The sequence below is a fragment of the Coptis chinensis genome, chromosome 2 (assembly GCF_015680905.1).
Source record: "Coptis chinensis isolate HL-2020 chromosome 2, ASM1568090v1, whole genome shotgun sequence".
Lineage (NCBI taxonomy): Eukaryota > Viridiplantae > Streptophyta > Magnoliopsida > Ranunculales > Ranunculaceae > Coptis > Coptis chinensis.
Genome location: NC_141457.1, coordinates 44,146,653 through 44,200,808, shown reverse-complemented (window position 1 = coordinate 44,200,808; position 54,156 = coordinate 44,146,653). Strand labels below are relative to the sequence as shown.

At 36.8% G+C, this 54,156-nt stretch overlaps 4 protein-coding genes across 18 annotated transcripts; 3 read left to right on the top strand and 1 right to left on the bottom strand.

Moving 5' to 3' along the window:
* The first annotated feature begins 3,570 nt into the window (after positions 1–3,570).
* LOC147516155 (uncharacterized) lies at positions 3,571–7,931 on the top strand. Of its 10 annotated transcripts, XM_086588818.1 has the most exons (14): positions 3,594–3,775; positions 5,085–5,129; positions 5,238–5,260; positions 5,369–5,437; positions 5,532–5,576; positions 5,670–5,754; positions 5,851–5,938; positions 6,021–6,155; positions 6,256–6,313; positions 6,388–6,432; positions 6,508–6,582; positions 6,655–6,751; positions 7,080–7,170; positions 7,656–7,931. In XM_086588818.1, the coding sequence occupies exons 1-14, from the start codon at positions 3,751–3,753 to the stop codon at positions 7,690–7,692; spliced, it is 918 nt and encodes a 305-aa protein (XP_086444944.1). In that variant the 5' UTR covers positions 3,594–3,750; the 3' UTR covers positions 7,693–7,931. The 10 variants fall into 10 exon arrangements, 6 of the variants coding, with proteins under 6 accessions (XP_086444946.1, XP_086444947.1, XP_086444944.1 ...); XR_015210953.1 differs by having other exon boundaries at positions 5,085–5,260; positions 6,512–6,582; XR_015210951.1 differs by having other exon boundaries at positions 5,085–5,260; positions 6,512–6,582; positions 7,651–7,931.
* A 5,682-nt stretch (positions 7,932–13,613) lies between these two features.
* Positions 13,614–15,782, top strand: LOC147516154 (autophagy-related protein 8i-like). Its single transcript, XM_086588815.1, has 5 exons — positions 13,614–13,811; positions 13,899–13,954; positions 14,029–14,081; positions 15,297–15,415; positions 15,513–15,782. The coding sequence occupies exons 1-5, from the start codon at positions 13,766–13,768 to the stop codon at positions 15,599–15,601; spliced, it is 363 nt and encodes a 120-aa protein (XP_086444941.1). The 5' UTR covers positions 13,614–13,765; the 3' UTR covers positions 15,602–15,782.
* Positions 15,783–17,651: 1,869 nt separating this feature from the next.
* Positions 17,652–42,039, bottom strand: LOC147516153 (protein serine/threonine kinase). Of its 6 annotated transcripts, none has more exons than XM_086588810.1 (17): positions 41,748–41,969; positions 41,590–41,675; positions 39,562–41,499; positions 39,064–39,391; positions 38,055–38,270; positions 37,862–37,924; positions 37,561–37,785; positions 37,381–37,443; positions 23,965–24,170; positions 23,759–23,870; positions 23,153–23,671; positions 21,769–22,079; positions 21,422–21,665; positions 21,266–21,348; positions 20,290–20,422; positions 18,169–18,300; positions 17,652–17,976 (listed from the first exon to the last, which is right to left on the bottom strand). In XM_086588810.1, the coding sequence occupies exons 1-16, from the start codon at positions 41,880–41,882 to the stop codon at positions 18,217–18,219; spliced, it is 4,746 nt and encodes a 1,581-aa protein (XP_086444936.1). In that variant the 5' UTR covers positions 41,883–41,969; the 3' UTR covers positions 17,652–17,976; positions 18,169–18,216. The 6 variants fall into 6 exon arrangements, with proteins under 6 accessions (XP_086444936.1, XP_086444937.1, XP_086444935.1 ...); XM_086588811.1 differs by having other exon boundaries at positions 37,561–37,766; positions 37,852–37,924; positions 41,748–41,968; XM_086588809.1 differs by lacking the exon at positions 18,169–18,300 and having other exon boundaries at positions 37,561–37,766; positions 37,852–37,924; positions 41,748–42,039.
* A 928-nt stretch (positions 42,040–42,967) lies between these two features.
* Positions 42,968–48,253, top strand: LOC147516152 (uncharacterized). The gene is made up of 6 exons (XM_086588814.1): positions 42,968–44,792; positions 45,242–45,300; positions 46,032–46,102; positions 46,200–46,251; positions 47,401–47,813; positions 47,935–48,253. The coding sequence occupies exons 2-5, from the start codon at positions 45,265–45,267 to the stop codon at positions 47,665–47,667; spliced, it is 426 nt and encodes a 141-aa protein (XP_086444940.1). The 5' UTR covers positions 42,968–44,792; positions 45,242–45,264; the 3' UTR covers positions 47,668–47,813; positions 47,935–48,253.
* The last annotated feature ends 5,903 nt before the right edge of the window (positions 48,254–54,156 follow it).

Here is a 54,156-nt window from a genome sequence, read left to right as displayed (position 1 = left end):
TTAGTGATCATACATTATGTTGAGGTATGAACAGTGACTGTTCATGTGTTCTCACTAATCATACACTATGTTGAGATATGAACAACGATTGTTCATATTACATATGTCGGGTCATTTTGGATGGGTCAGGTTGTTTTTTTATTTCGCGACACGGGTAAACTTGACTTTTTACTACGCGGGCCGTTTTTAATTTCGCATCAGGAGTATACTTGTCCTAAAATCTACCCGATCCTTATGAGTGATTATAAAAAAGAAATGTGGGTTAGTTTGAGAGTGAACTTTTCTTCCTTTTTTGTCCTTGAAAGTTACTGTTAATAGAATCTATTGGGTTAGTTAGGGATACCCCCCCCACCCAGTTGCAAGATCCAACGGCTACGAGATGAAGTTTTTTTTTCACATGTAGAAATATTACCGTTGGATTTTACAAATAGGGGTATCCCAAATATTTTTGAAAATTGAGGTAACACTAATTGCAACTAATAATGGGGGTATCCCTTACCAACCCGAATCCATTATATGGTTAATAATCTATTATGACTTCATAATTCATTTTGCATGAGAAAATACTCACCCCAAAGAATCCAAATTCTTCTTCACTATAGTCACAAGCATAGTTATTCATTGAGCTCTAGTTAAGAGCACAAAATTTGGTAATATGATCAAACTTATCATGTTTAACCTTAGTTTCCATCAGGCAAACAAGCCAAAATTTCTTACTCATCATCCTTATTTTATTTTTATTTCCCTAGCTAGGGGTCATTGAAGCCCCTTAGAGCATCTCTAGGTAGTGTTCACAAATCCACAAACTATGTAAACAAAAATGACAAATTCTATTCACAAATCGGTGCCAACTCTAGGTTGGTCACAAATAGAAACAGCAAAGCGCCAAAGTTGATGTGACCTACCCACGCGCCAGTGCAATTGTCACACGCCACTTGAAGCGTACTTCCTCAAATACCTATCTTTAGATTCTACTTCCTCCATACTCCATCTCCAAAATCCTTCTCTCCAAAACCCTTATTGATTTATGATGGCTTCTTTCTCGTTGTCAAAGCAAACCATGGTAGTCGAAGCAACTCAACGTGTCAAATTTGCAACTCCAAAACACACCTTGTATTGTCATGTAGGTATTTGAATGCAAAGTGTCCTAGAAAACCAAAGTGCAATAGTTATATCTTCATATATTTTAGCCATGGCCAAAACCCTCGCTTGTTTACTGATAGACATAGACCGTCGCTACTTGACCAAGGTCCGTGGCAAGTTTCTGCGACCTTTAGCCACTGTGGTGTGACAATTCAAGCCGTGGCTGGTGTGACGGACTTCAGCTTTCGATACTTGCGTGAATGTCTTCCACGGGCTTTAGAGCATCTTTGGGAATGATATCAACCTAACATCAAACATCAAATTTCCAACAATTTGGTATTTTTTCAACTTCAGGAGAGTCACATGTTGATGAAAACACTAAAAAAACACCAAACCAAATACCAAATCGGCCAATATTTGGTTCCAGGTTTGGTACTGTATCAAATCACTCAAGCGGTTTTGCCAACACCGCGTGGGCTTGGGCTTCTAATTGGGCTTTTATGGCGTGGTTTTGTGAAAACCGCGCCAGAGATTGGAAAAGAAAAAAAAAAGAAAAAAGTTTATGTGCGATACATGGCGCGGTTTTCTCAAAACCGCGTGGGCTATATAGCGCGGTTTATCCAAAATCGTCTAGTTTGATGTCGAAAATTTGACGTTGCTCTTAAAGTTAATTGGTGATTTTTAGGTTTGATGTTTATTTGGTTCAAAATTTTGGTGTTTTTTGGTAGCTCTCCAATTAGACCTTCTGAACCGTAGGAAAAAAGGTCCACCTTAAGGGGCTATTTGTTTTTTTGGGTTAAGTTATAAGAGGGTCTTATAAGACCATGTGTTATAAGAGGGTCTTATAAGATGGTCTTATAAAGTGGTTTGTTTTTAATTTTAAGTTCCTCTTATAAGCACTTTTAAAAATAGAAAAAACAAATACATGACATTTTATAGATGGTTATTTGACAAATATAACCCTACTTTACATCACATTTAACTTGAATATATTAATTTGAAATAAACGTATAGTTTGATTTTCGGTTTCAAATCAATTTTGATAATTAGAATATCGATTTTAGGAAACTACCTTAATTGGCGGTGGTAGTGGTAGTGGTCTTAATAGCACGGTTGTGGTGGTAGTGGAGGTGATGATATTGGTTTTAATAGCACGGTGATGGTAGTAGTAGTAGAAGTGGTGGATGTCTTAATAGCACGGTAGTGGTGGTGGTGATAGTCTTAATAGTACGGTGGTGGTGGTAGTGAAGGTAATAATATTGGTCTTAATAGTACGGTGGTAGTGGTGGTGATTTTGATAGCACAGTGGTGGTGGTGATAGTCTTAATAATACGATGGTAGTGGTGGTGGAGGTAATGATGGTGGTGGTGATGGTGGTGGTAGTGGTGGTGGTGATGGTGGTGGTGGTGGCGATGGCGGTGGTGGTGGTGGTGTGTCGGTGGTGGCTAGGGTAATGGAGTTATTTGAAAAATAAGATAATGAAAAAGGAAGAAGAGAGAAATGAGGCTAGGAGTATATGGACGGGGGTGTTTGAGTCATTTTTCAAGTTATAAGACTTATAGAATTGAAGTAGATCTAATTTTGGTATTTATAGAATTGGAGTCTAAGGGGCTATTTGTTTTTTTGTGTTAAGTTATAAGAGGGTCTTATAAGACCATGTGTTATAAGAGGGTCTTATAAGATGGTCTTATAAAGTGGTTTGTTTTTTATTTTAAGTTCCTCTTATAAGCACTTGTAAAAATAGAAAAAACAAATACATGACATCTTATAGATGGTTATTTGACAAATATAACCCTACTTTACATCACATTTAACTTGAATATATTAATTTGAAACAAACGTATAGTTTGATTTTTGGTTTCAAATCAATTTTAATAATTAAAATATCGATTTTAGGAAACTACCTTAATTGGCAGTAGTGGTGGTAGTGGAGGTGATGATATTGGTTTTAATCGCACGGTGATGGTGGTGGTAGTAGAAGTGGTGGATGTCTTAATAGCACGGTGGTGGTGGTGGTGGTAGTAGAGGTGATGATATTGGTCTTAATAGTACGGTGGTGGTGGTGGTGGTGGTGATAGTCTTAATAGTATGGTGGTAGTGGTGGTGGAGGTAATGATGGTGGTGGTAGTGGTGGTGATGGTGGTAGTGGCAGCAGTGGTGGTGGTGGTGGTGGTAGTCGGTGGTGGTTAGGGTAATGGAGTTATTTGGAAAATAAGATAATGAAAAGGAAGAAGAGAGAAATGAGGCTGGGGTATATAGGCGGAGTGTTTTGTGTCATTTTTTGAGTTATAAGACTTATAGAATGAAGTAGATCCAATTTTGATACTTTATAGAATTGGAGCTTCTTATAAGACATTTCTAGTAGAATGCCTCTTATAAGAGGAAAAAAACAAACCAAAAAAATGTCCAAAATCACTTGGCCACATGTTATAAAGAGGTTATAAGACCTCAAGGTCTTATAAGAGGCAAAAACAAATGGCCCTAAATGTCCAAAATCACTGGCCACATCTTATAAGAGGTTATATATAAACCTAAGGTCTTAAAAACAAATGGCCCTAACCTAAAAACGAAAAAGGAAACTCCATCAACAATACTCAACACTTTGTCGCGAGAAGACTCGAAGGACTGCCCGATTCAAAGTAAAAAATCCTTGCGATTTGACGTTAGATGAATGCTTTTGTTCTTCATCAAGGTAATTCTACAGATTCGTTTTGGGGTTTCACTTTTCTTGTTTGGTTCAACAACCCCAATTCATCAAAAGTGTAGTTTTTTCTTAAAAAAGCATAATTTCTTGAGTATCTAGGGTTTGGAAATTGGAAATACGACTATCAAAACATTAACACCTGGATTTCTTCCATATTTTCAAAATACCTACTTACTTTTAGATAGAAAATAAATAATAGAAAAGTTGAGCTCATAAATTATGAGATATATGGTTTTTTATAATAAGCATTGTTTAATGGATGCTTTGTATAATAAACATTGTTTGATTGTTAATTTTAATTTGTCTACATTGCTAGAATTTCGTATTTGTATTTTACTTGGGAGTTGATGTTTGCATGAATGTGAAAATGGATAATCAAATTGCTCGTCAAAAGCTAATTTTTTTAAGTTTTTAGTATTTTTGATAGTTCATAAAGCAACTTGTATTTTGGTGAATTATTTGTTAGCTTGACGTTTGCTATCTTACCCATAATTATTTATTGAGCTTTCTCATGGTTTTTTCCTTCCCTTGCCTGTATTCCACTTGGTTCATCATACCAGTAATGGTGGTTTCCTTGTATAGACATCCTTATGAGCACTCATGTATAAGAAACTAGAGGTTGCAAAAGAAGCCTGAATGGCTGCTTCACTTTCAGGTTCCATTTTGTGGTTTCACTGGTTTGACTAAGTCATGTTCAATATGCTACAGAATGCAAAATAATTCTGATTGTGTGGTGTTCTAGATGAAAAATGATTCCAAAGATTACCTCTCTAGGATGCAATAATTTGTGTCAAACTATCGTGCAAGGGTCTTGACTTTATACAAGAAAGAAAAAGTAGTGTGTAGGAAGTTTGGTTTTGACTACAGACAATGTAAAAATATCTGGTTGACACTAGTTTGGTAAGTCATTCAAGTAAAATTAAGCAAAGAAGAAGGAAGTAAGAGCTGAAAAGATACATGAATGAAAATGTAAGTGAATAATTGTAACAGTCTCTTATACCATTATCCCCATTGATTTAACAACACCTAGTAAAATGACAGGACCAATAGCACGTGAGCCACATTGGGTCCACTTTTAGGCTTGGACTAGAAAATTGTTAAATTTAAATTAGGTTTGGCAATCATTGGTTCGGAGAGCCGTAGAAGAAGAACCACCCGAGCCTATCTCAATGTTTTTCAAATTAATAATCTAAATTGAAACTATTAATTGGGATTGTCTTGATTGGTGGGCAGTAAACAACTTGAATTGGCGGGAACTGAGATATCAAAACTTAGAACTAATGTTCTCAAATTTCAGCAACAGAATCAGCTACTTGCTCAAACAAATGCACAGATAACAATAGTCAGTACGCTTTACCCGTTCTTTTTACGATATGTGCTGGATTACTACGTTTTGGGTGTGGCGTAGTTGACAATGGATGCAACTCTACTTTTTATTTGATTTTGCTAGAACGCACTCGTGATAAAGACAGGGTAAGCATTTAATTGCCCGAGTCGTAGTGTTAATGTTCTAATTTCTCTTTCTTTGGATTACATGCTTTTAAGAGATGGCTTTATTAATTTTGTATTTTTCATTTACAGATAAAAGTTCTCCAGCATGAGCTTGGCTGTAAAGTAGCTTTGCTTATAATAAAGGATGTGGAACTTCAGGTCAGTCTTGCTTATTATACCCCTCCGTTTTATGCTTTTCAAGATCACGACAAATATTGTGTAGTCCCATTAACACAGAACGCTTGTTTCACAGGAGAAAGTAAAGAAAGAACCATGTCAAATGCCTCAAACAGCTAAGGTATTTGTGATTTTAATACAAATTAAAAGTTGCAATGTCAAATATGTTGGTTCATATGTTGCATTGTCACTTACCCTTGTTTCGCTGTCTTAGACGACAAAGCGGAAGTGTGAGGAGATAAAAGGGGAGGTTGGTGGTGATAAAAAACCTTGTACGAGGCGCCAATCAAGGAGTCAATGTAATGAATTGTTGTAAAATCTAGAGCTTGGTTTTATATGAAGGCAACTATAGACTTTCAAGTGTTAACTAAGAATTGTGATGACTGACTTTGTAGCACTGGCAAAAAAAAAAGACTTTGCAGCACTGGCGGCTTCTGCTGTTGGAGAACAAGTTGATGCTAAGGAAGAGGCGGGCAACAAACGGTTAGTTCTGTGCTGTACTTCTGCTTAAAAATCAATGACACAAGGAATGTTGTACTTACATTGTTGTTGTTATTGTTTTCAGTGAGGAGCTAAAGGGGGAAGTTGTACAAGCTGATGCTAGTGATAAAAAGGCGTGTAATGCCATCCGAAAGCGCCAATCAAGAACTCAATGTATTGCAGAACAAGCTGCAGCCAGGGAAGAGGTTGTCCAGAATAGGTATGTGCTATTCTGTTCAATAATTAGTTAGACAAGGCATCTTGTGTATTTACACCATTCTTGACTCTTCCGAACCCCCCCATGGAAATACAAATATCAGAGACAATATTATTGTACTTGGCATCGAGACTAGTTGTGGTGACACTGCTGCCGCTGTTGTAAGTTCGTAATAAATGTTCGCTAATAAATTACATACTTTTTTTTTACTAGGTTTAACGTTTTTTTAGTTTAGGTTCGAAGCAATGGGGAAATTCTTAGCCAAGTTGTGTCTTCTCAGGTATGGTAGCTTCTTGTTGTGCATTCTTTATATGTTGGTCTGTAGCTAATAATTTTACGTCTTAACTTTGTCAAGGCAGATTTGCTTGAAAAATATGGTGGTGTTGCTCCTAAAATGGCTGAAGAAGCACATTCACAAGTAATCGATAAGGTAAATAATATTTAGTATGCTATATGTTGTTATATTGTTATATGGTTTCACAATTTCATTTCTTCTTTGCAGGTAGTTCAACAGGCACTTGACGAAGCGGATTTGACTGTGAAAGACCTTACTGCAGTTGTTGTTACTATTGGTCCTGGTTTAAATCTTTGCTTATGTGGTAATGTATATGATAAATCCGCTCTAAACTCACATTCTGCATTTCTCATCAGACATGTTATTCTTAATAGTTTATTTAGTTCAACTGATTTTTAATCAGATATTCAGCTGTCCTCTACGCCTCATACCATATTCAATTGTTCTGTGTTTGACTCAGCTCTAATATCTGTTAGTGTATGACACAATCTGGGATATAGAATGTTATTTCCGCTGTAGGCTTGAACGTATCTTGATTGGTTCTTCTACCATATAATATATTCTTTACTGTTACAAAAGGATAAACTCTGAAATTCTGCTATGTGACTGAGTATCTTCGTTTTATTTTCCAGTTGGTGTCTGGAAAGCTCAAAAACTTGCTGGGAGCTTCAGTCTACCTATTATAGGAATTCATCACCTGGAAGCACATGCTCTTGTTGCCAGGTATTTAATTTTGATCTCCACGTAAGATCATCTACTCTTTTATATTAATTTAACATGGAAAAGATGTCAGAACTATATTGGACTATAACGTAGATCACATGAAAGGTCTTGTTGGTAGATATGTCCAAGTTGAATTGCAATTACTTCAAGTAAATAGTTATCCAAGGTTGGAAACTTCTTATGAAGGATTATTTGCAAAATTGTAGTTTTCTAATTCGTGTTTCTCTCCCTAGTTTGTCACTACTCATATGTGGGATTTTTTGTTTATTGTTTATTAATTGAGAGCAAAGCATGGTAAATCAATTTTGAAATTTCCATTTGCCATTGTCATAAAAAGCTAAAATTTGTATCAAGTTAGTTGAGAGGAAGCGGTAATTTTCGTTCTTAACTCTTTTTCTTTTTTCCTGATCAATCTTTGCGACAACTTCTCTGGAATTTATTTAATTAAATATGATTTTTTTTTGTATGTTTGTTGTGAAGGTTAGTTTCATAATTGCCGATGATGGGAAGCATGAAGTGTGAAATATATAAAGGGTTAGACTTGCATTAATGGTGTCGTGAAGGCCGGATGATGAAGATAGGCGTGTTCAAAGTCTATGTTCTTCTTTTAGAGTCCTTGCTACAATTGAATGACTTGGTTTTTCCTCTTAAATAAGTTTTTTTTTTTTTTTTTTTTTTGCCTTTTCTTTTGTTATGTTTACTTTGTATTTGTACTTGGAATTATTTCTTTTGATAATTGTGCAATGAAGAATTTGTTGAAAGTTTTGTGGATTGGTGGTTGTGCAATTGGAAAGAATGTGTGTAAATTTATGTTTATGGTAGGTGAAGTGATTAAAGAATTAAAATATCATTATTTTTTTTAAAAAATAAATAAAAACTCTGCCACGGTCTATAACTGGAGAAAAACAACTCCCACAGACCCAAACTGTAGGAAAACTGACCTTTTCCCACGGATCAAAACCGTAGGAAAAATACCTTTTACCACAGATTAAGACTGTCGCTATTGGTAGGCTTTACTGAGGTCATGACTGTGGGCAGACTATTTTCGACGCACAGAAAACCCACGGTTCTGCGACAGTCCAAAATCGTAGGAAAAAAGTTTTTCCCACAGTTTTAGACCGTGGTGTAAAACCTATTTTTTTGTAGTGGTTTAACCTCAAAAGAAGGAGTGGGGTGGGGGACATCGTTACCTCCCCAATTGTTGTTTCTCTTAGATTGATCTTCTAAAAATTTATAAGCCTCCAATGCTCCTTTACTAAAAAAACTACCCCCATTCATGATATCTAGAACCTCCTTATGATGATGTGAAAGCTCCTTGAAGAATGCACGAACCAGTGTGTCTTTTGCAAGGTTATGATGCGGGCATTCAATGAGAAGATCAGTGAAACGATTCCAGACCTCTGAAAAGGATTCATGAGGATTTTGGTGGAAGAAATGAATCTTTTGAAGCATTTCATCTGTCTTCAATGGTGGGTAAAACTGTTCCATTAATAATTAAACAAATTTAGCACATGAGTCCACGGAGTTTGGCGTTTGGGCAGTTAACCAAGATGCTCCCTTGTCGGCTAGGGTGAATGGAAACACCCTAAGTTTAACTTGATCCAAACTTACACTAGGATGATGGAATGTAGTAAGAACTTGTTCTATCCTACATATGTGTTGATAAGGCTTCTCGTGGTCTAAACTATGAAAAACCAGTAACAAATTAAATATATCTGGGGGAATTCAAAAATCCCCCACTGGGTCTGCAAGAACAATGCACGACTTAGGGCCATCGTTTATGGCTTTATAAAAATCAGAGAGAGGAGTCTCTGGTTCTTTAGCCATTGTTGTAGGTGTGGTGTATGATATTATAGATAGACATGTGTGTTGATGTTTACGATATATTACTTTAGATGGTTTCTTCTTACCCGACCTTAATCTCATGCAAGGTTAAGTCTAATATGTAAGAAACAATTCAGCAGTCAAACAAGCCTGATTATACTAGAATTAAACTCCTATGACAAAAGAAACGATGAGTGAAAGAAAGAGAACCTGAATGCTTCCTTGCTACGCTTATGAATAGTGTCTTCAATACAAATCTTAGTGTCATGTAGAAGCTTGGAACACCGAACCAGCAAATATTTTGAACTAAAATATGACATGTAACTAACCTTTACTGCAGTATTATTCACTGTGATTCCGCAGTCTTAAGGGGGCGTGGGCGCGCTCTGTGCTAGGCAAAAGGGAGGGTGGGCCCTCTCTGTGCTTAAAACAGTGAATATCAAGTTAAACAGTAATGAAAAAGTGAGAAACAAGAATAACAAATTAAAAGGGTGGGTGGATAGAGAATGGGGGATTGCCCCTTGGATTCAAGTAATTGAATTCTTGTCTTGAAAGAGTTTAAGATTGCAGCGACACCATTTGATATACATAAAAGCACCCTACTAGATTTCTCTAACTTTTTCTTCCGTTATCAATTATTTATTTCCTACTCTCACATATATATTTATGCAATATATAGAGTACGGAATTGTTATACTCTTAATTCTTTAGACTTAAACGAATTCAACTTATCAAACACAAAAAAACAGTGGTGAGAGCAATATTTATGGATATGAATTTATATTATAAAACTAAATATATGAATTTAACTTATACTAATTTAACTAAAGCAATTGAATATAACTTGAATAAAATATAGAGAAGAATAAAAAGAGATTGAATATGACTTGAATATTAGAGTTTGTCGCAAAACCCTAATATTTACATTCAAATGCAAGGTTCAAACATAAATATTAGAACTTTAATGATCTCTAATTAATTATGGTATCTCTAGTCATAACTAATTAGCATGAGAGAAAGTTTGTTTTCCATTCTCATGACAAAACTCAATGTTCTCTAGTTTAGATTAAACTCTTTTTATTTCTAAGTCAAGAAAAACCTAAACTTGAAATTCTAACCAACAATTCTATACTAACAAATCAAGTCCTCATCAAAGCTTCATTCAAACCCCCTCTAATAGAGGTTTAGCTATGATTCATGGGACTATCATGAATAAAAGAATGAGAAGAAGACATAATAGAAAGATAAGCAATTCAATAAAATAATAATAACTTGAAAGTATTTTAATGGAGGTTTTATGGAGGCTACAATTATAAACCTTAATTACTTAAACTATACTAAACTAAAGAAATGGGAGCTAGGAAAGGAGAGTCCTAAATTATTCTAACTAATGGGAGAGAGCCTAGAGTTTTTCCTTAATCCTCTTTATATAGGAGAGGGTTAGGTTTATAATTTTGTACATGGGTTTTGGAGCTATGTTTTGGCCACTAAATTAAGCCTAAAACCTAATTACTTAAGTCTAAAAAGAGTTTCTCTATTGGAATTTACTACAATACCCTTTTCGTCCACTTTTATTACTTTGATTTGGTCATAACCTAAACTATTCGAAAGCTCTTTCCGAGCCGGTCGTTTTGACATATAATAAGCCCAATTCCGAGGTCTGAGTCCAAAAATACGGCCTGTTGAAGTTCTGTTGATTTTTCTGTTCTTTTTCTGCCTGCGTTAACTTTGACTTTTCAACTTTGACTAGGCTTTAAAAAGGTTTTTTCTCCTTGAAACTTGGGGTTTAATAATAGAACTTCTCTAGCAAGCAAATTGACTCCTTTCTCTTGCAAAAGTGGTGTATTTCTTCACATATTTGACTCCAATGCCTAAAATATATACACAAAAGCATGTAAACAATACTAACTCTTATTTATTATAAACATAATTGGCCTAAATGTAATACTATTAAGGGGTTTAAACTACAGTTTTGAGCTCTTATCAATGACACTTGCGTGCTCTGCTGGAGAGAGAGACAATGATGGAATGTCACCTGTTTTTTTCTTGTACATTTGCTCAATATGTGTGGGAAGAACTGTTAACGAAAGCTGGATATGCGAGGAGACGATCAAGAACGTGGAATGGTGAGATACAATGGGTAGTCAAGGCTGGAACAGGAAAAGGAGGTAAACCAGATGCGATTAGATTACTGTTTACAGGATTTCATTATTGGGTTTGGCGGGAAAGAAATAACCAAATTTTTAATAACAAATGTTTATTAGCAACAACTGTTGCTACACTTGTCATTAAAGATGTTAGAGCAAAACTCATCTCCTTGAATATCAAAATAGATAGAGGGCCCGAAAGAGAGAAACTCAAGAATAACTGGAATATTGATGTGAAGGAGAGACGAACCAAAAGAATCAAATGCAAGTGGGAAAGAGACCCAGCATGTATCTATAATTTGAATTCAGATGGTACTCTGAAAGGAAATTAAGGGGGATGGGCTGCTGCAGTACGCAATGACAATGGGGTAGTGATAGATGCTGCACATGGAAGGTCAGAATACAAAAGTATTGCAATGATAGAGCTGGAAGGGGTGGAGTAAGGAGTACGATTGGCTATGAAGTATGGCGTCACAAAACTGAAGGCCCAAACAGATTCACAAAATGTGGTAGCTTTCATTACAAAAAATGATTACCCATGGGAAGTAATATAGCTGATGGTGAGCTTAAGAAAGATGGAAGCTACTTTAGATATTTTTTCCATTATTCATATTTTTAGAGAATGTAATAAGCTAGTAGATGCTATAACTTCTAATATCGCAGATACAAGTTGTATTAAGTTAATTCGTAGTTCCTTTGTAGAGGATCGATGTAAAGAAAATAGTATATGAGGATGCAGAAGGGATAGAGTATGTGACAGAATGTAATAGAAACTAAGTTCATTTATTATCTATATAACAAAGAAGGGTGGGGTGGGTTGACAAAGTTCCACCTTATAAAGTGATACGTGGTCGTGTCACCCCCTAACCACCTCCTAACCATAGCCATTAGATTGTTCTTCTGGGGTGAGTTAACAAGTTTGCTTGGGGTGAATTTAAAAAAAATTCTCACCTCACCCACCCCACACAAAAAAGGCCTAGACTGTTTTTGGGCTGAACTTTTATGGGATGTTGGGCTCTGGAAACATGAGTATGGGCTCATTTAAATAAAAAATGGGGGAGGGGGCGGATGCGCGTTGAGAACGCGCGCCGGGGGCACCTAAGGCACTCGTATTTGTCTTTGTCTGCGGATCTTGGCGTCTGTGTATTTAAAAGCGCGACGTATTTTATGACGCATTACGGATCGCGCGTCGGGCTGAAGCGCGCGATATGCGTGTTATACGGGGAAAATGAGCGTCAGGAACGCGGAAGGTGCGCATATCTATGCCATACGGCACAGGCAAATACTAGTTATTAATACAATAGGTGTAAGGGGCCTCTCAAAAGGGTCGCAGTATTGACACCCCACTTTATGGGAGTAGCACCCCTTTGACCAATTTCAAGGTGTTGGCACCCCTCCATTAATCACTTAAAAAAACACCCACAGCAAGAAGTTGACGTGATATCGCACAATCCACGACATCGGATTGTCGCGAGATCCCATATCCCACGGAAGGTTGTTGCTGTAGGTCCTTTTTTGTTTAAATTTTTTTTTAATAGCCACTGTAAAAAAAAAATAGTTGCTGCGAGATGGTTGTGTTCACTAAAATGGAGTATTTGCTTGTGTTAATTATCAAAACTCTTCTTCGTTAATTTGATTACAAGTTTTTCTTATAGCATATGAAAATATTTGCCACGAGATAGGGAATTATGCCTCGATTGTCCATTTTTTTTTCATGGTTTGGTATTGTTCTTGGAGTGTATAAAGAAGTTCTAAAGAAGAAAATGAGGTATCCATATGTCGTGTGTGTTCAATACGCAAAATTTGAAGTGGAAAAAAAAACAAAAAAAAACACAAAAAAAAATCCTCCGTAGCAACTCCCTGCCGTGGGATATAGGATCTCGCGGCAACCCAATGCCGTGGATTGTGTGATCTTGCGGCAACTGCATACTGTGGGATATGGGATCTCGCAACAACCCGATGCAGTAGAATTATCAAGCATGTGGGGTGTAAAAGGACGCATAAAGAATAACCATTATTGTTCTACTTTTTGCTAAATGAGTGTCAATCCTATAAAGTGGGTGTCAATACAACCCACCCACCTCCCCCCGCCCCGCCAAAACCCATATAAAAAAAAAATGTGTCTGCATTAACTAGTCTTGTGATAATACAAAGACAAACAGAGGACGACGAGTTTAAACTAGTATACTGTTATGTAGTGGGGGCGTGAGCGGAGAGAGAGGAGTGGAGAGGAGAGAGGGAGAGATCGAGAGGGCGTAGGAGAGGGATGAAGAGAAGAGATGAGAAATGAGGATAGACAGACAGAAACCAACCAAATGATTTTTTGTCCATATACCCCTCTCGACCCAGAACATTTGGTCGGCTCACTTTACTAGTATATTGATGACGAATAAGGACAGACAGAAACCAACTAAATGACTTTTTGTCGAGATAGCTTTGCTCCGCTCACTTGATCAACACACGCATTTGATCAACACACGCATGTATGCTAGTCAGGTATATATAGAAACAGAGCGGATCAATTACGGTCTTCTTTTCACTCAACTCCCACGTCTCTTTTTCTCTCACCAAACAAAACCAAGAAACAGACGCAACTCTCTCTCATCAATCATCAATCATCAATCATGGGGAGGGATAATAACACGTCTTTCAAGCAAGAATTTTCACTCGGTTAGAATTATTTATCATCTTTATCATCCCTCACTCACTCTCCCTAACTATTATTATTATTATTATTTATTTATTGCGCGTGTGCAGAGGAACGTTTCGTGGAATCAAAAAGCATCCTCGCCAAATATCCCGACCGAGTTCCCGTAATTCTTTTCTTTATTTTTCTTTCATTCTTTTTGTTTCCTAGTTGCTGATTTAGTTTGCGTGACATTTGCAGGTGATTGCTGAAAGATTTTCAAGTTCTGATCTTCCTCACATGGAGAAGAAGAAGTAAGTAGGTTTGTATTTATGCTTGTTAGCTTTAACAGCATTGTGCTTTCATTTGAGTATTATTTCATACCACCGAGGCACAAAAAGTAAACAAACCATGGAATGTTAAATTATTTTAGGTTGCAGCTTTGGAAAATTTCTTAAGTTTAACTTGGAAAGTTGGGACTGCTAATTGTTTAAAGAACCCGAATCATATTTGTCAGTCCACAGAGTTTTATCTGAAAAGCCTTATTCGAACTTACTGAATGTATAGCTCCTTTGCACTACTAGATCAAAACCTCTTAGTCTGCTTTCTCTTTCAAAAATTGGGAAAGTTTTTCGTCTTTCTTGACTGATTTAGGGTGTGTTTGTTATGATGGAAACACTATGGAAAGGAAAGGAAAATAAGAGTGGTCCACCTTTTCCATAGTTTTTAAGGCGTTTGTTTATCTATGGAAAGGAAATGGGCTTTTCCATATGGAAACAAAATCATAGAAATGGAAAAGGTTTTGTGTCCTTAACTAACCCCTAAAAATTTTGTGGAAAGGAAAGGAAAGGAAATAGATAGACAGGACTTACTACTAATACACCCATGACCCAACAATACAATTATTCCTTTCCATTGCTTTTGCAAACAAACATGATTATTCCTTTCCCCAGTTTTTACTTTCCTTTCTCCAGTTTACCAAACACATACCATTTAAAATTATTTCCTTTCCATTCCATTCCATAGTGGACCACCCATTTTATTTCCTTTCCTTTCCATGAGTTAAAATTTAACAAACACACCCTTAGAATTTACAGTGGTATTTTTTAGCCTTGGTGACCCTGTGGTGGAAATGAGTTACCTTTCAATAGGCGATTTACAGATGGCATTACACACAGAGGGTGTTAAGATCAAATCACTGTGGCCGGCTATAAATGATCCAGTCTTTTGCTAAAATAGTTACTTAGCTTCAAAACACACCTGATATGGTTGATAAATGTTAAAATTTGAATAATTAATCTCTTGAAGTACTTAATTTGTCCTGCAAAAGTGTATGATGGTGGTGTGTCAGAAAACTTGCATACATCCTTTAGCAGGAAGCTGAACACTTTTGGATTCGTTGGGGAATCTTTTGTAAAATTTTAACTGAGTTCCAATATCTTCACCTGTAAGCAGTAGACCTTTGCTTTGATCTCTTTATAAGAAGCTAACCACTACGTGTACATCATCTATATAAAATTTTCTTTTAGATACCTTGTACCCCGAGACATGTCTGTCGGGCAATTCATTCATATTTTGAGCCTGCGGCTTCACCTCTCTCCCGGGAAAGCTCTCTTTGTTTTTGTCAATAACACTTTACCTCAAACAGGTGAGCGGTTTATATAGAAAATTAGTTTTTTCATACAGATATTTCAATAAAATGGTGCTCACGTGATTTTCCCATTCATTTTGGTGGTCATCTGCAGCCAGTCTCCTGGATGGAGTCTATGAATCTTTCAAGGATGAAGATGGTTTTTTATACATGTGTTACAGTAGTGAAAAAACCTTTGGATAAAGCGGTCTCATGTAAATGATGGTTGGATCCTTCGGATAATATTATCTTCCTGAGATCTGATGTATTTATTTATTTTTTATGTATCTCCTTTTGGACTAAACGTTGAAGTTATGATGCAATGTAAATTCATATATTTGTAAAGGCCATCTAAGCATTGGAAATAAGATCTTGGTCTTGTCCTCGTTAGTTTTTAGACAACCGCATCATAAATAAATAGATACTTTGCAATTTCTATTGTTGAATTCTTGACTGTTATACGTTCTTTGTACTGTGAGCCTCCTTTGACGATCATACTCTTTGTAAGGAATGTAGTTTTATGCTTTGGATCAATGGTAACATGTGGAGGTTAGGCAGCCTAGCTTCCACTTTTCAGTTGAGTAGAATTTCCATTTCATATGCATGACCATACGCTCTACCAGGTGACAAAACACCAATTGCTTGTACAGTTCTCCTAATCTCAGACTGACACAGCTGCAAGTCTGGTTCAGACTATCAAAACAAACGCTACTCCTGTGTTTCCGTATATAACTACCATCCCACCAAAAAATGAGACATTCCACAAATGCTTTATGAGACAACTTTTCCAAGTTAACTTACCTTCTTGCGTGAGTTAGTGAACTGAAATTGTTCCCGAGTTTGAACTGATTACCAATCCAAGACCAGAGCAAACTAGCAAACTCACATGACCAGATGAGATGTCGCAAGTCTTTTTCGTGATTTTTGCCTAGACCGCATCTTGAAGCTAACCTGATTCACATCATTTGAACCTTCACATCAGTACCAGAGAGCTTTATCCATTTTCTCTCACTTCTTCAAATGCCTTATCCATTTTCTCTCACTTCTTCAAATGCCTAGGACACTGAAAAGATGCTCATGTGAATCAGGTGTCCATAGTTGTTGATCTGCTTTAGTTGGGTCAGCATCACTTATGTCCATAGGCTCTATGCCATACATGAGCATCAGAAGACACCAATCCCTTCAGCAAAAATAGGAGATCCCAAGTATCCATTCTATTTTTTGAACTCCTAATTTTCATTCTACGACATCCTACTTTAGACAATCTTCTTCAGAATGTCTGGGTCACTGGGTGCTCATCGCTCATCATGTGGAGTTGCACAATCTCTTGGTCTCTGAACTTCTGAAGAATCTAGGACACTCACTCTCCACATCTATAGGTCCATCTATACTAAAATATGCCAACCGATATGGAATAAAATCCTTGGTATGTAGTTATTAGCTGTTCTACGTCTGACAAATATAAAAGTAGAAAATGCTTCGTTCCCAGAGTCTCTGTGCCGCGTGTAGAAGCATTTTGAACAATGTCCAGAAAATGACATAACATATACAGCCTACACTATATTGTCAAGCTCTTGGTTGTGTGCTTGAACAAATTACAATGGAAGTTGATATTTTTAGCAGATCATGCATATAGAAATGCACTGCAATCGTTGCAGGTCAACGTTGGTGCCTTTAGTGCATGGAGGGTTGTCTTAAAGTATGTCACTTTAGGGTTAGCCAAGTTCAAATACCTGAAAAAGGGTTTCCTGATGAAAGATGCTCGCATTGCCTACCATCTGAGCAACAAACACTGACTTTGCTTGGAAGAATTACATTTTTCAGGAAACTCTGCATAAGAAAACAACTGCGCGCCAGCGCAACCGCATGAGCATGTCAGGCACTCATCCCTTGCTTCTTTGTAAAGTGTACTGGAGAACGGAAGTTTCATGTAGTTCTGCACTTCTGCCACGTTCTGTCAGGCTCCCTCACTGCACTTTCCATTTATCAGTCTCCATTACGGGCTGCATGCTATGAATCGGGTAAAAAGGCAATGGGGATGCTAAGTTACAATTCTGCTATTACTGTCTTTGTTTTTGTTGTATTTGACGTCGAAACATCCAGTATACAATCACAGAGGAGGTATAAATGGGTAGGCATTGGAAGTTAAACTATACTTTATCATGCAGTAGTTTTCTTTTACTGTTTTTTGTGGGTTGGTTTTCTATTCTAAGAACTGTCTCTATATTGCAAAGGAAATTATAGCCACTGTGAATTTGTGAGTGAACTGAGATTTGATAGTGACTGTAGATTCCATCAGAGTGTGAGTATTAACATAGGCACTGAAAAATTTAATACTACAGATATATACAAAAATTGATGATATGAAACAGGACAACCAAGGGAAAAAAGAAAAGAAAAAGGAAGCTCCACACCACAGCAACGAAATGCTAGCAACATATCTTGAGATAACCGTCCTCCGTCCCAACAATAAACAGTCGAGAGAAGGGTAGAATGCTTATACTTGATAGAACTGATAAATTTCTCATCCCATGGTCTGCTGTATATAATTTCTGCACAGAAATGCGTTGCTGTCCATCCTGCCACATAACACCACAACAAGCAGATACATGATTAACAATAACAAACAAACAAATCAATTATAACATCCACCCTTGAAAGCTGGATATAGTTATCTAAAATGCAGAATTAGATATATTTTACAATGAGAAGCTTTTTTGCCATAACCCTTGTAAAAATTGAACATATAGACTATCTGTTCAGTGACATACAGACAACAGAAGCTCATCATGATATGATTCCTAGTGAAGATGGTCCTGCTAATCCTCGTAAAGAAAACATAAAATTTCTTCAAACTCCTCCCTCCCTAACTGAACACCATTGATTTGTATCGATATACGCACCTGCATGTATTTCAATGCAAATTAATCTTATCCAGCTAGGGAGCCGCTTAAAGGAGTCTGAGTAGAATTTTTCGAAAGAAAAATGGAAACAGACAAAACTGCAGAAATTCTACCAATTCGGAAATATATTAGAAACTGAGAAATTTACAAACCAGAAAAAAGCATCAGTTTTGCAAAGTATAACCTAGAAAGTATATTAAAGTTGTAAAGACAGTACAATCACACGGACTCCCCAAGAACTTTTATCGAAAATTCAAAGTAAATCTGGTTTATTCAAATCTACGGAAAACACACTCCAAGGGACGTATGACTGAACCGGAATGCACTGGGGCATGCATTTTTATAGGCAGTGGAGCATGGGATTAAGACATAAGACGCTCCACATGGCTCCTTAATGGCCAAAGAAAATTTCAGTACTTCCACATAATCCGGAGCTGGGTTAATCAGTTCCAGACCTAGTCCGAAGCAAAGCTACTCAGTCTGAAATAACTTTTAAGAGAGAATCTTTGGTAGGATTCCATCTAGAGTAGATTTCTGTTGGACATAGAACTCCAAGATTCAGTAAGAAACCAGATTGAACTGGATCTTCTTTGAAGAGATTATTTCACTTTAATGGAGATCCTTAACAGAGAGGAAGGAGGAGTCCTAATTGGAAACCTATTACCCTCAAGTCCTATATAAGTAGAACCCACCGATAGGTAAAAGTACTCATTCCTACTTAACCCTATTAGGTTTGGGCATCCAACTCACAACCAATTGGCATCCCTTTGTTTTAGTTTTCTCTCACAGTTGTAGGTTTTTTCTAGTATTGATCTCGTATTTGTCTTTCCCTTTGTTGTATCTAAGTGGGATATCTCATCCTACGAAGTTTGACTTTATGATTATATATACATATATACAGGCTTTCTCTTGAACGGACATGTCAATTAACGGAGATGTTCGTGGGAAGCTTATATAGTGTCTTGAACAGCCTTTTAATTTACGCTTAATTACTTGTTTAATGGACGACACCATATAAGTGCAACACACTATATAAGCTACTCAAGACATGTCTGTTTAAGAGAAAGCCTATATCATATTTTACTTATAAAAAAAAAACTCACAACCAATTGGCAATGAGCGGGGTGAGGCTTTAGATACCCGATGTGGGATGATAAATCTCAACACACCCCCTCACTTGTGTTTAAAAAAGAAAAAAATCCCAGATACATCTGCGAAAATCAAAATTCAAGAGTAGATTACAAACATCAACATTTCTTTAGGGAATCACATGATTGATAAGAATACCAGCCTCCATAGGTATATAATGCCCGTGTCACTTAAAATTAACCTTGAGTTACGGCCACGTGTATATAATACTCGTGTCACTTAAATGTCTGTCAAGAAATATTGTTACCAAAATCATTACAACAATGTCATCCTGAAATTCTAGACTCAAAAGTATTAATGACAGTGAAATGATACCTGTAGCTCACATCTAATAAAGACTGAGCAAATGTTTGGCAAGATCATCTCCATGGAGATCATCCTCACAAAAAGAAGCTGTTTATGGTCATTTAGATCCATGACTAAGTGTCTTTTTTCTTTTGAAGAGAACTCGAACGTGCCCCAATCCTAAATAGATATACTTCTATAGACCATATTATTAGTTGTCCAGTATGCAAGTGGATGAAGCCAGCAAATCCATAACCATCAAATGCATGGAAGCCCTGAGTTTGTTGCCATTACTCCATGTCCAAAAGGCAATGCATCACATGATTAGGAACTAGCTATTTCCAATCTAGATGAATAAAATTATGACATCCCGCCCTTAATGGATGAGTGACCTGGGGGCAGACTGTTAAGGTATGCCATGTGGAGATATCACTGTCAACTCATTATTCCTCCAAACATGGGAAGCTCATTACTTTACTTAAATTTAGATAATGTAAGAAACAGAAAAATCCTGTAAAACTCAAATTATTGGTAAGACCAGTTCTATTAACTTACATCAGTTGCAGATCTGGATAGAGAGCAAAGTCCTATCTTGTTTCTGGAAATTGAAATAACATCTTGACCCCACACAAAGAAGCCGTTAATACCATCAGAATGACCTCTGAAAACATTATGAGATGGAGAGCTCCTGCAATAAGAAATTGATCAATCAAGGACCAGAAAAATAGTTGACTAAAATGAGTTTGCAGTAGCTTAAAAAGATGTATGAAACTGTTAAGCTAACTTCAAGATCGCACCCTCATCTAACTAACCCCCAAACAATCCAGTCAAATGGCCTGTAGAAAGAGCTACTACCAAGAAAGCAGATACATTTACATTTACATTTACATTGACAGTGTTTGGTAATAAATTATCCAAACACACTATCGAATCTGCAAGGGTAGTCATTGAGAGAAAAATGAGACTGTGCCTTCAATGGTTGCTTATGTATCCAGAATGTGCTCCTAATCAAGTCTCCAAAAAGTAGTTCTTTTTGCAAAAGAGAAGTGACAATTTATAGATGTAGAAAAATGAGAGTCCTTAGAGCTCAAGGACTCCTACTGGCTAGGACTGGCCAATTGAACATGTGACCGACCCAGGTGGCCAACTGAACCTGTGAGCCGTCCAGGTGGCCAGATGAACACATGAACCGTACAGGTGGCCAATTGAACCTGTGAGCCGTCCAGGTGGCCAACTGAACACGTGAGCCGTCCAGACGGCGAACTAAACATATGAGCTGTCCAATTAGAGTTGTGACTGAGACCAGTGACTGGGATCGGACATTTAGACCTGTACCAGGGCTAATGAGCGGAATTGGTCAGGTGGTCCCTAGTGAAATCGTTAGTGAGGGCATGAATGTGGAGGTATGTACAGACAGGAATCAATTTGAGTCGAGTAGTTAACAAGACTTAGCAATTTCCAAATACCAAATTGATTTCTTTTGCAATTAAAAAGATAAAACAAATAAAATTATAAAACACTTAATTCCTACCAGGAACAGTTTCTAAGGTCCCAAACTCGCAAAGTTTTATCAAGAGAACTGGAAACAAGCAGATGGTCCTCTGGTGAAGCCAACTGCATACATGAGACGAGTCAAAAACTATTTACAACTAAATTAAAATAGTTCTATTAAGCTGCTTATACTTACTGTTGTGATATATCCATCATGAGCCCGCCAAAAAGCAACTACACTGCCACTCCTTGCGTCAAGAAGCCTGCAATGACCAGAACTAAGTCCAGTAGCAATTAAAGAGGAAGAAGCAGCACCTCTGTTTGATTGTTTTCTGTCAGAGCCGCATGAGCAAACGGCAGAAATGACAGAGGAAAAGGAAGATTCAAATGGTTCACTCTTCCAAATATGTAGTTTTTTATCTTGAGCAACATCAATGAATCTGCATGGTAAGTTAACAAGTTATCTTCTAGTTTTCCCGTGAAAATAATTTTTTTGACTTTGTTCAAATGGATATTCAGAATAATCCATGGATAAGCATGAACCTGAGTGAACCATTTCCTGTGCCAGCTATAAGCTTGTCTTCATGTTCTAGGTAATGCATGCAGGTGTACAAACCCCCACCAAATGCACTAGATAATATTCCACCTGATAATGTATTTGAATTAAGCATATTGGTATGCTCAGAATTTACCCTTGATGCAGCGGATAAAGGATTGGCAGGATGAGCAGATATAGGTGATAGTTCAGCATGTACTGCAATCAACTTAGCGGTATGGCTATTCCATACGTGTATTGTTCCATCACAAGAAGCTACTCTTCCACTAGAAGACAGGACACATATGTCATTGACAACCTGAAAGTTGCAAAGAACTTTGTACCATCAGTAAAGGTGAGCTTAATAAAAACTGAACAATAAGTTAGGTCTGATAGCCCACAAAAAATTACACAAAAGAAAAGATGATGTGGACATCAAGTTAGATGAGCCCACGCAATAGGCGTCCATTATAATTGCTTTATTTTACTTTATTTGTTTCAGTTATTAGTAGCCACGTGGCATGTTTTAATTGGTTTTCTTGGCTAGCAACAAGGTAAAACCCTAGTTTTAAATAAGAGCTTATAATTAGGTTGAGGAGTTGATGTTATTGAAATAGATTATAAATAAAAGAATTTTTTTTTAGGGTTCTTAATTTATCTTATATAGTTCGCATTTAATTCAATTGTTGCTTCCGCCGATTGTTTATCTGGCTATCTGCATTAAAAGAAGTAGAAGAAAGAAACAACACAAGACCCACCCAAAAGGCTACACAAAACAACCATAATAAGAATGGTTGGCTTCACCCACGTGACAGAGGGGCTGATGTTTGAAGTAGAGCCCTTTTTTTTTGCTAGGTAAAATAATGCTGCCGCTCAGGTTATGGGAGTTTGAGCCCTTAGCTTTAAGAACGAAAGTTATGTGAAGGCACTACAAATATTTCATCTAGCTCATGGATCAATCTTTCAGTGAAAAGGAAAAAAACCAAAAACCAAAAAAAAAAGAAAAAGAAAAAGAAGGTACTTTGAGTTTTCAGATTATTCCTGCATATATCTTTTTCAAAAGTAACACTAGATATATTGATATAACCGCACTCCTGATTAAATCAATCAAAACTTAGGTCATTACTCATTAACCACTTAGTCAGTAGCTAATTCTCTACGACCAAGATCCAAGAAATACCCTAATAGATTTATAGACCCCCAAAAACCAAAAACCAACAAAAGAAATGAAAACAAATGGAAGGTTTTTTTTTCCTGCAAGTCCGTTTCATCTTTCTATCGATAATGAAAAGTGTAGACCTTAGTTTGACTAGAAACTGAATATTCCCAAATTATATACTACCAATTTACCAAATGCTCTAGAACAGGAAAAACAAAATGTAAAAACAGAACCTCTTCATGTCCGTAGTAACCAGAGACGCATTCTATCCTTTGCAATTCCCACTTTTGAACAGTTCCTTTGAATCCTGGACCAACGCCTCCGGTGAAAACCGTGCATTCATCAGGGCAAACAGCTAACGCTCTCAGTGCTCCAGGATGAGCACGTACAGAATGGACAATAGACGCTCTGATCTTCCATGGAAGTTCATCTTTTGGACCCGCACTCCGAGCAAGAAAATCTGGCCGATCACAACTAGTAGCAGGACTAGGGTACCAGAGCCAGGGTTCACGTTTTCCCTGATTAGATGTCAAATAATGCCTGGTGAGTGGAGCCCCTTGATGATCATTTGACTGTTTATAGCTCAAGTTATTAACGGACCTCGCCCCTTGTGATTGTGGGATTGACCATCCAACACCATTGAGTAACATTTTAGCTGGATTATAATCAGATGATGAGGTTTTGCTGACCATGGGCCTATGAGCAATTATACTTTCTGGAACAATTCTAGGCATTCCTCCCGAATACTCCCACTGGATCACAACAGGCTCAGAAGTATTCAGTAAAGAAGTAATTCAATACAGGTGGTTTTGGGGAAAATGAAAGGAGTAAAAGCATACTTTCCAGTTATACGATCTCTGAAGAATTTGCTCTAGAAGCAACCAGCAAGCACAGCACTGCCTAAGTTTCTCTATGCCAAGAATAGAAGCAAACGAAGGATATAAAAGCAACCTGCAAATAACAATGAGTTGCACAACAAATAAAAAGAATCATTATGGAAAGGAGGTGTTTGAAGCAGATATCTTGGACTTCAAATAGCACTCACACAAGGTCCATACGACTTTCCACTTGAACCGTATCCAGTTTCGATTTGGCGAATTTCAGATTTCTACCAAAAGGATTGGACCTGTTGGTAGTTTCCTTAGAAAAAGCAAGTTCATCAAATAGCTCCTTGAGTTGTGGTAAAACGTGTAAAGTAGTGAGATCTGGCCCAATCCGATGACAAAGTTCAATTAGAGTTGTCGCAGCAACCTGGCAACAGAAAATAGACCATAATGCTAAGACCATTTAACTTGAACCTGCAGTTTGGAAAATTCATACTTCCATCGAAATAAGGCCTTTAAGCATTCAACATAAAAGTGGAGGGGGGAAAGGAGAAGACCAAGAGAAATACCAGAAACTACGTGGTTTGAAGCTTGTGGTGTAGAAAATAATGAAAATATGAACAGACTGAAGCCCTCATGGCTTACAATATGATTAGTGAGGAGCTTCACTAAACCTAGTACTCAAACATGTAAAGTTGAAAATAAATTTAACACCTTCCATCAGTCTATTTCACTAAATGTGCTTTCAGAGGCTTTTATGGCACAAGCCTGAAGAAAAATTGAGTATATTAAACGCCTGTTAAGCATATATAAGCATGTTGGCACACATGAGGTATAGGCCTCATTGCCTGAGAGGTGTACTTATCATATATGCCACATACATGAAACATCAGCTACGTGAGAGTATACAATTCGTAAGTATAACTATTTTCTCTTTATTTTTTTTACTGTTCCTTTTTAATATTAATTGTTGGTCACTTCTCTATTTAAATCTCGGCCTGAGATCTTATGAAAATTTCCATCCTTCTTTCAAGGCACGGAATGCAAATAGAAAGAAGTCTAAAGGTTAAAAAATGAGAAAAAGGAACATAACATGTGTTGACGAATGATTGGACATGTGCCGGAGAGAGAAAGGTTTGTACCTTGTCATTTTCAAAATTCAATAGTGTCATTACTTTTGATCGCCAAGTCCGTTTTACACAGTATTTAAAATTTTAAAATGATCTCAATGAGACTTTTCCAATGAGACATAAAAATACCAAATTCCGACATCAAAAATAATATTACCAAGTACTTTGTAGTCTTCATGGGCGACCAGAATTGTTCCCAAGGCAATTATTGCTTCTTGGCAAACCAAATTGTGCCCAAGGCATGGCATTTGTGGGTGCGGAGCGCGCTGAGGCATTCGTGCCAAAAGGCAATGTCACATAGCCACATACTAATTAACTAAGTGTGGAAACACAAGTTTCATTTTTTTGTATTTGATCAGTAGAAACATGAGGTTAGTAAATCAACTTACTAGTGAATAAGGAAAACATCATCTAGACGAGTTAATAGATTGACTTTGAAACAACGATAATTAATTACTATTGCACAAGCATGCTTGTAGCTTAATACAGAATATACTGTCATGTGGTAAGAAAAGAGGTCTAACTCTGTTTTCCGCTTCCCCTCTGCCCCTCTTATTCATAGTGTTTATGTGTTTTGAGACTGGAAGATGGATTGCAAAAATGTGTTTTGTGATGGCACTATGCTCCCTGCATCTCGGCACGTATAATGACGTCAGTGTAGGCGCTCTTTTAAAATATGAACCTCAACTATTCATCATAATTCGAAGAGATGCTGACATTAATGAGGCCATTTTCTATTGTTAGCACAATAACATAAATTATGTGGTTTAACACTGATATACTTGGGACAAATTTTAAAACGTCGGGTAACAACTATTTTTTTTATCGGTAAAAGTAAAATTTTATTAGATAAAAAAAAATGTAGGTCGAGGTAACCTACAAGTACATAGTACAAAGAAACTAAACAACCCAAAAAAGGAACACAACCACCCTACTCAAGACTTTACTCCAATAACAAAGAACCCTCTGATTGCTAGTACGACTTTCTAAATCTCCATAGCTTTGCCCTCAAAGATGCATCTATTAAGTTCCAACCAAATGCCTCACATGATTACAAAAGGTAACGCATTCCATATCCTCTGCCCTCTAGATGAAAATGGCCCTGCGTGCCACTGAGTAAGAAGATCCACCACCTGACCAGGACAGACCCAAACCAACCCAGACTCCCAATGAAAGCAAGACCAAACCAGCCAAGAAAAAAAACGGACAACACAAAAAAAGCACATGATTAACCAACTCCTCGACCATCAAACATAAAGCACATAAGTCTAAAGTTTGACCTCTAAAAGTTTTATTCCTAAGATTATAAACAATAAGAATACGCTCTAGCCCACAAAATTAGGACCAGTCAACTTGTTATCTTTCAAGATAAATGCTAAGGGACTGAAATAATAGCTCGGTGGTAGAGCATTTGACTGCAGATCAACCGGTTCGAACCCAGTTGGGCCCTTAGTTTCTACTTTTGTTAGGATAATAAAAAATACAGTCACAAAACGGTAAAACCTCCACATAATAATCTGTTCTTTTCTTTCTTTCTTTCTTTCTTTGTTTTTTTTGATAAAGTAAGGAGTTAAGTAGACTCCAACCTATATTAACTTCTTCTCGGGTACATGGTTCCTATTTTATCCTCTAATAATACGTCCATTTTCAGGTCACATGGAGGATAGAAATACAAATATAATCATCTTCACTATTACATATCTTAGAAAGGTAATCTGCCATGTGATTACCTTCCCTATAACAATGAACGACAGACACACTATGGAATCTTTCCATCTTTTCTCTTATGCTTGCCACCAAGTTGATACTAGCCCAGGGAGGATCCTCTACTTTGTTTACGATGTTTACTGCTCTAGTGGAGTCCGGCCAGACCACCAAACTGTGCAGTCCAAAGTTCAGTGCAGCTTGGAGTCCTGCTTCGATACCTAGGAGCTCTTGCACTAAAAATGATTTTTTCCTCGAGCTGCCTAGATAGACCACCATCACGTTTCCATCAGAATCTCGAATCACTCCCCCATAACCAGCGTTTTCTTTTGGTGACCATCCGCATTCAATACCAATTCATTTCGTATTGTTTTTGCCAGTTGCACCAGTTCACCGTCTGCCTCTTCCTTCCAACATCGAGCCCCAGTATAGTTACCAATTCTACCATCTCAAATGTATCTGGAATCTGGTCCAGATATATATAAATAAATGAATTACCTTCTTGGCACAAATCTTCCACGCAAAGAACACTTGAACCTCTAAGAACTGAATCCACAAGACTTTGAGTATACAGCCTTCTATAATTACGCACAGACTATCACTCTTTTGATGATTCCAATAAGTACAGACTAATGGTCTCTCTCCCATCAAACTCTAGCAAATAGATAGGCGGATAGGCTAGATATGGATATACATCAAAGGATGTGTCTTAGGGTTTACAACCCTTGATCATCCCCAAATGAGTTACTATTATTATTAGCATTTTTAGGAATTGAGCACAATTAGCATTTTTGAGTGTTTTTGGCTATTTCTATTTTTAGGGTATTTATTCTTATGGATTACATGTTTCTATTTCCATTAGAATTGTTTTTAGAATAGGTTTCTATTTCCAAAGTTGTAGAAAGTTATAAATGGAGTTGTAGGCCTTTGGCCATAGTTAGAGTTGATGAATAATAAATTGAGTGTTAGAGAAAAGTTTCCTCAGTTGAATTCTTGCGTGAGAGTTCGTCTTCTTCACAAGGAACAAAGCTGTCGAACCCTAAAACCGACATAGGCTTTGGAATTTGGTTTCAAAGTCATATCTTGGACTCTTGGTCATACGTGACCATCAGTAGAATGTGGGATCAAACAGGATTCCAATCCATATCCACCAAGACTCCTATTCTTGCCAACAAGACTTAGACACCTAATCCTATTAGAAGTTCTTCCATATAAGTCTTGTGAAATACAAAAGATGCCCATTAACAAATTGTATTTTAGATAAGGTCCTTGGAAATTTTACTGAGGTCCTTTCCTACTGAATAACTATTTTTGTGTCACTCCACCTTCCATATTAATAAATAACTCTCTGGTAATTTAACAATTCACTGTTTCACCCGTTAGCTAATTGTTTATGCCTCCTTGTGACTTGATCAAATCTAATTCAACTCCAAGAAACATTTTCTTGTACTGGCCGGGTTCGTATTCAAGTAATTCAACTAATAACGTCATGTGGCTGAATAATAACTCATTGAGTTCGTGGATTCTTTATTGGAATACGTGATATCACATTGCCTTTACATTTTTTACCCAAAACACCTAGTATATAGTCAAAAGGCATCAAGACTTCCTTGGAATCTTGCATGGCAAACTTGACCAATAGCTTATCAATATAAGCTGACTGGGATAATCTTAACATCCTATTCTTGCGATCTCCCGAAAGCTTGATCCCTAGGATGTAGCTGGCATCACCTGTATCTTTCATATCAAAGTGATTAGATAACCAGCTTTTTACCGTAGATAATTTTCCTACATCATTCCCAATGAGTAGATATCGTCAACATATAAGACCAAAAACATAACCGTTTTACTTTCACCCTTTTTGTAAACACAAGGTTTTTCCTTACATTGATCAAAACCAAACAATTTGATTGCTTGATCTAAGCATACATTCCAACTCCTTGAAGCTTGTTTAAGTCCATAAATGGACTTCATCAGTTTGCATATGTTATGCTTTTGTCCAGGAGATGTAAAACCTTTAGGTTGGACCATACAAAAGTCCTCCTTGATCTTACCAGCTCAAAAACGCGGTCTTTATATCCATCTGCCAAATCTCATAGTCATAATAAGCATAAATAGATAAGAGGACTCTAATGGATTTAAGGGGGCTGGTCATCGAGTCGAGCTATTCGTGAGTAACTCGAGCTCGGCTCGTCGAAGGCTCGACTCAAACTCGTTCGCACAAAAGTATGAGTCGAGCTTGAGCTTAATTTAAAGCTCATTCTAGATAGCGAGTAGTTCGAGTTCGAGTAGCTCGCGAGTTACTCGTGAGCTACTCGAGTCGAGCTCGAGCTTGAGTAGCTCGCGAGCTACTCGTTTTATAAGCCCATACGTAGTATATAATTTATAATTTATACACATTTTATACTTTATACCCAACTATAATTTACAATTTATACTAGTTTTAATGTTTTATATACATTTTTTTCGAGTTTGAGCTTGAGTTCGAGTTCAAACGAGCATAACTGAACTCGAGTTCGAACCTGAGCTCGAGCTCGAAGTGTAAAACAAGTCGAGCCGAGTCGAGCTCGAGCTATTAGTATAGGCGAGTCGAGCTTAGTTTCAATATTAAGCTCGAATGCGAGTTCGAGTCAAGCTTCTGCATGTGCGAGTCGAGCTCGAGTATAGCAAAACTCGACTCGGGTAGCTCGATGACCAGCCCAGATTTAAGCATGGCTACCAACAAAAAAAATCCTCATAATCGATACCCTCTTTTAAGTAAACTTTTTTGCCACTAGTTTCACTTTGAAGGCCACCTTCCCATCGGCTCTCCTTTTCTTTTTGAATAACCTTTTTATTCTCAATAGGCTTAATATTTGGCAGTGGATCAACAAGTTCCTAGACATTGTTGAAACACAACTCCATCTCTAATTTCATTGCTTCAAGCCATTTTCTCAAATCAATGTCAAAAATTGCTTCTTCGTAGTTCATAGAATCTAAGTCCTGATCTTCGGATATAACAGAGACAGAGACAGTTTCTCCTAATAGGGTTAATTTTTCTGGAGGTCTAATTTCCTTACCACTACAACAAACAACTGGAGTAGGTTCACATAAACATGGAGCTTCATTTGGAAGGTTTTCATCCAAACTAGGAGTTAATTCAGATTGAACATTATTAGAAATATCTGTTATCATTTCTTCAATGACACTGTGTTTTTTGTTTCACAATATAATCTTCCTTGAGATACTTAACATTTGAACTCAAAAGATTGTTTCTTTTCTCGGATTATGAAATAAACCACCTCGAGTACCTTTTGGATACCCTATAAACATACACACTTCAATTTTAATATTCCAACTTGTTAGTCCTTCCTTTGAGTACATGCGATAAGAAAACCCCAAGCATGCATGTGGTGTAAACTAGGCTTTCGCCCATAACATAACTCCCTAGAGTTTTAGGAAATTACTTAGAAGGAACCAAGTTTAGAATATATATATTTGTTTCTGAGGTGTATCCCCAAAAAGATATTAGTAGAGTTTAACAACTCATCATGGACCAAACCATATCCAATAAGGTTCTATTCCTTCTTTCCACAACCCCATTCTGCTACGGAGTTTTTGGTGCACTTAACTACAACAAAATCCTATTTTGCAAAAAAAAAAAAAAAAAAAATCTTATTTTTTTGCTAACGTGGTGGTGTTCTCTGCTCTTCGAGTGGTCCTAGCTGCCACGAAGTCCTGCCCGCCCACCAGGCATTTCTCAAGGTGAGCCAGGCTATCACTCCTGCCTCTTAATTAGTCACTTTCAGTAGAATTGCAAGTCTGGGGACTCGAATTTGTGTATCCTCCATTTTTCGCGAAGCTTCAAGCCAACTGCTCTATGTTGCATTAACTACACTTTGAACTCATTTGAGGGGTATTCACCACCTCAATCAGATCAAAGTGTATCAATTGGTTTACCAGTTTGCTTTCCAATTTCTACTTTGAATTCTTTGAACTTTTCAAAAGATTCATACATTTTGTGCATCAAATACCCAACCATATCTCGAATAATCATCAATAAATGTCATGAATATTAAAGATGGGCATCCAGCTTAAAACCAATTGGTGGTAAGTGGAGAGGCCCTACGACATATATATTTTTATGTGTGGCTTAACGTAACCCATGTGGGACTAAACATCTTAACACGCCCCTTATGTGTGGCATTACTTGAGCCTAACACGTGGTTAAACGTACTTAAGTACGTGAACAATACGCCCTTTGGCCAAACACAATAGCCTGCTCTGATACCATATTCAAAATGGGCATCTAACTAAAAACCAATTAACTGGTGATAAATGGAGAGGCCCCAAGATTTATATATTTTTATGCATTGCTTACCATATCTTATGTGGTGGGACTAAACATCTCAACAATGAAGTATTCAAAGTTACCTCTTGCTTTCACATTAACTGGCCCACCTACATCAGTAGGTACTATATACTAATTCCAATAACTTTGTGGCTATTGACTATTTAACTTTAAATGATCTTTTAGTCACCTTTCCTACTACGCAAGACTCATAGTTCGGGAAAGGTTCTAAAGAGAGTGAAATTAAAATTCCATCTTTCACCTATGATGCACAGATACGAGTACCGACACAAGGACACGGATACGTGGTATGATACGGGATTTTAAAAAAATTAGGATATAGGCACGGCAGTTGGGTACGGCTATTTCATGTAATTAATATTATTTTTATTAAAAATAGAGCTTAAAAATAAAACTATATGTTGATTTTTAATATTGGACCTTTGTTGAATGGGCTTTAATTATTTGTAATGGGCTTGAAAGGCTTACTAAAACAGGTGGGCTCAATATAATCTGGTCACATGGTCATCATCATGTTCCACTTTGAACACATATCTCTGAAGTCTTATCTTCACATCTCTTCTTATCTTCACAACTTCACCTAACACGTACAATCATACAGGCTGTTTTTTCAAAGACTGCGCAAGTAAAAATCAACAAGTCTAGATTTTTTTTGCAAATCTGCAGATTAAAGCACCAGTTTAACAACAACTGCGTCTTCTTTCAACCTTTTTTTTCTCTGCCTTCTTTTTTTAAAATTTTTTTTGAACTGTTAGGACTTCGGTTGGGTGAGGTACATCAACTGCTGAACCGTATTGGTGTTGTATCTTGTACCAGTATCAGAATCATACTGATGTCCAACTAGTATAACGGCAAAAGTGTCGTATCCGTGCATCATAGTCGTGTTTAGATTGATACGGCCAAGCCTTAAGTGCCACAAGTATGATGGATTAACATAAGGTGATTTCTTCTTTTGAGGTAAAACATTTGATGAATTTACTAATAGATGTATCATTCATTTCTAGCATATGAAAAAGTAGATAGAGACCGTTTTCAAATATACTAGAGACAATAAACTTTCCCTTTAATCTGGATACAACCTTTGACTCAAAAGAAATAGAATATTATGACTTATTAAGTGCAGAAACATAAACCAAATTGCTCCTAATCTCGGGACCATAAAAACAGTCTTTTAAAACTAGTACTTTCTTAATTATTACTAAATAATAAACTCCTACTGATACCGCATGCAACCATTGCTTCTGCTCAAGTGTAGAGGACACCTATCATTCATTCAACCTCCTTCTCTCCTGAACACCCTCCCACCCTGTGCGCGTAACAAACATGATTAGTGGGTCCTGAGTCCACACACGGGATGTCAGAAGGAAAAACCAACAAATTCGTTTCAAGAACAAAGCATTGCATACCCTCTTTTTCTTTCTGTCAACAAGCCATATGTTCCCTATAGTTCCACTTCCAAGCCTAATGCAATGGTCTCTGAAATTGTTGGTGGTTCCAAGCCTAACCAAAAGGCAAAGGTAAGTGGAAAAAGGGTAAAACGTTTACTCTTCGGGTTGCAAAAAGGGGAGTGAAGAAGAATTCAACATCAGATTGCAAAGGGTAATTTTCGCCACTGTGAAAAGCTTGGTCATTGGTAGCGGAACTATAGGGAGTATTTGGCTTTGAAATAGAAAGAAAAAAAAGGCATGCAATCTTTTATTCTTGAAACCAATTTGTTGGTTTTTCTTTCTAACACTTGGTGTGGACTCAGGAGCCACTAACCATGTTTGTACTATGTTACAAGGGTTTCAAAAGAAAAGAAGGTTGATTGAAGGATGGGTACCTGACACTAGGGGTAGAGGCAAAAGTTGCAACAGTACTTTAGCATTAAATAAGAGAGTACTACTTTTGGAAAACCGTTATTACGTTCCAAAGATTAGGAGGAATTTGGTGTATGTTTCTACACTTAATAAGGCAGGATATTCTTTATCTTTTGATTCAAAGGTTGTAATCAGATCAAACGGAAAGTTTACTGCCTCTTTTATTTTGGAAAATGAACTCTATTTACTTTCTCCTATGCTAGAAAAAAATGATACTACTATTAATAATTCATCAAAATGTTTACATCAAAAGAGAAAATCACCTTCTATTAATACAACATACTTGTGGCACTGAAGGCATGGCCACCAATCTAAACAGGATTGACAGTTCACTCTCTTTAGAACCTTTCCTAACCTGTGAGTCTTGCTTAGAAGGAAAGATGACGAAAAGATCTTTTAAAGCTAAAGGATCAAGAGCCACAGTTATTGGAGTTAATACATACTGACATGTGTGGGCCCAAACAAAGAAAGCACCTCTCATAAGGACTTTGGAAATCCAAATTCTTAAACCAGGAAAATGCGGAATAAGAAAAGCCCTGTTGTTTAGGGGATACCAAGAATGAAAAGCAAAGTAGAACGACTTGGTAGAGAAGATCCATTTCTTGTCGAGGCACTAAACCATTGAATTAGAATCCTATTGGCTGAGGTTTACCTCTTCAAGCTGAGCCATATGAGAGGCTAAATCATCGATGACCCAATCATTGAAAGCCCTACAAAAACCAAGGTTCCAAGAAATATCTCTATCATGTTTAACCATGCATTCGCTAAGTGTATGCCTTTTATGCTGAGAAATGTTGAACAAAGTACCAACGCCTCTTTTAGAGGTCCATCTCCCAACCGTATGTCATCCTAAAAAGGGATCTTATCACCTGAACCAAGACTATACCTAGTACCTCTTTTAGACATGGGTAGCATCTTCATGATGCCCCTCCAACACCACACCCAAAACTTAGCAATCATCTCTTAAACCTCCACAATTATTGTGACAACACCCTTGCAAGACTTTTTCATTATGGGATTAAAAGCTTCTTCTTCAACATGCTCCAACTTATAGCATGAACAAGCAGTTCTGAATAGTTTTGCCACTCGAGGAGAGATGACGATAGTGCCAATTTGGCATTCTGTCTAGTAAATGAAGTTCAAAGATGAAAGACCTAAAGTTGGCCATGAAGAAACCCTCAGATCTGTATAAGTTACATTCTCGATAAAAAAACTGGTGAGTCAAATCCTCATCTATTCAACACATGATGCATCTGTTAGCAATATTACAACCCTCTTTCTTGGTTTGCTTTGTAAGCTTCCTTCTAAGTAATACAGTCCATGCAGAGAAGCTCATCTTGAGGAACACTTCTCACCTATGCTTTCTTACAAGGCCAATTCGAGTACCAAGGTTCAGTTCCACCGTCTTTTGCTTATGATACCATTATTACAAAATTTGGGAAAGAAAATGGCGTTACTGTAAACCAAATTCTCTTAACATCCAATTCTGAAGAGTCGCATGCTCAAGCAGGTCAGATAGCTCCGCCCATTTGGTCATTTCTGTATGTCTCAATAATTAGGCGCACTGATGATTGGTCACCTCATCCTCAAGACCATACTTTTAACCAAGCTTTCATGTAAGAGATGCACTAAATGTTTCCCGAGCCAGCCTTGAAACGTTTGTCATGTATCTTCCCAAAAGAGCACTTGTTCCCATTGCCAATTTTTAATTTCATGGTTTGCTAAAATCATTATAAAGTTTGGATTTGATGAACTTGTGAGAAAGCCTCCTTATACTGCACTATACCTCACCTAAGGAACACACACACCAAAGACGCACTAACCAAACCTTTCCTGCCCAAATGTGCAGATGTGACTTCTTTCCTATGAAGCATGGACACTGACACGGACACGGACGCGGTGACAAGATCATATCCTAAATAAGTAGGACGTGGACACGGCAAGGACACCGATATTAAATGATATTTTAATATATATTTTTGTTGATGTAATATTAGATTTTAAGTCATATCATATCAACTCAAGATTCATAAACATAGTTACAACCTATGAATACGGACGTGGACACAGCAAGGACGCGAATATTAAATAAAATTTTTAAATTTATTTGTATTTATGTAGGATTGGGTTTAGGGTCATATATCATAATTTATCAAGATTCAAAACTACAAAAACAATAAAAAGAGTGGTTGTTGGGGGCGAGAGACTTTACAGACTTTTGGAGGCAATTTATGAAGTTTGTTTAGTTGTTTAGACTAGACTATTATTAGGTCGTCCAAATTAGAATTGTTCTTTTGGGCTTTTTCATTTCTTTTTATTCCATTCCAGTCCTAATCCGCATCCAAACTTTTGTGTCACGTGGGATGCGCATGTGCCGCGTCAGACACCAACACAGTGAAATTTTTGTCGTGTCTGTGCTTTAGAGGTTACAACAAAAGGAGACATAAAGACATCTCACATAACTACACAAGTCATGTCGGAGTCCAAACCGTGTCCAGGTCGTGTCCAAACTACCCTAGCACGTGGGACACATACGTGCCGGACACGTGTCCAAGCCGCGTCTACGGACACTCCTCTAAGGGCAACATATCCATGTCGGACACGTCTCCGACACCGACACTCCCCAATATGCCTCCGACATGTGTCGGATACTTGATTTGGAGTGTTGGATTTATTAATTAATTTATAAAATTTCCGACACTCCATGGACACGCTGGGAACACACGAGGGACACTTTTACATTTTACTCTAAATTTTAAAAAAGTGATTAAAATACTTAAAAGAAGACATGACTTGGTAGGGGTTTTATTTCACTCTTGAAATAAGGAGGCACAATGCACAACTGCACACTTTTGATGATTGCCAAGTCCTTTTTAAGTTTTTATATATATTTGTTATGAATTTTCTGTAATTGTTATTTATTTCGTTGACATTAGCTTGCATTTTTGGACATGTATGTTGTTATTTAATCTTTTAGAGTTAGACATGTTCAAAACTAGTTTTCATATTTTGATTTAAACTTAGTGGAGAGGGTTAAATTTCATGACGTATCCATATATATAATTTTTCTTTAATGTGTCCATGACGTATCCGTGTCCTACTTTTTTGAATGATGTCGTATCCGCGTATCCGTGTCGTGTCATATCCGTATCGCGTGTCGATGTCTGTGCTTCATAGACGGACATAGTGGAATTTTAGACGTGTCCGTGCTTTGGAGCTTCTTTCCAGAGCTCGTACCCTCCTCATCAAATCTCCACACACATTTACAAAGAAATGCAAAGTTTACTTTCTTGATTCTTCACATGTGAATACCACCCATCTTATGGAGATGCACAACTTATCTCATGAAATGAAGTGAAATCTTCTAGCTTCATCAGTTCTTGTTTCCATGACAAGTTTACATCACAAAATCACAATCAATACCAGGTTTATGATTTGCCTATCTGTATATCACCAACCGAGCTACCATGATATTTGGAAATGAGAGACTTAATGACTATCTAGAATCTTTTAGTTACGAACTTAATGATGATCTTGTAAATCCCTATTCTGATCCGTCAAAAACTCAAAATGCCTTCAAAAAGATATACCTCAACAAATTTTAAAACTCAAGCAAATATGAGTGCTCCTATTAAGAATAGTATTCTCTCTAGACATCCTTGCAAGCAGTCGCTCAAACTAAACTCGTTTATCACAATTTACAATTTGTCCAATTTGAGATTTACTTTCGTATTGTATGACCTTTGACTGCCATCAAAAGCTGCCAACAAGACAGCAATTAGAAAGGCTGGATGAGTAAAACAACTTGGTAGCACTAACCAACTAATGAGGGCGATCGGTCACCAACCATATGTGGATTAGGTATTCTGATTTTTCAAGTATGGAAGGATGGAACTGTCAAACTTAAATGCCTTATGCCTCAAGAAACAGGTAATTCAAAAGTCTCGTGTCGCACATTCATCTTAAAACACGTATTCATTACATAAAAGGTTAGACAGTTTCAACCACCATTGACACAAGGTTTAACAGAAAACGATCTCATGTGGCAAAAAGAGACAATTTTCATACCATTTCCTAGCTGTCTTTTACTCTTATCATGTCACGCAAAACCTGAATGTTATATGGGGCGGAACATACGGCTCTGTTTAACTAGTGGCAAATTCAAAGGAATTTCCACGAGATACCATCTCATCCTTTTTATTATTATATAATTATTGTTGTTATTATTATTATTATTATTATTATTATCAGCAAAACAATATTTTATATTAATACCATCTCATCCCTCTATCAGAAACTGAAGTAGGGATCACTGACCAATACAAGCAGCTAAAAACAAAAGAGACGGGGGTAGCAACCAGAAAATGTAAAAGATGTGTATGAAAATTCCACCCTAGGAGGGAAAGTTATCTACTGCAGAAACCAATTTACAAATATTGTTTTGTTGACTATTAACAAGAAACCAATAGGCAACTTTGCTTCTACACACAGTATTTCATTAACGATAATTACAAGACGCGAACATATAGGTCTATAAAATGAGACAAGCACTACCAAATGCGAAAGGGAAAATGTAAACAGTGTGAGAAGTACCTGAAGAACGGGAAGCTCCAAATTGGTCTGCATGAGAACTTTAACATGGAGGCAACCTCTATCCTACGATTTTTCCACATTAAACAAAGTTAAAATTCTTCTAGTGTTTGAACATGTAGCACTCACAGAAAAGTTCAAATTAAAAAAGGGAGATAAGAAGGGGACGGGGGAACCTATTACTTGAACTAGCTCCCTGATGACCACCTCCCTTGCCAAAACTGCAGCCAGACCATCTAACGTAACAAGACTATCAATAACAGCCAAAGCATTCCAGCTCTGTATAGGTTCAGGTTTGTCCAAATTTGAAACATCAATGCTGGAAAGAACAACATTCCTTAGGAATGGTAGGATGTGTTTCACAATGAAACTATCCCCCATTAAACTGCCTGAGAAAACCAGCAAAAACTACCTTACAGGATGAATATTCCATTATAATTAGTGCTTAAGACAACTCAATAAGCCGTAAGATACCAATTCTAACCAGTACATCAATTCCATCAGCACAAAGTCCTTTCCCAAAACTGTGAATCAGGGGCAAAAGTGTCTGGATCAAGACTCAAAGGTTAGTAAACCATAAAGAAAGCACTTCTTAACCTCTATTTCCATTTGAGGACACATGATCTTGATAGCATTGAACCAAATTAAGTGAATAAAAAAGATGAAAAGAACTTAACCTGATGAACCGTCACAGGTACTCCAAACTCGTCACAACAGCCCATCAGAAGCACAGAAGCAGCAGAGCTAGAATTTTTATGAGGTGCTATTGACAGATTGAAGATGACTAATGGATGTATCATCTCCAAATATGCTTCCTTACCAATTTTGGTCCATATCTCACGCATAAACGAGTCTTGGAGAAGAGACACCTTTAAATGCGAGTAGTCTGCAGCCTGAGGCAAATTCATAGCTAGTAAGAAAACTGGAAGTCGTGTAAAACCCCATTTTTTACTCCCAAGTATCTATATAAAATTTTTATGGAGTTTTCTAGATGTGAGGCAAGAAAAGATACTGTATTGTTGAAAACTAGGATAGGGGTATAAACATTTATAAGGACTGAGATATTCTAGAAGACTAGAACCAAACATTAGGCAAACAACGGCATGGTGACAAATATAACTTTATACATATAGCATACGTGTTATCGCATGTTTCATATGATACGCAGGAGGCCCTCAAGTATCTGCCGAAGGCAAGAAGTTCAAGTGCATGCTGGAGAGTAGTCTTACCAAAAACAAGTATGAGCTTGCCGGAGGAACAGCGAGGGAGTGACCTAATATATGTGTAAGCACACATACACAAACACACATAAATAGCTGTGTATTTGTGTTTGTGAAACCCCACACCTTTCTCTTTGTCTGTTACATTTAGGAGGTCTTCTTGTGATGGTGTGGGACAATTTTTTACTTCACCAAAAAGTTCAAAATCAAAAAACGGATGCTATAATGCTCTACCTCTGGCCTATCGGTTAAGGCCCCAGTCAGGCCTTTTGTCTGGAGGACGTACAGCACGAGTTTGAGGCCTGGGTGCCCACTACAATATAGGGAGTGATACTATGACACATGAAAACTGACATGCACCTTGGGCCCACATGAGAAGAGGGATGATGTTTTTTTTTTTTACATATGAACTCCCTAAGGTGTGTTTGTGTTCGACTACGACTTATGGACTAAGCTAGCAACTCACTTGTAGAATCTTCTGGATGGCAGGCAAAACTAATGACTTTACTGCCTGAGGCTTCAAGCACTTCAAGAATTCCTTCAGCAAGATATAAGCCCACTCAGCTTTGGTATCCGACAACGGAGACACAAGCAGTGCTAAGCAGTGAGGAGCACACAGCTCGGCAGTAGAGGCTCCCATTGCATTCAAGCTTCCTTGTCTGGCAAACTTTGCTGCATACTGAAGCTGATACCCAACTTCCACTAAAAGATGCAGAGGCGCAATAAACAAATACGATGACCTGATTGTTGCAGTGAAATATGGTGATTCCAAAAGACATTTTACTGAAGGCCTCCTAATAACAATGAGAAAAAAAAAATCAAGCGAAAAACCAAGCACCCAATGAAATTGCAGATAAACTAAATTATCAGTAATTAACTTGACCACTTGTTGTTTCCCTACCGATTGACATATCTAGAAAAACTAAATATGAAACGAGAGTTACTGGAAAGGGAAACTTTATACCTCCTCCACTCCCTCTGTATACATGCTTCAACAAGTAGTGCCACATTAGGAGGAAGTTCTTGCATTAACCCAGGTAATATACCAGTCTCCAGATATGCAGTAAATGAGGTCATATTAAATAGAGGTCTCTTCAAGTGAAGCTCTGCGAGAATGCAACCAGCTGAAAATATGTCCGCAGCGATATCTTCAGAGAATGGGCCGAACTCAGACAATTTCTGCTTCCAAAGAGATAACTCTTGGAAACCCATGGAACCATTGTCCTCCACCTCAAAATATTCAACAAGATTACTTGAGTCAGTATCAGATGACTTAGAAAACCCTTTCGCACTGCCATTTTCTTCTGATATTTCAGGATTAGAAAGACGGATGCATGGTTTTTCTACAGCTTTGACATTATCCACAATAGTTCCTTGATGGTAGTGATAGATGGGACTCAAGTACGAAGCATCTTCACAAAATGACGCTGCTTCTTCCAAGTCCTGCAAATCACCAGCTAGGAAACAAAGAGATTCCTGGTACTCTGTCTTCTTTACTCGCCGCATAGGATGTGGGCGGGTAAAGAGTTGACGGCGTCCTACTGACCTTAGCATAGTGGGTTCGGATGAAGGAAGCATGACATTCTTGGCAGCAACAGCAGCTTGGCCTGACATCTTATACCCAAAAGTGATATCTATCCAATGATGAATTTGCTCTGAGACATGATTACTTTCTAATGCATCACGATGCAATTTGATGAACTCTTCAGGACTATTTGCCCAGGGAGGTACAGCTAAATCATTCATTCCAGGATGTAGAGATGTAAAAATACGCGGATCATGATAGAACTCTGGAATGCATTCATCAGGAGTCCATTGATAAAGCCTTTGCATATTAGAGGGATACTCGTTAGGCTCATAAACTGAACGAACAGCTGTACGCAATATACTTAGAGGCAATCTTCTTGCTTTGTAACTACACACAGCCAGCTCAGACAGGCATTCATCAGATACATGATGCGGGACTTCAGATGTTGAATACGTGAAATCCAGCTGTTCATTACCTTTTGCCAACCTCCACTTGCTTTTCTCTAAGTCCCGCCAACCAACATCAGAACTCTCATCAGGCCTCAGACTGAAATCTATTACCCATGGCATTACTGTGTGAAAAGTGTGATCCCCCCACCTCCTCCCAGCTAATCTATTCAAGACAAGGAGGTAGTCATAATTGCTAATCTCGCCATTCCACCACCTCTTGAAATCCGAGGGCCAATCTATTAACAGGGGTAGCTTCAGATCAGCATACAGAGCTCGACACGGACAATCCTTGGTGGAGCAACGTAAAGATTCATCGTCATGCACCAGGCTTGGTTTAACTTTCACACGCGGCTTATCAAAAACACTCAGCCACACCCAAAACAAATCACTCAGCATTACACTTGAAGGGCATAAATTCCCATGTGCAATCCCTAAGCTATGAAGGTAAGCTAGAGCAGAAAGAATCTGGTAAACTAAAAACCTAATATTCCACTCACTCTCTAATGCATTCAGACTAAAATGCAATACATTTTCCAAAGTATACGGAGCTTTCGGAATCACCACATTACTATATCCATCCGTTTTTAAAACCCCTAACACAGGCGCTATATTCGGATGCCTCAAACATCCAGGAACAGAATCTTCATCAAACGAAGGTACACCAATCAAACTAAGAAAATTCACCGCATCTCTTCCAGTTGGTTTTCCTTCAACAAGATTACTAACCGATGATATAACATGTTCCTCAAGAGTACCAGATAAGTAGTTTCTAGCAATATTTTCAAGCTCAGCATAACTACCCTTTCTAATACATGCAAGTGGAGCCAATGCAGTAATCGTCCTATCACAAGAAAACTTTCCATGCCCACTTTTACAATGATGTACATATTCATTATGTTCCAATGACTCTGAACAAAAACTGTCACTGCAAATATATACAACAAAATAAAAAAGATTCGTTAGTATATAAGTGTTTTAAAGTTTAAAAAGTTTTGGGGTTGGTGTAATAACTTACATGTAGTTTGTTAAGCAATCATTTGTACAGTCGGGTATACGGACGAGTTGGAAATGAGGCGGAACCTCTCCATGTTCACTGGAAGTCTGCGGCAGTAAATATAATATTATTAAAAATAAGATAAAACGAACAAGAGAGAGAGAGAAAAGGGGACCCACCTGAACGAGAGCGGAAGAAGCGAAAGGGAGAGCAGTATATGAAGGTGAGGAGATTCCGTAGGAGAATATTAGTTTATCGGAGAAGTCTTTCTTGATTTCTCGTTCCAGACAATCTAAACACGTTTCTTCTTCCATTTTTTCATCATCGATTTCCCTCCATTTTATCTTGTCTTATTATTATTGCCCAACTCCGTTTATATGTCAATAACTCAATATATAACGGCCGTTTTTTTTTTTTTTTTTTTTTTTTTTTTTTTTTTTTTTTTTTTTTTTTTTTTTTTTTTGGCGAACAATCTCGGCATAGCGTGGTTGGTTTCTGTCTGTCTTCACCTATTTCTCTTTCCCTCTCCCTCTCTCTCTTGTGCGGAGAAAAAATAAATTGGTTGGTTTCTATCTGTCTGTACTCACATATCCCTCTATCTTTCTCTCCCTCTCTCTCCTTCCTTCCCTCTCCCTCTCCCTCTCGACGAAAACCTAACTCTCTCTCTCCACCCACAAACCCATCTCTCCCTCTCTCTCTCTTCTCCATCCTCCACTCAAGCCTCCACTACTTAGCAGTTATCTAGGAATAAATCAAATTATTAACTTGTCATATGTATCAATTCAAAATTTATCGACTGTGAACAAGACACGGGGCACTATCGTCCTTTTGTACATTTGGGTTTCTATTCTACGCTGGTCTAATAAGAAAACTCGCACTTGATTCACAAACACGACACCAGCTCAGATTCTCAAATTCTTGACCAACACCCAAAATGAACAGGTACAATTTTATGTACGAGAAATTAGAATCTCCGAAATGCATTAAAATGAGAACCATTTTATGTCATTATTATTACTCAAAATCTTATTCCCAACCAAAATCTCGTCATAGGATTGTATTTGCTTTTTTGAGTTGTGAATGCATAGTTTTATGGCCATTACATTGTTCTTTATTTGACAGGATTGTCGCGAGAAGAGTTATTGCCATGATACACGCTTTCAAGGTTCCAACAAGGGGTTTAACTAGTGCACAACATAATTATGTAATCAATTTACATTTGTTTGTCTTTTTTACTTTCTTTCGGTTAGCAAGAATGATTTTTTTTTATTGCATAAACTAATTGGTTTTTCAATGAACATTGTAGGAGAACAAGGAGAAGCTTGGCTCAATAAATGGTAATGACATTGCAATTGTTGGGGGCGGCATGGTTGGCGTGACTCTTGCTTGTGCCCTGTGTAAGTTTCTTACCCCTTTGGTTCTTACTCCCTGATGTAATATATAACAATGGTGTTCTAACATATATTACTTAATGGTTTACATAGATTTAAGTAATTTACCGGTTATAAGTTTTATACATGTGTATAGAGTTAGTATTACATTGTATTTATTTCCATGCGTAGTATGACGCTTTCAAACTTTTAAGACTCACATATACCTAGGGCGATGTGTATTAACTAGTTGGTTTTGAGTTGGATGTCCAGATTTAATAATATTATCATTGCTTATTGAACTTAAAAGAAAAAAAAAAAAAAAAAAAAAACAATATTGTTGAATCTTTCATTCCGTTTATACTTTGTTGGAATCATTAACGGTTTCAGTCTTTGTACTTACTTTTTGTTTACTGTGTGTGCAGCAATGTCACAACCCGAATTTCTAAACAATTATAAAGTCGATATTTGAAATATAAATATCTCAAACATCACTATGTTCAATTGTCTAAAACCCAGACTATGACGAGGTGGATACAACACATACAACAAACTTAAAAGCCATATTATAAAAGAATCAACTTAAATTAAATAATCTCAATAATTATCCACCGTTACTTTATTAATAAGCTATCTTGCGTCCAAAACAAAACATCAAACAAACTCTAAGAATAAAATTTCTCACTACCATATTCTCATGTCATATCATGCTGAATATGTAAACTAAGTTATTACATCCTTCCAATAAGAATCAGACCTAATAAAAGAACTAATGGACTGCTCCAGGCAAGAATCCAAATCACGCGTCGTAGTCTCACTGCCTTCCACCACACTAGCCCAAGTTCCGGCCACCACTCCTCACTTCCTCATCACCACGGTTTCATTCCTAGTCAATAACCCTACCTCTTTAATTAACACACCAATCGATTTTATTAACTGTCGAGATCTCTCCCCAAATATAGATCTCGACCGCCATTATCGCTCCTCCGGAGTTTCAACAGCCCCCATCCCACTAAACAATCAAATCTCCAATCACCAAACACAGTTAACCCAACCACACCATTTACTCATACCACCTGACAGTAAACCACCGATTTGTTTTTAAATCTCGCCCTCACCCATAAACTAACAATCCACCGTCAACCAAATCACGAAAACACATACATCATACATAGATCAACAAAGAAAGTTACACTAACCATAATCGATTGATTACTCGCGTTTTATCACTGGATTTGGACAAGTTTTCCGGAGATAGATGGGTTCTTCAAACAATAATCAAGATGTATACGCAGTTAACACTAAATAGTATATAGTACAAAACCGAATCTTAAAATAGTATGTGAACAATAAAAATCATATTTTTTTCCAGCCTCATGCAATCTATAGTAAACGAGAACTTTATAAAAAAAAGCATACAAATATCTACTCACCCGTGATTAGTTTCGACTATCAGCTATGTATCAGAAAAACCTTCCTTTTCCTCTCTCAGTAAAACTTTTTTTTTCTATATAAAACTCTCTGTGTTTTTAAAAACTCCATGTGAACTCATTTTTGTTTTCAAACCCCCCTAAAAACAAGGAAGGAAGGTTTATCTCTTAACCGTACTGGGTTCCTATCCTTACTAATATTTATCCAATTTTTTTGTTTTATCTATTATTATTATTATTGTACTAGGAAAAATAAAAGAAATAAACTGGGTGTTATAAGCAAGCTCTCCATTGACGAAGAAATTGAGTGTTACTATTATTGATGGTAACCTGGCATTGGGAAAGGAAGTTAACATCAAGAAAGATGCCCTCCCTGACCCAAGGGTCAGTATTGTCACTCCTGCTTCTATTTCCTTTTTCAAAGGTATAATTGTAATATCTTCTAATATACCCTAATTGTTGTGTACATATACTATCTCCAAGCATTTCTTATTTTCTTCTCGTAATTCATTCTCTTAATTGAGCATCACATCATTTATTTCTTTAACGGACAATTTGGAACCTTGTAGCTTATATTTGATAAGAAAGGTGAGAAAATTGCATACACAATGATGTTACTATATAGAGATATTGTAATTTGCTTGCATCATATTCTCTTTTGCATAGCTTGTCATTTTCTCCTTTCCACATGTTTTTTTTTTCAAAATTTAGGTTTATCCCATATTCTTCAGTATCCATATAAATGAATCTGGAGGAATAAATGATATCTTAGGAGCAACTATCGCAAACTAAACTATTATTGCTTCATTTCACTAGTAGCCTAGTTAATCATCTTTAGTTGTTATGTCAATGTACAAGTTGTTATGTTTGCAGATATTGGTGCTTAGCAATATGTAATGCAACATCAACATATATATTTCGATGCAATGCAGGTAATTGTTCACTTTCATTGTACAATTATGATATTTCAGATTCACGTTCAAATTTTAATGTGTAGAAGATAGTAAGAACTAAGAAGCCTCCTTTGGTTAACATCTAAACACACGGATTTAAATATAATGCGGCACTATCCATTCGGCTGTTTGTCATAATAATACCTAGGGCGACCATTTCAAAATTCAAATTGCACAACCAATCTAAAGATCTTGTCATTTATACATTTGTGACATTTAACTCTTGCTCTCTAGAAATGGTTCTTAAAGGTACGATCTTAAGGCTTACCACACACACATCTAATTATTAGTTACACAACTAAATGCTCTGATTTTAATGTGTATGGTCATCTAATTATATGTTCACTCTTCTAAAATGTGTGTCATGTGCATTAAAAGTCGGGGTGGCATAGGGGGGGGGGTGATTCTGAGTGCTTTGTTGTCATATCTTTGAATTCACCTTAGTTATTACTCAGTATATGTTTACTCTTTTTTGCAACATCATGACCCTATAAATCTGAGGATATTGTTGCCCAGTTGCAGATGTTTTACGTGGTCGTTGTTGATACCTTAATGTCAACTATAATAAACAGATACATGTAATAGCATGTTTTTTGTTTCCCCCCTTATTTTGTACATATATTGAAAATTTGAAACAGTTATAATACATTACATCTTCAAGAAACCTTCTAGTATATATCTCTTGTATCTTTTCATATTTCTCTTTGCAGGTTTGGGATTACACTGGCTTGGGATACACTACTAGGTACACTGCAAGCGATGTAGATGCAGATATACTAGGGTAGGATTTGCATATCAAGAAATTAGAATTATTTTGCTGCTTTAAAGGTGTTGAAGTAGCCAAGTAGGTAACTATTGTGCATCTGGTTGTGATACAGGTGTGTAGTAGAGAACAAGGTGCTTCATAGCTCTCTCTTGTCATGGTTGCAGGTATTATCTACATTTTCGTTTATTTATTTTTTCATTACAAATCTATATTGTTCCTTCCAAATGGTGATGAATATTGTGTTTTCAATAGAAATTGCGAGTAGTTTGTAATATAGTTGTTATGTAAAGTGTGATTATTGAGCTTTACCTCTGAAATCATTGAATATTAGTAGTTTAGTTTGTTTGAAGTGTGATATTAAGCTTTGTCTCGATTGCTACTCTTGTTGTTTTGGTTCTTCAGTTTGTTCAACTACTGAGTATTAATCTTCGTTCATTCCATGTCATATAAAAACTTATTTTTCATTTCTTTGACACTTTTTGAAACTTAATGTATTAGAAATAGCAGAACACAGATTTACATTTTAGTGCCACAAACGACATACAAGAAAAATGTGTTTAATGGATATATATTACATTATGGTACTAATAGTAACATACTATAACAGTTATTGTTCGTTCCAATAGGCTCACCAAAACTGGTTGGATTAAAATCACTTATGTTGTCACTTCTAGCATATTTGTTACATTTTCCCCTAATGAACGACATACAAGATTCATATGTCTTTAATGACTCTATATTATGCATTATGTTACTAATAGTTACATACTATAAAGTTATACAAATGGGAGACCCCAGCCCAACCCACAAGCCTAAGTCACGCCATCAACAAACCCAACCCAAAAAATCGTCGACTCTCCATCTCCAAAAATCAAACCCTCAATTCGTATAGCAAACTCAAATACTCTCTCACCAACACTCTCATTCCAAATAACCAGTGACTACTCTCCCTCTCATTCTGTAACATTCTCTCTTCGCATCATCAATAATTAGTACAGATTTCTTATTCCTTACACATTTCGGTTTAATGTTAAATTGATTATGTGCTTATGAGGCAAAATTGAGTTATACATTAACATTTTAGGGTATTAGTCAGTTTGAACCCCATTAGGAAATCTAAATGTAACTTATGTAAAATTTGATTTATGCATTATTTTCTTATTTTTTACTCATTTTTTATTTGCACGGGTGTTTATAGTATGTGGAGTTTGAATTCTAAACTGTAGTTTTTCGTTTTGTAATTATTGTTTTGATAGGTTGTGGTTTTTTTGTAATTGAAGTTACTTTTCTATATTGTATGGCTTATGGAAAAGGTAGGGGATGTAGAAAGGGGGAATATGAAAATTGATTCTACTACAGAAAGGTATGAGGAGAATGTCAATGAAAGTGAAGATGCAGATATTGGTGAGGATGGCAATAAAGGTGAAGTTGGAGGTAATGGTGGCAATGATGGGGGAGACGTGAATGGTGGAGATGGTGAGTACCGGCAATGCCAGTATGGTGGTGGCCCAACGGACTCGTCCCTTCTGTATAACTATTTTGCAGTGTTGGGATTTGTAGAACAATTAATCATGTGTTAAGCTTTCCCCGTCGAGGACGTAAAGTAAAGTATCCATCAGAGTGCGACAATGAGTATGTTGCGTGGTATCCCTTTGTAACCCACCTTGTAGTGATGAACCCTGAACATTTGAAACCATTCAACATTGAGGATCCGACCTATGAGTTGGTGAGTTTTCTTTATGGGGAGCCTTTCTTTATTTGCTTTATTTACTTATTCTTCATTATTTAATCAATTTGCATTATTTTTTTGTCCTCTTTTCTTAATAGCCTTCTTAATTATTTTGCAGTATGACATTTTGGAAGAAACATGGCGTATGATTCAACACGGTATTGATACTTGTGCTGATGCAATTCCTGCGGATGCTTTGAGATATTTCTAAAGGTCGTATCAGATGACACAGACAAAGTTCATTCCTACTGGAGATTGCAGGGATGTTTGATGATGAAGCGTAAAATTGTCTAGTTACGTTGGTCTTGTTTCTCATTTGTTAAGAGTCATTTGTTTGTTTGTTTGCTGTCTAGGACTGCTTCTTTGCAACTACCAAACTTGTTTGTTTGCATTGTGTGTATTTGTGTTTTGTGTATTTAAATGCCATTATAAAGAAGAGGGACTTATAAAGAAAGTGATTTATATGTTGATCGATCAGTGTTCATCTTGTTTGTTCAAATTGAAACATTAACAGAACAGAAAAAACGGAAGAAGAATAACAAATTTCCACCAACATTAACAAGACCACTTTTCACATTCGGAACTGTACTACCGAATAGACAGTGTTGGTGACTTACAACAGTGTCATACTCCAATTTCTTATTTGGATCTGTTCTACTCTGTAGTGCCGAACAGAAGCATTTCAACATATGTCATCAACAATGGCATCCTCCAACAATAAGCCTTCACACTTCCTTTCAAAGCATTTTGGCCTTCATTTGCCTTGCGCAATTTTTGAAGCCCCTTATTATTTTGGCGTCTTGACGCAAAACAATCACACGGCTTATGAGGATAATTGGCACAACCCAAGACAAAATGTGTAAATTACAGATGAATGACTAAGTATCGATATGTCTTAGACAGGTCATTCCCTAAGTCTATATATTGCCGAATAGAAGCTTTTTATTGTACAAGGCCGAGACAAATTATGTAGAATATGCAGTAGGTATATGCTACTTTTTGTAGCATCACTGGATTATGATAGAGATTATGTAATATTGGACTTTTTTTCACTTTTCTCATTGACATACTAGATTTTGGTGCATGTGAGTAGTGACAATTTTTTTTTTCTTGCATTTAACAATCGAGGATCAATAACAATGATGATACTTTTCTATACTTTCAGAGCATTAGAAAACCAATTTAGTTGTTTGTCGCACCCCTGGATATGTTTATGTTCCAAGTCTATCCCACATACAAAACCACTTACATCACACAACTCACATAAAGGACACAAAGTACATATTCAAGCATCCAAAAAGCAAACTGTAAACTTCCAAATCTTAATGACCTACTTTACAGGCGGTCCCTTACATATAGCATATATATCTTTGTTCTAGTTACTCTGACAACTTATCCTGCTTCTTGTACATCTTCTACACCCTGGTCCAGCTTCTTTCCGTTATTGTTTTGGGCCTCAAAATTAACCTCTTTGTGGTCACTGCACTGCCGAATAATTAGATCCATTAATATGAAGACTGGAGAATAATAGAGCAATGACCATTCCTAAGTTTCACTGCAAAAAAGACATAATGGAAATTCAACAGTTTCAACTAAAGGTCATTCTCGTTACTAATATAAATTCATCAAATGGACAGGATGTCACAACTCCAATAAAGTGATAAAGTGTCCAAGCTAATTATTGTAAGTCAAGTCCAAGTAAACGGTTAGTAGTTAATCTTACTTATCGATTTTGTTTACAATCATTATCTCACTGTTTTTATTGCTTTACTGATCACTAGTCTGCAATGTTTTGCAACATATTAATTTTTGAACATGAACTAAGTAAATACTTTACTCCACGTAACCAAGTGAAGTCCTAACCATGGAAATTCCTGCTTCTGAAAAGTCTTGAGCTAGACCTAATGCCCTAGTAGGTATACGGTTTAGCGAATCAACATTTAGAACATATGAAATGTGTGTGTTTCGAGTCAATAGTAAGAGCTCACCTACACTTGATGCAAAGACAATAGTGTTAAGGTATTACAAATCTAAAGGCTATATTCTATTGACTTGTTCAATAACCCTAGAAACCTAATACAAATATATACATACCCCAAATATATGTCTTGCAGTTGATTACAATACCCTTACAAAATGACCTAAATATCCTTATTATCGTAACAAAGGTAATACAAGTAAAGATGCGAGCAATAAGCATTTCAAGTTTTTCTGATTCCATAGAGATGGAGGTAATTAGTACAATGCTATGATGCAAAGAACACTCATGCAAGCAATTAAATTACATTGAGAGCGATAAATGAGAAAGGCTTAGTCAAATGCAGTGTTAAGAGATCTGACCTCTTATTTTCTTATAGTTAACTAAACTGCAAGAAAGAACGAGCAACAACACACAAGCTCCAACAGCTTGTTTAAGAAGTGTGAATGCAGTAAATGTAATTTTTTTTTGTTATTTTTTGTTATGAAAAGGTTAGGGGTTCAGGGCGACCCAAACCTGCATTCAATGAGTTGTATCCCAAGATAGTCTTTTTCCACAATACACTGTAGGCTTTCATTCAGTGGAGGAGAGTAGAGTACAAAATTGCATCCCCAGGCATACTCAAATACATTACAAATTGAAAAAGAGAGGAATAATATGGAAGATAATATTTATAAGCAATATTGAGTATTTGATAGTTTAGTAAGCATGACAATAGAGCATTAAATCTTATTGTTTTTAATACCCATTTTCTACCAATGTAGAATCACTTGCCTTTAGTTAGAGTTATACCAAGCAAAAGCCCTGAGCTAGATTGTTCCTAAAACACTAACCTCCAATGTCATCAATTTACCTTTTAAGTCTGTTTGAAACCCTAGCTACTCTAGTAAGTTAGCCACATATCCCAAATGATGGGTATGAGATACTAGGAACTGCCCAAGGATTAAAAAAAAAAAAAGAAAGAAAAAATTAACTTAAGTTAAATGTACATCAAAATCAATAAATTTAGATAGAATTCAAACAATTGGGGATATTATATCCAACCATAATTGGGTCAACCATCCTAGGTCTGTCTCAATTGCTCCGTCTCCCACATTATTTTCTTTCTCTCGAAATAGACAACTCACTAACAAGACAAGTAAATAAACCTAATCTCACCTTCACAAATTTGAGACGTGGCTATATGCAATGCAACACATCCAGTGCACATAGTATAAAATGTTTGGTGCGATAGTGGTATTGTATCTTGACATGGATATAACACCATGACATAACCAATGTGTACCATTTCGGTCAACATATGGGGATTGGGTCAGCTATAGCAATGAAATCACATAACATGGAACAATCTATTTATTTTCCATGACTCTTAAGCCTAAACAATTTATGAGTCATTTATATAGAAAAAGTTATCAGGGTCCCCTTTGGGGCATACTGGTTGTGGAACGCACCTGTGGTGACTCGATGACGCGAGTCCTACGAACAAGCAAAGTTGACACCTCCAACACAAAAGATAACACAAGTGCGAAAGCTTTGTAACAAAACTAAACACCACTGTTTCATCGTGTGACGCCATTTACACAAGTTAATATATATATAACAAACTTAAAGAAACTACAAATTGTCCAAAATACATGATGAACAACAACAAAATTATACACGACCAGAATATTTAATGTAGTCCTACTCTAATTACGAGAAGTATGGTCAAACACAGAATGAACACCTAGCGTAAACACACTAAGCTAACATAGATGACCAAGTTAAGTAGTCCTAATCTGCATCGGACTCGTCCTATATATATATATATATATATATATATATATATATATATATATATATATATATATATATATATATATAAAATTATTGGCTAAATATTGTAGATATTTTTGGTAGTACCCTATATGGGTTGCATATTTTTTTTTGGGCTGTGTTGCTATGTATACTTTGGAAAAATTTATCTAGTTTTCATGGATTTAAACCTTTGTACCATATATGTAGAATGTATATGACATGATTTGGTCAGATGGTGAATTTTAACTAACTTAAATACCCGACACATTTTAATATACATTTTATTTACCATGGGTTGCAAGTGAATAAGTATTTGGTTTTACTATCTTGAGGCTTCGTTCTTGTGAGTGAATAGGTCTATTCCAGTACCAATGCTCTAAAGTGGGACGTGACAGTCCACACCCCCTCTACACCATTACTATGTAACTTATTTAAGTTCCTGTTGAGGTTCGAGCACCACTTGGACTTCACTATTCACCAACATCACAATATGTATAACATTGTGTTTAGACTAAAAAAATATGTCTAATTTACTAGAGAATATAAACAAGACTTTTTTTTCGCTCTCTGTTTTTTTTAGAGTTCATGCGGAAATTGAAACACCCCATAATTTCAAACGAAATAAAATCATTGTGAAGTAAACACCTTTGAACCAACAAAAATTATAACAGTATGAAGATATTAATGTCACACCCCGAATTTCGACAGAATTCGGAAAAACATTATTTGTCCCCGACTCTTCGATTTCCGAGGTGTGACGCACTCTCCACTCCCAAAAACCCATAAACAGTTTTAAAATATGCAGATAATTAAAAACCAATAAAAATTTCAATTATACAAAAGTCCTCTTCATTACAAAAATTCCCAATTAAGATTAGGTTACAAATCTCTTTTCAATAACTCTTTAATTAAAATATACAAATGAGAATACAAAAACATTGTCTAGACTGAAAAGTTATATCACCTCAAGGGAAAAACAAAACGTATCCGGAGATGTAACGCTAATGCAAACCACAAGCAGCAGCCAACCTTCTTCAACACTAAGCCTGTCAAGACTTATCAACTATGTTCATTTAATGAACACACCCGATAAGCAAACATGCAAATCGGGTCAGCATTATAAAAATGCTGGTGTGAGTAGCTCTAAAAACAACATATAGTTATACAAATATATACATAATCCATACGGCAGTTAGTTCCTCCACTGAGGCGCCTTAACTTTCAATGACTAAAACAACATCCTTAAGAATAATAATTTAAGGCAGGTAGTTCCTCCACTGAGGCGCCTTAACTTCCCACTAACCACACAACAAACTATACACATAATAAATAAGGTATGTAGTTCCTCCATCGAGGCGCCTTAGGTTCTAACTAAACAAATAATCAACCAAACATATTACCATAATTAGATTATTTCAGGCTTTCTTTGCGTGTCCCTAAAATCACGTCGTATCTATGTCTTACCTAGTTTCCCTAGCTACCACAATCGCTACCCAACGCCAAACATGTACATCCACATGCCTCCCTTACATAATGAGCCACTCCGTGCGTAACCACCTGGCGGGATGCGCGACACCGTAAATCCTCACACGGAAGCCAAATCTATGTAAGCGCTTTGCCATATTCGGCATAAAATATTAGCATCATCGTTCTATTTTGCGAACGGAATAATCAAGCCACTATTAATTTCGCCGGGAAGGCCATTCAGCTTTTCTTGAAGCGCCGGAAGGGCCCAAAGGCCATTCAGATTAAGCGAAAGCGCCCGGAAGGGCCAATCACATGAGTTGTGGTAGTCAGGTTCTAGGATTTTCGTTACGAAATTTATTCAAGTGTCATACATTAATGACTCATAATAAATCCACTATATCACGTGCAGGTCAATTACCTTATTGCACTAAGCCATGATATTTAGAAATATCTCAATTATATCTCATAACCATTTTCATACTTTCACGTGCCAATATATTATTGCACTACACCACACTCCCGTGGGCAAATATTCACCAATACTATGCTACCTCATAGTAGCATCTCACATATATAATAATGGAGCATTTATATAAATTCCTCCAAAAATATTACCTTAATATATATATCCCAACATATGATATCATGTCATAATGCTTCAACGTATCGCATACATTTTTATAGCGTATTAGGAATATAATGTCTCCTAACATCTCAATATCGTTACGTGTCAAAAATACACAACATCAAGGTCAAATCTTTCTTAGATAATGACCACCAAATTATACCAGCTTCCACAGTATTTTATTACTATATGTGTCCATATAATATACACATAAAACGTAGCACAAATAAACAGTCCACAGTCCACAATCAAAGCCCAATATATATATGCTTTACACACTACTCACGTCAAATCTAAATTTGGTAATGATCAACCAAGTTATACCATATCGACAATATTTTATTACTATATATATCCATATAAACAAACATATGAAAAACTGGAAAAATCAACATTCACAGTCAATAGTCAAAGTCAACGGTCAACAGTCAAAGTCAACGGTCAACGGTCAAAGGTCACCACATCATGGTCAA

Coding starts and splice junctions, on each gene's coding strand:
- LOC147516155 (XM_086588816.1), top strand. CDS start 3,751: ATGAATGCTTTTGTTCTTCATCAAG. Junction 5,261..5,368: donor GCACTCGTGATAAAGACAGG/GTAAGCATTTAA, acceptor TTTCATTTACAG/ATAAAAGTTCTCCAGCATGA. Junction 6,752..7,079: donor TTTAAATCTTTGCTTATGTG/GTAATGTATATG, acceptor TTTATTTTCCAG/TTGGTGTCTGGAAAGCTCAA.
- LOC147516154 (XM_086588815.1), top strand. CDS start 13,766: ATGGGGAGGGATAATAACACGTCTTTCAAGCAAGAATTTTCACTCG. Junction 13,812..13,898: donor CAAGCAAGAATTTTCACTCG/GTTAGAATTATT, acceptor GCGCGTGTGCAG/AGGAACGTTTCGTGGAATCA. Junction 15,416..15,512: donor TAACACTTTACCTCAAACAG/GTGAGCGGTTTA, acceptor GGTCATCTGCAG/CCAGTCTCCTGGATGGAGTC.
- LOC147516153 (XM_086588807.1), bottom strand. CDS start 41,882: ATGGAAGAAGAAACGTGTTTAGATTGTCTGGAACGAGAAATCAAGAAA. Junction 38,271..39,063: donor CCATCCAGAAGATTCTACAA/GTGAGTTGCTAG, acceptor AATTTGCCTCAG/GCTGCAGACTACTCGCATTT. Junction 24,171..37,380: donor TGGAGCTTCCCGTTCTTCAG/GTACTTCTCACA, acceptor TTCTGTTGCCAG/GTTGCTGCGACAACTCTAAT.
- LOC147516152 (XM_086588814.1), top strand. CDS start 45,265: ATGCAACATCAACATATATATTTCGATGCAATGCAG. Junction 45,301..46,031: donor TATATTTCGATGCAATGCAG/GTAATTGTTCAC, acceptor TTCTCTTTGCAG/GTTTGGGATTACACTGGCTT. Junction 46,103..46,199: donor GTAGATGCAGATATACTAGG/GTAGGATTTGCA, acceptor GTTGTGATACAG/GTGTGTAGTAGAGAACAAGG.